This window comes from Echiichthys vipera (assembly GCF_963691815.1).
Source record: "Echiichthys vipera genome assembly, chromosome: 14".
In the NCBI taxonomy this organism is placed as follows: Eukaryota; Metazoa; Chordata; class Actinopteri; order Perciformes; family Trachinidae; genus Echiichthys; species Echiichthys vipera.
Genome location: NC_139839.1, coordinates 5,086,654 through 5,147,601, shown reverse-complemented (window position 1 = coordinate 5,147,601; position 60,948 = coordinate 5,086,654). Strand labels below are relative to the sequence as shown.

At 44.9% G+C, this 60,948-nt stretch overlaps 7 protein-coding genes across 7 annotated transcripts; all 7 read right to left on the bottom strand.

Moving 5' to 3' along the window:
• Window positions 1-3,092: 3,092 nt before the first annotated feature.
• Window positions 3,093-4,043, bottom strand: LOC310956832 (olfactory receptor 8G17-like; the record flags this gene model as incomplete). The annotated part of the gene is made up of 1 exon (XM_083927204.1): window positions 3,093-4,043. The coding sequence occupies exon 1, from the start codon at window positions 4,035-4,037 to the stop codon at window positions 3,093-3,095; it is 945 nt and encodes a 314-aa protein (XP_083783330.1). The 5' UTR covers window positions 4,038-4,043.
• Window positions 4,044-7,016: 2,973 nt separating this feature from the next.
• LOC310956830 (olfactory receptor 8G17-like) lies at window positions 7,017-7,967 on the bottom strand (the record flags this gene model as incomplete). The annotated part of the gene is made up of 1 exon (XM_083927202.1): window positions 7,017-7,967. Exon 1 carries the CDS (start codon window positions 7,959-7,961, stop codon window positions 7,017-7,019), a length of 945 nt encoding a protein of 314 aa, XP_083783328.1. The 5' UTR covers window positions 7,962-7,967.
• A 4,981-nt stretch (window positions 7,968-12,948) lies between these two features.
• LOC310956829 (olfactory receptor 8G17-like) lies at window positions 12,949-13,899 on the bottom strand (the record flags this gene model as incomplete). Its single annotated transcript, XM_083927201.1, has 1 exon — window positions 12,949-13,899. Exon 1 carries the CDS (start codon window positions 13,891-13,893, stop codon window positions 12,949-12,951), a length of 945 nt encoding a protein of 314 aa, XP_083783327.1. The 5' UTR covers window positions 13,894-13,899.
• A 4,118-nt stretch (window positions 13,900-18,017) lies between these two features.
• Window positions 18,018-18,968, bottom strand: LOC310956828 (olfactory receptor 8G17-like; the record flags this gene model as incomplete). Its single annotated transcript, XM_083927200.1, has 1 exon — window positions 18,018-18,968. The coding sequence occupies exon 1, from the start codon at window positions 18,960-18,962 to the stop codon at window positions 18,018-18,020; it is 945 nt and encodes a 314-aa protein (XP_083783326.1). The 5' UTR covers window positions 18,963-18,968.
• A 2,538-nt stretch (window positions 18,969-21,506) lies between these two features.
• On the bottom strand, window positions 21,507-23,157 carry LOC310956827 (olfactory receptor 2K2-like; the record flags this gene model as incomplete). Its single annotated transcript, XM_083927199.1, has 3 exons — window positions 21,507-21,865; window positions 22,038-22,264; window positions 22,781-23,157. The coding sequence occupies 3 exons, from the start codon at window positions 23,155-23,157 to the stop codon at window positions 21,507-21,509; spliced, it is 963 nt and encodes a 320-aa protein (XP_083783325.1).
• Window positions 23,158-34,935: 11,778 nt separating this feature from the next.
• LOC310956289 (neuronal acetylcholine receptor subunit alpha-10-like) lies at window positions 34,936-46,383 on the bottom strand (the record flags this gene model as incomplete). The annotated part of the gene is made up of 6 exons (XM_083926472.1): window positions 34,936-35,684; window positions 40,976-41,261; window positions 41,349-41,595; window positions 41,720-41,874; window positions 41,971-42,116; window positions 46,338-46,383. The coding sequence occupies 6 exons, from the start codon at window positions 46,381-46,383 to the stop codon at window positions 34,936-34,938; spliced, it is 1,629 nt and encodes a 542-aa protein (XP_083782598.1).
• Window positions 38,099-40,128, bottom strand: LOC310956804 (E3 ubiquitin-protein ligase TRIM21-like; the record flags this gene model as incomplete). Its single annotated transcript, XM_083927177.1, has 2 exons — window positions 40,028-40,128; window positions 38,099-39,801 (listed from the first exon to the last, which is right to left on the bottom strand). Exon 2 carries the CDS (start codon window positions 39,785-39,787, stop codon window positions 38,099-38,101), a length of 1,689 nt encoding a protein of 562 aa, XP_083783303.1. The 5' UTR covers window positions 39,788-39,801; window positions 40,028-40,128.
• Window positions 46,384-60,948: the final 14,565 nt, after the last annotated feature.

The window sequence follows — 60,948 nt, the reverse complement described above, 5'->3', positions numbered from 1 at the left end:
GAATTGAAGCAGCGGGGGCGGTGCTGCAGTCGCTCTACCGCACCGTTGTGATGAACAGAGAGCTGAGGAAGGCAAAGCCCTGGTTCCTACCCTCACCTGTGGTCATGAAAGCTGTGTCAGGACCCAAAGAACCAGGTCGCGGGTACAAGCGGCTGAAATGTGTTTCCTCAGGAGGGGGGCTGGAGTCTCCCTTAGAGAGAGGGGGAGAAGTTCAGCATCCGTGAGGAACTCGGAGTAGAGCTGCTGCTCCTTTGCGTTGAAAGGAGCCAGTTGAGGTGGTTCAGGATCATCTGGTAAGGGTGAACCCTGGGCGCCTCCCTAGGGAGGTGTTCCAGGCACGTCCAGCTGGGAAGAGGCCTCGGGGAAGACCCAGGACCAGGTGGAGGGATTTGATCTCCACACTGGCCTGGGAACGCCTCAGGATCCCCCAGTTAGAGCTGGTTAATGTGGCCCAGGAAAGGGAAGTTTGGGGTCCCTGCTGGAGCTGCTGCCCCTGAGACCCGACCCTGGATAGGCAGATGAAGATGAGATGAGAGATGCTTCATACTGTAGTTATACAAACTTATTTAAATTTATATTTAACTTTTCTCTCGAATTATAACCACCTTCCCTTTTTTACATGTTACCTGTTGGTAAATTATTTCCTGCTTTAATACGTTAATTTGTGCTCTGTTAAATTCTACTAATTCCATAAACTTCAAGTCATTTGACTAACCTTGTCTCTGATAGCAGTCATAGGCCTCAGTTTCTTTTTAACCCTCACACTTCTCCTTCAAATCCCTTTGTCGGACAGTATTATGTGCACATTATGTGTGATAGTTTTCTTAATTTTTTTTTAATCAAAAAATATACTACTCTTCGGGCCACACCCACTCTCTGTGCCCTAGACCCTTAGGTTTCTCCTCTGTGCCCAGTGGCCTTTGATCATTTTAAGCCCATATCACTCTCCTTGTTGGAGATTCAGGGCGCACTCCCACTGTCCATCCGTACCGTGCCCAAACAGGTTTCACGGGTAAAGTTTGACCAGTGTGAGTGCTTGCCGTCCACGGCCCGTTTGGGAGAGGTGGGCTTTAGTAAAGCACGTTTGCACATGTACGAGCACGAGTACGAGCGCACGTGTACGAGCACGAGGCCTACCGCGGTTCTGAGGTCATTTCCTGTGCGCCTGTTGGGACGTAGAAAAAAGAAGGAGGGACCATGCGCGGACATTTCAAACAATGGCGGTGAAAGGTTCACGTTGGTGTGATGCGGAAGTGGAGCGTTTACTGCAGATTTGGTCGATGAAAAGATTCAAAAACAGTCGACAAGACGCACAAAAACTCTGAGGTCTACGGAAAGATCTGGAAACAAAGCCCCGCATCGCCATGACGTCATCAATGCGTGTGACGTGTTACGGCGTGATGACATATAGGCAGCAAGAAGCATTCTCCGAGGCCCAGGTAGTGTGAGTACAAACGGTCCTGGAGGGGGGGACAAGGACCCTAAAGCACGGGGCACGGGACGGACGCACAGTGGGAGGGCGCTCTTAACAGACTGCAACCCAGATAGCGTTCCCTCTAGACGTACTAAAATAACTTTTTAGTATTGTCGGGTCAAGTATTCTTGTAATGCTAAATTCTTCGCTCACCTCAGTGTTTGTTCCGGCTGCTTTTTAAACATGCTGTCTCGTAACCTCTTATAAAAAAGAAAGATCTAGACCCTTCTGTTCTTGCTAACTTCAGGCCATTTCTAAGCTACCTTTCCTGACCAAAGTTTTGGAAAATGTAAGTTTTTATTCAGTTGAAAGCTTTTTTAGATGACCATGTTATTTATGAAGTTTCAGTCTGGCTTCAAACCCCCCCACAGTTCTGAAATGTTGTTAAATGTTGACCCAGGGGACACTGCTATCCTGGTGCATTTATACCTGACACTATGGACCATAGGATCCTTTTTATCACACCTTGAATTGTGTGTGTGTGTGTGTTTGTGTTTGTGTGTGTGTGTGTGTGTGTGTGTGGATTAAAGATGCTGCTCTTTCTAAGTCATAACTGACGGATAGGAGTTTCTAAGTTCACTTTGGGGAATTTTCTTTGGCTGTGGCCCCATTTACTTCTGGGGTTCCCCCCGGCTCAATTTTGGGCTAACTCCTCTTTTCATTGTGTATTCTGCCCTTGGGATCCACTTTTAAGAAACCAAAAATACATTTTCATGGTTTTGCTGAGGATGTACAGATTCATTCACCTTCACTCTTACTAAAACAAAGAGTAAGGAGTCATCGCAGCCTCTGCTGAACTGTTTAAATTACATCAAAACATGGTTGGATTTAAACTTTCTTAATGAAAGTAAGACTGAGATTGTTATCTTTGGACATCCTGACCTGTTTGATGACATTATGATTATATTCTTGACCCTTTAGCTTCTTACAATCAACCTTTTTGTTAAAAACAGTGGTGTGATTGTCGACAGCTTCTTCAAATTTGACAAACGAATAAGTTTTGTTGTCAAATGGAGCTTTTTCCATTCAATATTTCCAGCCAAGGTCTTTCGTTACCTGAACGATTTGAGAGAGTTGTTCATGCTCTTATTACCTAAACAACAGTAATTCTGTGTATGTGGGAGTCAAACAGTCATCTCTTCGTCAGCTGCAGTTATGATATTGATATTACTTATTGAGTCAGGAGTGCTCCCATTTATTAGGGATGGGATTTCTCACATGTAGCACACGTCTTTCAAATAAGTTCTTTATTATCAACCAGCGAACTGGAAGTTATAAACTGTACAGAAGTCTGGCTTGACAGTAATGGCACAATTGCAGAACTAGTATTTGTCTCTGCCTAGTGGTAAACTGTGTCAATACATTTCAACACATTTAATATTATATGTGGCATGGTTTAAGCAAAAAGGACATATTTTTGTGTTGATGACAAATATAGAAAATAAATGACGTTGCAATGTGCCTCTGTTTTCACACTTTGGTGCTGAACTTTAATGTGAAAAGTGATCATACACTTGGTTTTCATGCTTAAAGACTTACAAGGGACACACAAAGGAGAGCTGTAGAGCACCCTGAGTTCATTTTATATAACATACATTGTACACAAAAAACAGCTTATTTAAAAAGCTGGCAAAACTTTTTGGGGCTTAAACAACTTTGACAAAAAAATCCGTATCTCTTTGGACTGAAGGCCGTAAATAATGGGGTTCAGGCTGCCAGGCACAATATGAAACAAGATGCTACTGAATTTTCTGTAGTATGTGTATTGAGGGAAGCGATGCAGAGCAATGTTAGCCATTCCAGTCACCATCAGAATCAGATACACAACCAGATGAGTGCTGCAGGTCTTTAAGGCTTTACTGTTCAAAGACTTGTTCTTACTGGACAGACAGACGACTGTGATCTTAGCATAGGTGAGAACTGTGCTGCCAATTGAAGCTGTGAACAGGACGACAGTGAACGTGAGGCCATAGACATTATTAATGAACACGCTCTCACAGGAGAGTTTAAACAGTGAGGCGTTATCACAGTAAGGATTTGTGATCAGAGTCCTGCATCGGTTCAGTCGTACGGTCAGACCGAGCAGAATCCCGACCATAACAAAGGCAACCCCCCAGGCAGAGACTGTCAGCTTCAGCACCATCTTGTTGGTCATTATGGTTGAATAACGCAGAGGATTACAGATGGCCACATATCTGTCAAAGGCCATAATCATGAGCACCGTGAGACTAGTTGTCCCAAACAAGTGTGAGACAAAAGCTTGGACCACGCATTCATTATAACTGATGATGCGTTCAGAGGGAGGCTGCGACATGTCCATAAGCAAACGGGGCACTAAGATCGAGTTTCCAAGGATGTCGTTAAAGGTCAGGTTGCAAAAAAGCAGATACATGGGCTGGTGCAGGTTCTTGTCAATGAAAACCAGAACACCAATGCCTACATTTGCGAACATTATAAAGAGGTAGGAGAAAAAGAAGAAGAGAAAGACCGGGTAAAAAGACTCTTCTGACACATGAAACCCCTCCAGCTGGAGTGTGAAGCTGTTGTAGGTGAAGTTTTCCATCAACCTGAAAGAACAAAACAATCACCTTATTGTCACATGCAATGTTGAGAAGAGTCTGGGTGGTACAATTAAACACAACATAAACTCTCGACTTCTCCTAACATGACCAGATATACTGGTCTATGGTGTTTTATTGTGAAATACATTGTTTTTTAGAACAGTAAGTAAGTCTGTCCCTCTTCTTTGTCATTGTTCTTCTGCTGCTAACAAGTGTGTCAGTAATACCTTCCTCTAGTGTCTCTGGCTTCAGTTGGTCTTCTCTTTCTTGTTCCTCATAACTCCCTGCTGTTAATACCTGCCAGCACTGAAAAAAGATGTTGTCTGTTGCTGTCATTTAGAGGTGGTTTTAAACGTTAGGGAATTGAATCATTTAACCCCTTCCACTTCCAACCTGAGGACAGGATGTTCAGGGAGGACAGTAGATGTAGATGTGTCATAGAAGTGTTGTCCGTCACCTTAAAGCTGGAACCTGGAGATTAATTTGAGGTGCAGCTAAAAGGTTTTATAGGAATTAATCAGAAATAAAAGGTAAATACGTAAAAGTGTATAATTGTTAAGTACATTGAGATTTAAGTTTATGAAGGCCATCTTTATGCTCACTAAGGGCGCACTCCCACTGTTCCTCCGTCCCGTGCCCGAGCACGTTTCACGGCTAAAGTCCGGTTCCTTTGACCAGTGTGTGTGCAACCGTACCGCGGCTAGGAGCGGCACGCTTGCCGTCCATGGCCCGTTTGGGAGAGGTGGGCTTTTGTAAAGCACGTTTGCACATGTACGAGCACGAGCGTGCGCACGTGTACGAGCACGAGCGTGCGCACGTGTACGAGCATGAGGCCTACGGCGGTTCTGAGGTCATTTTCTGTGCGCCTGTTGGGACGGACGGAGGCACAGTGGGAGGGCGCCCTAAATGCAATGAGAAGCCTGAGCACTGATGAACCCTGTTGTGCAGGGCCAAGCCCATATGTCTGGCCAGAGTCTTTGGGTAGAGGACTAAAGGGACACTGTAGCATTTTAAGTAATTTATTACCTCAAATCAACGTCTTCATTCATAAATAAATTATTATTGGTGTACAGTTACCTCTGCCAACAAACTAACTTATCCTCCTGAGCAAATACTTTTTATCTGTATTTACATAGGACGGGTAAGCTTTATGGAGGCTTCCACTTCCTACCGGTCTATAAAAAATATGAAAGGGGCGCCGGTGGATCAGTGGTTGGAACAGGCGCCCCATATGCAGAGGCTAAAAGTCCTCGATGCAGCGGGGGTTCGACTCCAACCTGCGGCCCTTTGCTTCATGTCAACCCCTCTCTCTCTCTCTCTCTCTCTCTCCCCTCTTTCCTATTTCTCCTGTACTATAGTAAAGGCAAAAACTCATAAAAATAATCTTTAAAAAACTACAAACAGCCCAGAGGGACATAAAGCACTACGTGGTACCGGTACGGCTAAGACTGGAGAAGGAGCACAGCAAATTTGAAAGCCTGCACTGCACTTTTGTTCATAACTCAAGAATAGAATTAAAAAGGCAACATGAGCAAACCTGAAGGCCACTGTAGCTTCTGCTACACGCTTGGAACGGGAAGGGTGAGGGGAGGGGGTATTCAGTTCAGGTTGAAATCTCTAACTCACCCCTAGATGAGGCTAAATCCCACACACTGCTCCTTTAAGGGAACTGTTTGTGTTTATTGCACAGATTATTCGAGGTGCTTGCATCTGTTTTTTATACACAACACAGCCGTCAGAGATCAGAACTTTAATGTAAAAAGTGAACATACACTGTGTGCTTCACATTCTTATACACTTAAGGGGCAAGCATAAGAGCAGAGTAGAGCGTCCTTACTTCACAGTTTCACTTGGTTATAGAAAGTCATAATACCCTTTTGAAGAAGTCACTCTTTTTGTTTTACAGCCTGAAATAATAAGACAGAAGAAATATATTTTGTCAGAGGCCTAGATCAGGCCGCCCCTCAAAACAAAATGACCGAGCCAGGAAAAGATTGATCAGGGAAGCTACCAAGAGGCCCATGGTGACATTGAAGGAGTTACAAGTCTTAATGGCAGATGTTGGTCGATCTGTGTATGTTACAACAATTTCACAAGTTCTAAATGTTTGGCAGGGGGGGCAAGAAAGAAGGGTCTTCTGGAAAACATGTCACACTGAGTGTCAATTACAGTATGCTAAAAAACATATTGGAGATTCTGATGCCATGTGGAAAAGGTGATATGGTCAGATGAGACCAAAATTTAACTTTTTGGGCTTAACTCCAACTGCTATGTTTGGCAGAAACCAAACAAAGCACACCACCCGGAACACACCATCCCTACAGTGAAGCCTGGTGGTGGCTGCATTATGTTGGGGGCTCTTTTCTCTTCAGCAGGGACTGGGCAGTTGGTCAGGACTGAAGGGAAAATGGATGATGCCAAGTCCACCCAAATTCTTGAGGAATACCTGCGGCCCTCTGCTAGACACTTTAAAATGGGCAGGTGGTTCACCTTCCAGCAAGACAACCCAAAACATAAAAACAAAACAGTGGCTAAAGGACAGGAAGGTGGATGTCCTAGAGTGGCCCAGTCAGAGCCCTGACCTGAATCCTACAGAACGTCTGTGGATGGACTTGAAGAGTGCAGTCCATCGCCGCTCACCACAGAATCTGACTGAACTCGAACAGTTCTGCAGGAAGAATGGGGAAATGTTTCCCCGTCTAGGTGCACAAAGCTGGTAGAGACAGATCCAAACAGACTGATGGCTGTAATCAAAGCAAAAGGGGCCTTCAGAAAGTGTTAAATCTGGGAACTCATCACTTTTCCAACCGTGCTATTCTAGTTTTTCATTTCTTATTAATTCACTTAAATGTTGGAATTATTTTTTATGCATTATCATTTCAGGCTGTAAAGACAAATGTGACTATTTCAAAAGGGTGTCATGACTTTCTATAGGCACTGCATGTTGTGTTGATTCATTTACACACACAAAAACAGCTTCTTTACAAAGCTGGCAAAACTTTCTTGGACACAAAAAACTTGGACAAAAATGTTCGTATCTCTTTGGACTGAACCCCATAAATGATGGGATTGACGCTGCCGGGGACGATGTGAAACAGAATAGCAGTAAGTTTTCTGTAGTCTGAGTACTGAGGGAAGCGATGCAGAGTAATGTTAGACATACCACTAAAAATCATGATCAGATATATAAGCAGATGAGTGCTGCAGGTCTTTAAGGCTTTACTGTTCAAAGACTTGTTCTTACTGGACAGACAGACGACTGTGATCTTAGTGTATGTCGTAACCATGGTGCCAATTGAAGCTGTGAGCAGGACGACAGTGAACGTGAGGCCATAGACATTATTAATGAACACACTCTCACAGGAGAGTTTAAACAGTGAGGCGTTGTCACAGAAAGGGTTCGTGATCAGAGTCCTGCATCGGTTCAGTCGTACGGTCAAACCGAGCAGAATCCCAACCAAAACAAAGGCCACCCCCCAGGCAGAGACTGTCAGCTTCAGCACCATCTTGTTGGTCATTATGGTTGAATAACGCAGAGGATTACAGATGGCCACATATCTGTCAAAGGCCATAATTATGAGTACAGTGTGAGAGGTGGTGCCAAACAGGTGCGTGATGAAAGCTTGGACCACACATTCATAATAACTGATGATGCGTTCAGAGGGAGATCGCATCATGTCCATAAGCAAACGGGGCACAATGATCGAGTTTCCAAGGATGTCGTTAAAGGTCAGGTTGCAAAAAAGCAGATACATGGGCTGGTGCAGGTTTTTGTCAATGAAAACAAGAGAAGCAATGCCTACATTGGCGACCATTATAAAGAGGTAGGAGAAAAAGAAGAAGAGAAACAAAGGGTACAAAAACTCTCTTGACACATTTAACCCCTCCAGCTGGAGCGTGAAGCTGTTGTAGGTGAAGTTTTCCATCAACCTGAAAGAACAAAATCATGTAAAAATCACAGATAATGTCCTTGTTATGTCAATATCAGAGATACAATCTTGTTTTATTAGTAACAATACAGAAGTGTTAATCTAAAATATCTAAATATTCTTACATGGGATTTGACCTTTGATCAGAAATGATAGAACGAGTTGTGTAAATTGTGAAGAAGCAGTCACATGCAGATTAGTGATACCACCTTCAAGTGTCTCTCAGTCTTTCCCTCAACGCTCACTGCTGATGCTTCCCACCAGCACCTCTGAAGATCCCTGAAGCAGGATTTTATAAACACAATTTCCTCAGCGATGATGCAACAATAGGAAATAACTATGCAAACGTAAACAAACTGCATACATGTATGTTTGTGAGCACAGAGACAAGAGGAAGTTTTGTTTGATGCTCACTGATATTTTATTGCAAACATGAAGAACAAAAAAGGCAACAACATGGAATTAAAAAACAAATAAAAGATTACCTGTTTGTTAAAGGAGAAGGAGAAAGTATTAAATAATTAGTTCCTTCTCCGCTTAATTCAAAATCACAATCACAAATTTACATTCTCATCAACATATATTTATGTACACATACACAAACCTATAGAGAAGTTATATTTCTATTATTACTGCTGCTGTTGTTACTACTATTCATATAATTCTAGTATATTCAGTTAAAGTTTTATTTACAATGTCGAATCGTAACATAAGGAGTAGGTCTTGACCACACTCCGTGACTCATTCATGATTTACAGGGACTCGAGGTTTGTAATATACGCTCAAGATCAAAATAGGAGAACAAAGTATTAACACTTGATTTATTCTGAAATATTGTTATTTTTGATAGAATATCGACTTTGGCTATACTCAAGGCACTTCACCATCATCTGATCTGAGGCCGTATGTTTTGGACTCTCGGGTGAAGAGAGGGGCAGAGCTGTCAGCTGATCACTATCTGGGGACGAGTGGGTCAGAGGATGGGGAAGGTTCTGGACAGACCGGGTAAACCCAAACCAGTAGTGCGGGTGACCTGGGAACGTCTGGAGGAGGCCCCTGTCCCAGAGATCTTCAACTCACACCTCAGCAGCGGTGAGCTGTGGCCTCAAGGTCTTAGGTGCCTCAAGGGGCGGGGACCCTGGAACACTGTGGTGGACCCCGGGGGTCAGGGAAGCTGTCCCCCTGAAGAAGGAGGCCTTCAGGATCTGGTCTCCCAGAAGACTCCGGAGGTGGTTCTAAGGTCCCCACTGGTCTGAAGGGCTGCAGCCTCTGCTGTGTCAAAGGCAAAGCAGCGGGTGTGGGAGGAGTTCAGAGAAGTCCTGGAGAAGCTAACGGGGAACCGTCCAAGCTGTTTACAGTAAGGACGGGATGCTAGTGACCTCAAATGATGAGGTAATCGGGTGACGGAAGGAGCACTTTGAGGAACTCCTGAATTTGACTAACACGCCCAGAGCTGTAGGCTGATTGGGAATTGTCGTCAACATCTCCGGCGGAAGTCACTGAGGTAGTCAAACAACTCCACAGAGGCAAAGCCCCAGGGATCCATGAGATTCGTCCTGAAATGCTGAAAGCTTTGGGTTGGGAGGGGCTGTCCTGGTCCAAACGTCTCTTCACAATTGCGTGGAATTCTGGGACAGTGCCAAGCGAGTGGCAGACCGGGGTGGTGGTTCCCCTATTTAAAAAGGGGGACCAGAGGGTGTGTGCCAATTACAGGGGTATCACACTACTCAGCCTCCCTGGTGAAGTCAACTCCAAGGTGCTTGAAAGGAGGTTCGTCCCAAAGTCGAACCTCAGATTGAAGAGGAACAATGTAGATTCAGTCCTGGACGTGGACCAGGACCAGCTCTTCACTCTTGCAAGGATCCTGGAGGGGGTCTGGGAGTGTTCCCATCCAGTTTACATGTGGTTTGTGGATCTGGAGAAGGCATATGACCCGGTCCCTCGGGACATACTGTAGGAGGTGCTGGGGGAGTCTGGGGTGAGGGGGTCACTTCTGTGGGCCATCTGATCTCTACACCCAAAGAGAGAGCTGAGTCTGGATCCTCTGCAGTAAGTCGGATTTGTTCCCGGTGGGGGTCGGCCTCTGCCAGGGGTAAGCATTGTCACCAATCCTGTTTGTGATTTTCATGGACAGGATATCGAGGCTAAGTAGTGTTGGGGAGGGGTGGCAGATCGGTGGGCTGAGGATCTCGTCTCTGCTTTTTGCAGATGACGTGGTCCTGATGGCATCGTGGGTCAGTGACCTTCAGCACTCACTGGATCGGTTCACAGCAGAGTGTGAAACGGCCGGGATGAGGATCAGTACCTCTAAATCTGAGTCCCTGGCTTACAGAAGGAAACCGGTGGGTTGCTTACTCCAGGTAGGGAATGAGTCCTTACCCCAAGGGAAGGAGTTCAAGTACCTCAGGATCTTGTTCACAAGTGAGGGGACGATGGAGCGTGAGTTTGGCAGGAGAACCGGAGCAACGGGGGTGGTGTTGCAGTCGCTCTACCGCACCGTTGTGATGAAAAGAGAGCTGAGGAAGGCAAAGCTCTGGATCTATCGGTCAATCTTCGTTCCTACCCTCACCTGTGGTCATGAGAGCTGGGTCATGACCCAAAGAACCAGGTCCAGGTCTAAGCGTCTGAAATGTTTTTCCTCAGGAGGGGGGCTGGAGTCTCCCTTAGCGAGGGGGGACACGCATCGCCATGACATCATTAATGCGTGTGACGTGTTACGGCGTGATGACGTATAGGCAGCAAGAAGCATTCGCCGAGGCCCAGCTGGTGTGAGTTCAAACGGGCCTGGAGGGGAGGACAAGGACCCTACAGCACGGGGCACGGGATGGAGGAACAGTGGGAGGGCGCCCCAAATGCAATGAGAGGCCTGAGAACTGATGAACCCTGTTGTGCAGGGCCGAACCTTTATGACTGGCCAGAGTCTTTGGGTAGAGGACTAAAGGGACACTGTAGCATTTTAAGTAATGTATTACCTCAAATCAACGTCTTCATTCATAAATAAATTATTACTGGTGTACAGTTACCTCTGCCAACAAACTAACTTATCCTCCTGAGCAAATACTTTTTATCTGTATTTACATAGGACAGATTAGCTTTATGGAGGCTTCCACTTCCTACCGGTCTATAAAAAATATGAAAGGGGCGCTGGTGGATCAGTGGTTAGAGCAGGCGCCCCATATGCAGAGGCTAAAAGTCCTCGATGCAGCGGGGGTTCGTCTCCAACCTGCGGCCCTTTGCTTCGTGTCAACCCCTCTCTCTCTCTCTCTCTCTCTCTCTCTCTCTCTCTCCCCTCTTTCCTATTTCTCCTGTACTATAGTAAAGGCAAAAGTTGCCATAAAAATAATCTTTAAAAAACTACAAACAGCCCAGAGGGACATAAAGCACTACGTGGTACCGTTAAGGCTAAGACTGGAGAAGGAGCACAGCAAATTTGAAAGCCTGCACTGCACTTTTGTTCATAACGCAAGATCTTTCTTATGCCACGGCAGGAGAATGAATCGTCACCAAAAAAGAGAATTAAAAAGGCAACATGAGCACACCTGAAGGCCACTGTGGCTTCTACTACACGCTTGGAAAGGGAAGGGTGAGGGGAGGGGGTATTCAGTCGATTGTAATCTTTAACTCACCCCTTGATGAGGCTAAATCCCACACACTGCTCCTTTAAGGGAACCGTTTGTGTTTATTGCACAGATTATTCGAGGTGCTTGCATCTGTTTTTTATACACAACACAGCCGTCAGAGATCAGAACTTTAATGTAAAAAGTGAACATACACTGTGTGCTTCACATTCTTATACACTTAAGGGGCAAACATAAGAGCAGAGTAGAGCGTCCTTACTTCACAGTTCTACTTGGTTATAGAAAGTCATGATACCCTTTTGAAGAAGTCACTCTTTTTGTTTTACTGCCTGAAATAATAAGACAGAAGAAATATATTTTGTCAGAGGCCTAGATCAGGCCGCCCCTCAAAACAAAATGACAGAGCCAGGAAAAGATTGATCAGGGAAGCTACCAAGAGGCCCATGGTGACATTGAAGGAGTTACAAGTCTTAATGGCAGATGTTGGTCGATCTGTGTATGTTACAACAATTTCACAAGTTCTAAATGTTTGGCAGGGGGGGCAAGAAAGAAGGGTCTTCTGGAAAACATGTCACACTGAGTGTCAATAACAGTATGCTAAAAAACATATTGGAGATTCTGATGCCATGTGGAAAAGGTGATGTGGTCAGATGAGACCAAAATTTAAGTTTTTGGGCTGAACTCTAAGCTCTATGTTTGGCAGAAACCAAACACAGCACACCACCCAGAACACACCATCCCTACAGTGAAGCCTGGTGGTGGCTGCATTATGTTGGGGGCTCTTTTCTCTTCAGCAGGGACTGGGCAGTTGGTCAGGACTGAAGGGAAAATGGATGATGCCAAGGCCACCCAAATTCTTGAGGAATACCTGCGGCCCTCTGCTAGACACTTTAAAATGGGCAGGTGGTTCACCTTCCAGCAAGACAACCCAAAACATAAAAACAAAACAGTGGCTAAAGGACAGGAAGGTGGATGTCCTAGAGTGGCCCAGTCAGAGCCCTGACCTGAATCCTACAGAACGTCTGTGGATGGACTTGAAGAGTGCAGTCCATCGCCGCTCACCACAGAATCTGACTGAACTCGAACAGTTCTGCAGGAAGAATGGGGAAATGTTTCCCAGTCTAGGTGCACAAAGCTGGTTGAGACAGATCCAAACAGACTGATGGCTGTAATCAAAGTAGCAAAAGGGGCCTTCAGAAAGTGTTAAATCTGGGAACTCATCACTTTTCCAACCGTGCTATTCTAGTTTTTCATTTCTTATTAATTCACTTAAATGTTAGAATTATTATTTATGCATTATCATTTCAGGCTGTAAAGACAAATGTGACTATTTCTAAAAGGTGTCATGACTTTCTATAGGCACTGCATGTTGTGTTGATTAAGTTACACACACAAAAACAGCTTCTTTACAAAGCTGGCAAAACTTTCTTGGACACAAAAAACTTGGACAAAAATGTTCGTATCTCTTTGGACTGAACCCCATAAATAATGGGGTTGACGCTGCCGGGGACGATGTGAAACAGAATAGCAGCAAGTTTTCTGTAGTCTGAGTACTGAGGGAAGCGATGCAGAGTAATGTTAGACATACCACTAAAAATCATGATCAGATATATAAGCAGATGAGTGCTGCAGGTCTTCAAGGCTTTACTGTTCAAAGACTTGTTCTTACTGGACAGACAGACGACTGTGATCTTAGCATAGGTGAGAACCATGCTGCCAATTGAACTTGTGAACAGGACGACAGTGAACGTGAGGCCATAGACATTATTAATGAACACACTCTCACAGGAGAGTTTAAACAGTGAGGCGTTGTCACAGTAAGGGCTTTTTATCAGAGTCCTGCATCGGTTCAGTCGTACGGTCAGACCGAGCAGAATCCCGACCAAAACAAAGGCCACCCCCCAGGCAGAGACTGTCAGCTTCAGCACCATCTTGTTGGTCATTATCGTTGCATAACGCAGAGGATAACAGATGGCCACATATCTGTCAAAGGCCATAATTATGAGTACAGTGTGAGAGGTGGTGCCAAACATGTGTGTGGTGAAAGCTTGGACCACACATTCATAATAACTGATGATGCGTTCAGAGGGAGATCTTAACATGTCCATAAGCAAACGTGGCACCATGATCGAGTTTCCAAGGATGTCGTTAAAGGTCAGGTTGCAAAAAAGCAGATACATGGGCTGATGCAGGTTCTTGTCAATGAAAACAAGAGAAGCAATGCCTACATTGGCGACCATTATAAAGAGGTAGGAGAAAAAGAAGAAGAGAAACAAAGGGTACAAAAACTCTCTTGACGCATTTAACCCCTCCAGCTGGAGCGTGAAGCTGTTGTAGGTGAAGTTTTCCATCAACCTGAAAGAACAAAATCATGTAAAAATCACAGATAATGAGTTTGTCTTATTAGTAACAATCTAAAATATCTAAATATTCTTACATGGGATTCGACCTTTGATCAGAAATGATGAGAATAAGTTGTGTAAATTGTGAAGAAGCAGTCAAACGCAGATTAGTGATACCACCTTCAAGTGTCTTTTGTTTCTCAATCTTTCCCTCAACGCTCACTGCTGATGCTTCCCACCAGCACCTCTGAAGATCCTTGAAGCAAGATTTTATAAACACAATTTCCTCAGCGATGATGCAACAATAGGAAATAACTATGCAAACGTAAACAAACTGCATACATGTATGTTTGTGAGCACAGAGACAAGAGGAAGTTTTGTTTGATGCTCACTGATATTTTATTGCAAACATGAAGAACAAAAAAGGCAACAACATGGAATTAAAAAACAAATAAAAGATTACCTGTTTGTTATAGAAGGAGAAGGTATTAAATAATTAGTTCCTTTTCCGCTTAATTCAAAATCCCAATCACAAATTTACATTCTCATCAACATATATTTAAAGACACATACACAAACCTATATCTCATCATCTCATCTTCATCCGCTTAGGGGTCGGGTCGCGGGGGCAGCAGCTTTAGCAGGGGACCCCAAACTTCCCTTTCCCGGGCCACTTTAACCAGCTCTAACTGGGGGATCCTGAGGCGTTCCCAGGCCAGTGTGGAGATCTAATCCCTCCACCTGGTCCTGGGTCTTCCCCTAGGCCTCCTCCCAGCTGGACGTGCCTGGAACACCTCCCTAGGGAGGCGCCCAGGGTTCATCCTCACCAGATGATCCTGAACCACCTCAACTGGCTCCTTTCAACGCAAAGGAGCAGCGGCTCTACTCTGAGCAAAGCAGCAGGTGTGGGAGGAGTTCGGAGAAGTCATGGAGAAGGACTTTGGGGTGGCACCAAGGGGCTTCTGGAAAACTATTCGACACCTCAGGAGGGGGAAACGGGGAACCGTCCAAGCTGTTTACAGTAAGGACGGGACGCTGGTGACCTCAACTGATGAGGTAATCGAGCGGTGGAAGGTGCCCTTTGAGGAACTCCTTAATCCCACTAACACGCCCAGAGCTCAGTCACGAAAATCACTGAGGTAGTCAAACAACTCCACAAAGGCAAAGCCCCAGAGATCCATGAGATTCGTCCTGAAATGCTGAAAGCTTTGGGTTTGGAGGTGCTGTCTTGGTTGACAAGTCTCTTCAACATTGCGTGGAAGTCTTGGACAGTGCCAAGGGAGTGGCAGACCGGGGTGGTGGTTCCCCTATTTATAAAGGGGGACCAGAGGGTGTGAGCCAGTTACACGGGTATCACACTACTCAGCCTCCCTGGTGAAGTCGACTCCAAGGTGCTGAAAAGGAGGTTCGTCCTAAAGTCAAACCTCAGACTGAAGAGGAACACTGTGGATTCCATCCCAGATGTGGACCAGGACCAGCTCTGCACTCTCAAGGATCCTGGAGGGGGCCTGAGAGTGTGCCCATCCAGTCTACATGTGCTTTGTGGATCTGGAGAAGACACATGACAGGGTCCCTCGGGACATACTGTGGGAAGTGCTGCGGGAGTGGGGGGTGATGGGGTCACTTCTGTGGGCCGTCCAGTCTCTGTGCCCCCAAAGAGAGAGCTGAGTCTGGATCCTCTGCTGTAAGTCAGAGTCGTTCCCGGTGGGGGTCGGCCTCTGCCAGGGGTAAGCATTGTCATCAATGCTGTTTGTGATTTTCATGGACAGGGTATCGAGGTGTAGTCGTGGTGGGGAAGGGCTGCAGTTCGATGGGCTGGGAGCCAAAGGAGCCAGTTGAGGTGGTTCAGGATCATCTGTTAAGGATGAACCCTGGGCGCCTCCCTAGGGAGGTGTTCCAGGCACGTCTAGCTGGGAGGAGGCCTCGGGGAAGACCCAGGACCAGGTGGAGAGATTAGATCTCCACACTGGCCTGGGAACGCCTCAGGATCCCCCAGTTAGAGCTGGTTAATGTGGCACGTGAAAGGGAAGTTTGGGGTCCCCTGCTAAAACTGTGTCCCCTGTGACACAATCCCAGATAGGCGGTTGAAGATGAGTGAGTGACTTCAACAAAAACCTTTATCTTGTTTTTTTATGAGCAAAATTAGAGAACAGGAACTATTGTGTCAGAAGAGAAGATTCAGACAATGTTTTCTTAGGGTTATATGGTTCAAGGTGTGATCTCTGCCAGCTGTGGTGTATAGAAAATACAGATGCAAGCACTGTGTACAATCTGTACAATAAACATCAATACAAGGAAAGTGAACTCAGTAAAGTGTGTGTCTCTCTTTCCCCTATAAAAGAAAGAAGAGGTGAATCTCAGGGCGCACTCACACTGTCCTTCCGCACCGGGCAAAACAGGTTTTTGGGCTAAAGCCTAATGTGTTTGCCCAGTGTGAGTGCAACCACTCCACGCATAACTGCGGCCAGCTGGCCGTCCACGGCCCGTTTGGGAGAGGTGGGGTTTAGTAAAGCACGTTTGCACGTGTACGAGCACAAGTGTGCGCACGTGTTCGAGCACGAGGCCTACGGCGGTTCTGAGGTAATTTCCTGTGCGCCTGTTGGGACATAGAAAAAAGGAGGAGGGACCATGCGCGGACATTTCAAACAATGGCGGCGAAAGGTTCACGTTGGTGTGATGCGGGCGTGGAGTGTTTACTGCAGATTTGGTTGATGAAAAGAATCAAAAACAGTCGACAAGACGCACAAAAACTCTGAGGTCTACGGAAAGATCTGGAAACAAAGCCACGCATCGCCATGACGTCATCAATGCGTGTGACGTGTTACGGCGTGATGACTTATAGGCAGCAAGAAGCATTCTCCGAGGCCCAGGTAGTGTGAGTACACACGGGCCTGGAGGGGGGGACAAGGACCCTAAAGCCCGGGGCACGGTGCGGACGGACAGTGTGAGTGCGCCCTAAGACACTGTACATTATTCAGTAGAATCATATTTCAATATAGCGATACAACCATACATATATAACTTCCTTTTCCCCAAAAATACTCATAATATCTGTCATTCAATAACATCAAAGCCTTTACTACTTATATGAGTCCGGTCAGGTTTGGATGTAAACTGCAACTTGCCTTTGTGGCGAAGGCAAACAACCTAAATCAAGGCATACAAATTATATCAAAAGGGATTTTCTTTACACTGATCAACGGACAAAGACCCTTTAATTTCAAAATGAAAAACAGATCTTTACAATCTCTGTAAATTCTTAATTCTTAACAATCTTAATAAATTACAATCTGGAAGATTCAACTTTTGTTTAGTCACTATCATGAAAAACAAAGGAACATTCAAAGCAACACAAAAAGGTGATTGAAACGTCTTTTTTGCAGTGATCCCGGTACGAAACACAAATATCACTATATGCAATGAGAGGCCTGAGAACTGATGGACCCCGTTGTGCAGGGCTGAACCTGTATGTCTGGTCAGAATCTTTGAGTACAGGATTAAGAAAACAGTCCTGTGTGAGGCTTTACAAGGAGGGGAAAATTAGATATAACTTCTTTTTTTTGGGAGGGGAAACAGAGACACACACTCTACAGCGTTCACTTTTCTACTGTTGGTGTTTATTGCACAGATTGTACAAAGTGAACAATAGAAGTGTATTTGGGCGTGATGACGTCTGGACAGAAAGTAGACGTCACTGATTGTAAAGTGTGTATTGGAAAGACCTGATGGGGCGTGTAAACGTCGTCAGCACACAAACATCGGTATAAGACGGGAAGTTCTGTTAAGAGACTCTTGGAAATTAGGAATTTGGTGTTGTCGATCTTGTAACTCTGTGATGAGTGCATCAAACCTTGATTCAATAAATTCTCCTTGATTGTGTGAGACTTCTCTGCTGACTCCTTCTTGTAGACCTTTCTATTTTTATAATACATTGTTCTACTTGCATCTGTATTTTCTACACACCACAGCTGTCAGATAATGCCTTGTTGCTACACTTTAATATAAAAAGTGGTCGTAAACTCTGTGCTTTACATGCTTATACACTTGCAAGGGACACACAGAGGAGTGCAATAAGCACCCTGAGTTCACATTATATGTTGTTTTGATTTATTTACACACAAAAAACAGCTTCTTTACAAAGCTGGCAAAACTTTCTTGGACTCAAACATCTTGGCCAAAAACTTTCGTATCTCTTTGGACTGAACACCATAAATGATGGGGTTGAGGCTGCCGGGGACGATGTGAAACAAAATGACACTGAGTTTTCTGTAGTCTATGTACTGAGGGAAGCGATGCAGAACAATGTTGGCCATTCCAGTCACCATCAGAATCAGATACACAACCAGATGAGTGCTGCAGGTCTTCAAGGCTTTACTGTTCAAAGACTTGTTCTTACTGGACAGACAGACGACTGTGATCTTAGCATAGGTGAGAACTGTGCTGCCAATTGAACCCGTGAACAGGACGACAGTGAACGTGAGGCCATAGACATTATTAATGAACACACTCTCACAGGAGAGTTTAAACAGTGAGGCGTTGTCACAGTAAGTATTCGTGATCAGAGTCCTGCATCGGTTCAGTCGAATAGTCAGACCGAGCAGAATCCCGACCAAAACAAAGGCCACCCCCCAGGCAGAGACTGTCAGCTTCAGCACCATCTTGTTGGTCATTATGGTTGAATAACGCAGAGGATTACAGATGGCCACATATCTGTCAAAGGCCATAATCATGAGCACCGTGAGACTAGTTGTACCAAACATGTGCGTGGTGAAAGCTTGGACCACGCATTCATAATAACTGATGATCCGCTCAGAGGGAGGCTGCGACATGTCCATAAGCAAACGGGGCACTAAGATAGAGTTTCCAAGGATGTCGTTAAAGGTCAAGTTGCTAAAAAGCAGATACATGGGCTGGTGCAGGTTCTTATCAATGAAAACCAGAACACCAATGCCTACATTTGCGAACATTATAAAGAGGTAGGAGAAAAAGAAAAAGAGAAAGACCGGGTAAAAAGACTCTTCTGACACATTTAACCCCTCCAGCTGGAGTGTGAAGCTGTTGTAGGTGAAGTTTTCCATCAACCTGAAAGAACAAAACAATCACCTTATTGTCACATGCAATGTTGAGAAGAGTCTGGGTGGTGCAACTAAACACAACATTAACTCTCAACCCTCCTAAAATGACCAGATATACTGATTCTACTGCATAACATTACATTGTCATTTCAGTGTCATCTCATGATATGACGTAGGAACAGGATGGTTAAAGTTGTTAACCAGTAAATTATTTTGTCTGAAACTATGAGAAAAGGTTCTGATAATTGTGAATAAACAGTTTCTTGTACATCAGCAATACTTTCCTTTAGTGTCTCTGGCTTCAGTTGGTCCCTGCTGTTCACACCTGCCAGCACTGAAAGTTGATGCTGGTGCTTTGTTTTGTACATATGGTTTCAACGTTAGGGAATTGAATCAGTATTACCTTTGATAATGTGTAAAGCAACATTAACCCCTTCCATTCCAACAGTAACCGTCACATAGAAGTAGATTACATCATATAAGAGCCAGGACCTTAAGATTAACTTGCAGCCGGAATGTTTACTAAACATAAATCTGAAATAAAATAAAGTAAAGTAACTACATAATAAAATAAATACAATTTACAAGTGTATAAGTGCTAAGGCCATCCTCGTGCTCACTTAAGTCTCATTGTTGCAGTTTTTGGGTTGATAGCTTTTGTTCCAAAGATTTGGTGCAAAATTTAACCATTTTCTTACCACTGGAGTGTGGACGGATTATGAGACAATGAGGGCGCCCTCCCACTGTGCCTCCGTCCCGTGCCCCGTGCTTTAGGGTCCTTGTCCCCCCCTCCAGGCCCGTTTGTACTCACACTACCTGTGCCTCGGAGAATGCTTCTTGCTGCCTATACGTCATCACGCCGTAACACGTCACACGCATTGATGACGTCATGGCGATGCGTGGCTTTGTTTCCAGATCTTTCCGTAGACCTCGGAGTTTTTGTGCGTCTTGTCGACTGTTTTTGAATCTTTTCATCGACCAAATCTGCAGTAAACACTCCACGCCCGCATCACACCCACGTGAACCTTTCACCGCCATTGTTTGAAATGTCCGCGCATGGTCCCTCCTCCTTTTTTCTACGTCCCAACAGGCGCACAGGAAATTACCTCAGAACCGCCGTAGGCCTCGTGCTCGTGCTCGTACACGTGCGCACGCTCGTGCTCGTACACGTGCAAACGTGCTTTACAAAAGCCCACCTCTCCCAAAAGGCCCTGGACGGCATGCGTGCCGCTCCTAGGCGTGGTACGGTTGCACTCACACTGGTCAAAGGAACCAGACTTTACCCGTGAAACCTATTTGGGCACCGTACGGATGGACAGTGTGAGTGCGAGAGAGAGAGAGAGAGAGAGATATCCATTTTCATGGGAAGTCCGAAAGCCCAATACGGGTGAATTACTGGTCCGCAATGTTAAAGCCCTTTTCCCTCCTAGACGTCTTTATCTGTAGTAAACTCATATCTGGGCCAACTGTATGTTATAGCCCATACAGGTGAACAGGAGTGTTTACACTTTGAGCCCATTTGGATTTTCTTAAGGAAACGTACAGTTCAGCTTCCCCACAGAATATGTACACAACTCAGATTGTATAAAAAAATGGACGTAGCATACATTTTTATACAATCGTCCTTGCCTACAGGAGTCTCCATCTTGTCAGACTTTGACTCCGCCTCCTTTCCTCTGACCAAAAAAGGGCTTGTATGTGACGTTGGGGGGAGGGGCGTACGTCCATCTGGCTGACGTTTACCTCCGAGGAGAAGTGAGGGCCAGAGTCTAGCTGTCACTCAAGAGGCCACGCCCCTAATATTCATAAACTTTAACCTCCAGTAAAATAAAAACTAGCCCCTCCCCCTCAGTGTTGTCATGGAGATATGATCTAAACACACAGACTAGAATGTTCTTTTGTCCTTAAACAGGTTTAATGATGCTGTGTAAACGGCCTGTTTAACATGGGGCTCAATGAGAAACTGCTCTGTTATGAAACCTGCCCCTAGTGGACACTCAGAGAACTGACGCTGACGGAGCTTCCTGATTGGACCAAACAGGAAGTTGCTTGGTTTCCACTTAAATAACAACAATAACAATATGTTTATCAGTGTTGCACCAGGATAATCTATACAGACCTTGACATGTAAAGGGTTTTATACTTTTATACTGTAAATGTTTAGATAGTGAAATGTGTTATTGTTTGTTTTTTCAATGCTTTGTGCAACAAAAGCCAAATTCCAGCTTCATTCATTCTTCTGTGAAACATTTGCAATATCTAATCATCAAAACAAAAGCTGTGGAGGGCCAGTGGTTAGTCTGAAAAATAACAGCAAAGAAAAGTAAAGTTTATTTATATTTTTAATCGTTGAAAGTTTATACAGGCAGGAGAAATGGGGAAAGCGCTCGACCACTAGGCCACGCGTTCGCCTAAAACCTACATAATCATGGATACGGAGATGTGCAAGGTTATTAAAAACTTTACCAGCAGCTAAAACAGGTTTCAAAACAATTCTACAGTGTTGGAAAAGTCCAGAGTTACAATGAGCTGACAAAGGACCCCCTCTCATTTTTTGGGATGGACTCGTAAACTGGTAAAGTGCTTGATGATGCTCAGGCGTAACTCTTTACTGACCAGGCCATAGATAATGGGGTTGATGGCCGGTGGAATGACGAAAACCAGGATGCTGAAGAACTTCTTGATATTTTGCGAGAGCGAGGGGATCCTGTGACTCATAATGATGACCACTGATGCTATCATGTAGAGCACATACACAACAAGGTGCGGTGCACAAGTCTGAAAGGCCTTACTGCGGACGGTGCTGTCAACTCGGCCTTGTTTTATGGAAACATGGAGGATTCTGATGTAAGAAAAGGCAATGATGAGGAAGATGCTTGTGTTCAACGACCAGGTCATGGACAGACCTAAAAAACACATCAAGAAAATCACAATTATTCTGTTAGTTAACCATCATGTTAACGTTTAACTTTGCCCTCAAGTAACAACTTAATCTGTTGAACCCCTGCTGATAAAGGGCTGTGGATGAGGGACGTGATACTGTACGTCTGTTGCTTTAGTCTAAAATAATGCACTGACCATAAATGTTGTTAATGAGGGTGGGACCACAGGCCAGGCTCAGGATACCACGGTTGCTACAGTAGACATGCTGGATGGTATTACCACACAGCGGGGCATTTGTGTGAAAGGCGAAGAGTACAGCAATACACAGCACAGCAACACACCAGGCCAGGGCGCAGCAGGTGTGCAGCCGGGCCGAGGTCATGATGGTGTGGTACCTGAGTGGTTCACACACGGCAATGTACCTGCAGGGAGAGCACAGTTACAGACCTCAATGTAACTATTACTATGATTATTAACATTATTTACTCATTGTAAATAAATCGCTCACACACAGACGTACTGTTTACACAATTAAGCTTTGTAGCTGCAAAATTAAGTCTGCAAAGAAGGTGGCCGAGCTCCTGGAGGGAAGCAGGGAAAGTGACTTGCACAGCTCGTGTATCACGTTCAGGGAAGTGACAAGGATTAAAACTCTTGCACTCATAGATAAGCAGTCTTCTATTGTCACCACAAGAAGAATACTTATACATTTTGTTCAAAGGTTAATAAACAGTAAGGCATTATGTAAGATTTAAAAAGCAACTTATATATTCAGTAATTAAAAATCCCCTGAAGATCACTTCTTAGAAACTAAGACCTTTCTTATCCCGACACAGACTGGAGACGTCTTTTGGAGATGCATCTGTAATAAGTCGTCTGAGTCAGCCTGTGCATTTTAAAATACTTAAATCTGTATCTCTCTTGATACATTTCTATACCTGTCATAGGCCATCACACCCAGAATAGTCTGCACTGCGGCGCCGTACGTGTGCACAGAGAAGGCCTGGGCAATGGCCGGGATGTAGCCAATCTTCTTCTGTCCCGTCAAGAAGTGCATCATGAGGCGAGGCACCACCGCTGTGGCCCCCAGCACATCACAGACCGCCAGGTTACATACCATGACAAACATGGGTCTGTGTAGGTTCTTGTCGATGACAATGATGCACAGCACCACGCAGTTCGCCAACAGCATTACGATGTAGTGACACAGAGCCAGGAAGAACAAGAGGGCGCCGTAGCCTGGTGGTATAAAGAAGCCCTCCAACTCGAACATGATGGGCTGTTTGAGAGGAGTGACCATTGTTACGTTCTCCATCCAAAACAATGTAGTTCTGTAAAAGACAAGTTTATCAAAATAGTGGAATAATGGTAATAATTTTAAACCACATGTTACAATAGACTAGAGTAGAAGGTGGTAAAATGAACAAAGGAGTTATTCAGACATCTAAACTAAATTAAATTAAATACTGTAGAGCACAAAGTAAAACCTGCAGTTACACAGACCACTTACAATTCAAGCAATTCAATATCTCAACTAGCACAGAAAAGTACAAGATCTAAAGTTAATGTCTAATGGTAACAACAGTGTACAGGTTCTTGTGTAAGGCGTCCTCTTCTGACCTCCCGTCTTGATGCACTGATGATGCTCTGACTTCTCCAGGAGCGTGCGTTCGCTTTTTGTCCATCAGTAAAATCAGACCTGCCCTAAACAGCTGCACACGCAACCAATAAGGCAGGTCTGTAGCCTGACTGTTTGATTTCAAACACAGTGCTAAAAATATAGAGATGTTTTGTTTCTGTTTTTCTGAATCTTATCACCTGAGTGATTATATTGGAGCATCTAACCATCTTTATAGAATTTATATTAAAAAAAAATCTGTTTTGTTGATATAAAGCGTTTAAAGCTTTTATTTAAGAGCTGAAAGTTGAGCAATACCAGACTTTACAGTTAATAATCCCACATTTTGACGTATCTGAGGTGTAATCTTGTTTTGTTGTCAGCTTTTAGCTAGCCACTGGAAAGTCTACGTTCTGCTTCACAAAGGAAACGTTGCAGCTGAAGTATAGAATTTAAATGATTTTGACTTTTCTGTGGTGAGAAAAATAAAGTTAGTTTCTCAATAATTTACTCTCACTCGTGCGAAAGGGCAGATGGCTTGGTCTACTATTGCTGCTTGCAGCTTTCTCATGAAACGCTCAACCCGACAACTTCATACCATGACATAGTTGCAACGCTAGAGTAAATGCATGATTCACAAACAGCTAGTAATTTGGGACCAGACTATTTCTGAGAACACTGACTTTGCTGGTGCTTGAAATCTTTGAATTTTCAACAATATATGATCTCTGTAGTCTAAAGTCCTTCTCCATTTGTTCTTCAACTACAGTGAGTGAAAGAGAGCAAACTGTACCTAGCTTAAGGGGCTAAATCAACGTTAGCATTGTAACAACCGTTAGCTCGTAAACTGCGTCTTCACAAACCTGGTGTGATGCTTATAAACCTCCATTATCACGTTTTTTTCCCAGATCGTAAAACAACTTTAATTTAATGTTGAATAGTTCGGGAAACTCGGACACACAATAATTTTTTCCTCCATCTTTCTAACCGGCTTGATGTCGCCCTCTGGTTGCCTGGGAAATGTAAACGCCACACTCAAAGCTTCATGACCGAAAGAACCCGGTCCAGGTCCAAGCGTGTAAAATGTGTTTCCTCAGGAGGGGGGCTGGAGTCTCCCTTAGAGAGAGTGGGAGAAGTTCAGCATCCGTGAGGAACTCGGAGTAGAGCCGCTGCTCCTTAGCGAAAGGAGCCAGTTGAGGTGGTTCAGGATCATCTGGTAAGGATGAACCCTGGGTGCCTCCCTAGGGAGGTGTTCCAGGCACGTCCAGCTGGGAGGAGGCCTCGGGGAAGACCCAGGACCAGGTGGAGAGATTAGATCTCCACACTGGCCTGGGAACGCCTCAGGATCCCCCAGTTAGAGCTGGTTAATGTGGCCCGGGAAAGGGAAGTTTGGGGTCCCCTGCTGGAGCTGCTGCCCCCGCGACCCGACCCTGAATAAGAGGCTGAAGATGAGATGAGATGCGACACTCAAAGCTTCTGCGGCAACGGCGTCAAAGTTCAACCGATTTGAACTTTGAGCGCAGCAGCAGAGAGGAAGCGCTACATTGGGGGCTACCGCCTCCTCCATAGGAAACGAATTGAACGGCCGTAACAAAGAGTTTTTACCGTGTATCATGTGTACGGGCTTTTACCATTTGGTGGTGTAAGAATTGATAAGGGTTCTCTCTCGATACACGATCGATCAGATGAAGGATTATCAAGAAAGTCGAAGGGCAGACGTACAGAGACTTTTTCCATTTCAGTTAGGTGCCATTAAATGATACATAACTGTTGTACAATTAAGTCAGCAGCAAGTTAAATGACTTGATAAGTGTCTAAGAACTTTTCACTCAATGGAATACTGCACTGTTGTTTGTTTCTTGTTGTTGCAGCAACTTAAACAGTCATTAGTTCATTAGTAGTAACAACCAAGAGGATTAACCCTGCAGGGACTCTCCTCCGCCTCTGCAGAGATCACTCACTGTCAACTAATCACACAGAGAAAGTTAACTTTGCTGAAGATGATGCCACAGTTTGAACCCGACTGCTCGATAAATCTGTAGATGAACATATTATTATATATACAGATGTTTTCTTACTCCTTTAAAGTATCCCTTCAAAATAGGTCCATCCAACAGTTTTACCAGAGGAGCTTCTCTCAGAAGCTTCTGGCTGGAAAACGACACAAGTTGCTGTGATATTGTGATATTCGGGTTCCCCAGAGGATCAATAATTATGTTTTGAGACTTTCTTAATAACACTGCCATCAAGTCAAAAGTTCTACTTGTACACAAGAAACACATCAGAGTTTTCCTCAAAGCAAGTTCAGTCAAAAGCAACTGGACTTGGTTCTTTGTCAGGAAGACGTCCTGGTCCAGTCCCAGCCTGGTCCTGGTCCTGGTCCTGGTCCTGGTCCTGGTCCTGGTCCTGGTCCTGGTCCTAGTTCTGGTCAGATGCGTACATGAACTGATGAAGCCTCTTGGATCAGAGGTGAAACGTCTTCCTGACAAAGAACCAAGTCCAGTTGCTTTTGACTGAAATTGCTTTGAGGAGAACGACGACCTGGACACATGAGAACATTCACGGGCAAACATCATAGTTTAACTTTAAGATTGCCGTACAATTAGAGATGATACTGATAGTTGATGGACAGGAACCTCCCAGCGATCTCCGCTTAAGGAGTCAGGTTGTGGTGGTGGATGTGTCCTGTTGTGTCCTGGCTCAGCATACAACATGTGGGTAAAGGATATTAACTGTTTGTTTAATGTGAATTTACGGATCAAAGGCCCAATTTCAGGAGCCCGGTCCATATTCAACAGAAGGATCCAGAGAACAAAGAGTTAGTGAGCGGCTTGCTCTATAGGGTCTGTTTGTTCCTGCCTGTTAAAGGGAAGGTTTGCTGGATTAATACTGTATATAATAACTATAATACTAATAATAATTATTTTTAAAGATAGTGTGACTTGTTGCTGCTCATGGGGGAATTGTTGGGTCTCTGTAAATCATAAATAAGTCACAGAGTACTACATCTGTAAAGTGTCTTAAGAAAATTGAATTGGATTTTATTATTTCCTGGCTGTAATAACGAGCGTCCTGGAGGCCTTGAAGTTCCCAGGTGTCTCAGTGACCAACAGGTTAATTAATTAACAGCTGTGTCGAGGCGTTCAGGGGGCAGGGAGCCTCTCTCTCTCTCTGGAGACACTCCAGCCTGCAGACCGGTGCTCTCTGGTAATTAATTAATACCAGACCAGGTAAAATGAATACCTTGACACTTCTCTCTGCTTCCTACGTCCATCGTTTTATCCCCTCATCCTCTGAAGCTGTAGAAGTGTGTGTTGGGAAAAGCTTTCCAAAAGATCTTCACTGGCAGGGTCACAGTTGGTATTTGGGATGGGGTTGAGTTCTGGGTTCTTCTTTCATACCAAACTTGGAAAAACAACAAAGTTAGAATCTCATTGTTGTTAAAAATAAAATTAAACCAGGAATCAGCCTCAGACCAAGAGTACTTGTACAGACGGGCAGTAGGTTTTATAGTAATTAAAGCAGAAATGTGTGTGTTCAGTTAAAGGTAGAATCTTTATTAAAAGCTTTATTTAAAAAAAGATAAACACCCACAGGGCCTTTTGAGGGGCACATAAAAAAATAAATTTAAGATTTTGACGAGTTTGACGATGACTTTCTGTCCCGTTCTGTTTCCGTTAACAGCCGATAGCGTTGGGCGTTGCAGGTTGCCAGGGTTGTTTGTTGATGCTACAGAAACAAGGAATCATTTCCAGTTAAGAGCGAGTTAATGGATTCCACCGCACTCAAAGAAAGACGTTAAAAGCTGTGATTGATTAATTGATAAGTCCAAATAAGTCATGACCCCGAATGATTCTTCGCTGACACTCAGTGCCCTCCCACTGTTCCTCCGTCCCGTGCCCCGTGCTTTAGAGTCCTTGTCCCCCCCTCCAGGCCCGTTTGTACTCACACTACCTGGGCCTCGGAGAATGCTTCTTGCTGCCTATACGTCATCACGCCGTAACACGTCACACGCATTGATGACGTCATGGCGATGCGTGGCTTTGTTTCCAGATCTTTCCGTAGACCTCGGAGTTTTTGTGCGTCTTGTCGACTGTTTTTGAATCTTTTCATCGACCAAATCTGCAGTAAACACTCCACCTCCGCATCACACCAACGTTAACCTTTCGCCGCCATTGTTTGAAATGTCCGCGCATGGTCCCTCCTTCTTTTTTCTACGTCCCAACAGGCGCACAGGAAATGACCTCAGAACCGCCGTAGGCCTCGTGCTCGTACACGTGCGCATGCTCTAGCTCGTACATGTGCAAACGTGCTTTACTAAAGCCCACCTCTCCCAAACGGGCCGTGGACGGCAAGCGTGCCGCAGTTAGGCGCGGAGCGGGTGCACTCACACTGGTCAAAGGAACTAGACTTTACCCATAAAACCTGTTTTGGCCCGGTGCGGAAGGACAGTGTGAGTGCGCCCTCAGAGACAAACCTGGTAACCCGACTCCTGGAATTATTTTTGGTTGTTGTGGCTTTGACCTTTAGACACTAGATAGCGAAGTTCTTCTCATTCTCCATATTCAACCTTTAAGTTTCATGGGAATCTGTCTTTACAATATATGTTTTTATGTCCAAATGCTCAATAACGGCACGACTGGAATGGTTTGTGTAGAACCATGAACGTCCAAACGTCTTGACCAGTGGCTGTTGAGTTTTCTTGCTCGGTACCAAAACATGGTGTGTTGTAAACTCAGCAGCCAAAGTTTCATCATGCATTGACAGTGACAGTGAAGTCCCTGTAGATCCCAGGAGCGTTCATTAGCGCCTTTCATCAGTGTTTTCCTCTGAGCTCTGATAAACATCTATCACTGGGCCTCTGTCTTTGCTCCCAGAGGGCTAATTACCATCAGACACTGTTAATAAGTGTTTGTCAGGAGGCGGCTCACAGTGGACCTCATTATTGATCACATTTGTTTCAGACACATTAACACTCATTACAGCTGCTGTGGCAACTGGGACACTGATGAAACTGGGGGTCCATTAGGGGGCAGCGGAGTCCCCTGAGCTCCCAGCATGCAACAGTTTACAGTTTTGACTTACAAAGTTTTTCAATGCCAAACTCTGGTGTTCAAGAGTTCACAGGGAGTCCAGGAACCTTATTACTACTACATGTCCCACATTATACTGTTTACAGTGTCCTGGCAGTCTTGCTGTTGGACATGAGAACTAGGGTCATGTGTATTAGTCTCAAGTATACTGACACACACACACACACACACACACACACACACACACACACACAGAAAGACAATGTTTTAGTATCTGGTAGATGTTGGGGCGGCAGTAGCTCAGTCCTTAGGTGACTCTGCTGGGAACCGGAGGGTCGCTGGTTCGAGTCCCTGTGTGGACCATGAATGGAGCGCGGACTGGTGCCTGGAGAGGTGCCATTTCATCTCCTGGGCACTGCCGAGGTGCTGTTGAGCAAGGCACCAAACCCCCAACTGCTCAGGGCGCTGAACCATTGGCAGCCCCCTCAGGGGCTTAGGGCCCCTGCAGGTTTTGGGGGCTGAGGGCAGTTGTCCTTCTTGCTCGGTTGGTGATAGGGAGGTGGTCGGGGTGGAAGGAAGGCCCAGAAGTCGGCTCGTCATATCCCGTGTGAAACCAAGGTGGCGTCCACACGACCATGGGTCATTTTGAAACCATGTGTTTCTCTGCACAATTGGGTCTTTCATCCACACCAACCACATTGTGGGCTCCTGAAACCGGAGTCCAGGGTGAACTTTTTGGAAAAGTCCGGTTTCCGCCGTCATGTGTTGAAAGGAAAACCCAGGAAAACTGCAATTTCTTGTCGTCATTGTTTGACGTGACACTGTGTGAGGGTGAACAGTCAGTTGTATGGAGACTTGTGGAGAGCTCTAGATGGGACCAGCTGACGGAGGCGGATTTTGCGGCTTCATGTGGACGGAGATGTTTTTTAACCATAAAAGTTTGGTTTCAAAAACACCCAGGGTCGTGTGGACTAGGCCCAAAAGTCAACATTGACTTGCCACCGTAGGCCTCGTGCTTGTACACGTGTGCATGCTCGTGCTCGTACACGTGCAAACGTGCTTTACTAAAGCCCTCATCTCCCAAACGGCCGTGGACGGCAAGCGGGCTGCTCCTAGACGCGGTACGGTTGCACTCACACTGGTCAAAGGAACCAGTGCTAAGCCAACTCCTTCAACCGCTTCAACCACTGGAGCCGATCCCAGCTGACATCGGGCGTGAGGTTGGGGTCCACCCTGGACAGGACGCCAGTCTATCACAGGACACATAGAGACGAACAGAGACAGACAACCATTCACACCTACGGGTGATTTAGAGTCATCAATGAACCCAACACCTGCACGTCTTTGGACTGTGAGAGGAAACCGGAGAACCCGGAGAAAACCCACGCAGACACGGGGAGAACACGCAAACTCCACACAGTAGGGCCCCAGCATGGATTTGAACCACCTCGCCCACCGTAACCAAATGTGCCACGGTCACAATCATAACAACCAAGGGACGGCCGCAGCAGCAACCAGCCATGACAGTGTTAGCAACGAGGTTTATAGGGAACAATCCAGCTGCAGTGAAACTTACTGCTGAGCAGCCACAGCTGAGGGGGCGTCCACTCACACCATGGTCACAACCAGTGGTGGTCTACTACATAATACTGTATCATTATACAGTTAGGCCTTTTATGGATCAGAGGGAATGCAAAATGTATAATTAAGTAACAGAAAAGTAGTTCATAACAAACTCCCCCATGTTCTTTGAGGGTTTCTGTATAAGACTCAACGTTTGGTGACGTTTTAATTTACATTTCACGTCAACAGGAATGTTTTTAATGTTTGTGTCAGACTGAATAAATACAACATAACAAAAACATGTTAGGGATTAAATGACGCTTGTATGGGAGTATGTTTGTTCTGGATGTGATGGTAAAGGTCCAGTGCAGAGACGCTTGTGTCAGGATGAGTTTTAAGGATCTTTAGCTCCATCTGCTGCTCGTTTCTGTCTCGTGCAGTTTAGAGGTCTGCTGAGGCAACCTGGGCCTGAGACACACAGCAGGAGGAGCGACTAACACATACAGGCAACATTTATATGTCCTGTCTGTGCTTATGAGTCTTTATTATGCACAAATACTCTGGACTGGGTCATCCCTAAGTTGCCCGGTCACATAAGCCTCTGCTGATTTAATTCAGCATTTTGTCAGGGTTAGTTCAGGGGTCTGCAACTCGTGGCTCTCGGGCCTCACGGGGCTCTTCGGTCCCTTTTCAGTGGCTCCTGCAGCTTTACTAAAAAATAACATGGAAATAAATTAGGTGTTTTCTGCACAGTGGACGATCTTTCAAAGGGAAAACCTGTTCTCCTCGAGTTCAAGGTGATTTTTAAAAAAATATCTCATCTCATCTTCAGCCTCTTATCCGGGGTCGGGTCGCCAGTGTGGAGATCTAATCTCTCCACCTAGTGAAACTTAAATATGCGTCACATGCTACGGCTAACGCTCAGCACCTTTCCTGCTAACCTGGAGTTTATGACCTGTGCTGTCAGGATGCTAACCGTGCTAACCGTGGATAAACCCCCAAAAACACTTATCAGAGGAGAATAGAGAGTTGCGTGGAGAGATCAATTTGCTTTCAGTGCCAACATGATGGCTTACCTGTTTGATATGTGGTGAGAAATTAACGAACAAAGATGTATTTTTATAACGGGTAAAAATAATCATAACAGTAACAGGAATGAAATGTCAGTTTTCTTTATGTCCTGACCCAGCTTTCGTGAACACAGGTGAGGGTAGGAACCAGGACTGAGCGGTAGATCCAGAGCTTTGTCTTCATCAGCTCTCTTTTGGTCACAACGGTGCGGTAGAGCGACTGCAGCTCCGCCCCCGCTGCTCAGATTCTCCGGCCAAACTCACGCTCCATCGTCCCCTCACTCGTGAACAAGATCCCGAGGTCCTTGAACCCCTTCACTTGGGGTCAGGACTCATTACCTACCTGTAGAAAGCAATCCACAGGTTTCCTGCTGAGAGCCACGGCCTCAGATTTAGCATGGAAAATACCAAATATATGAATATTTGTGTTGTAAACTCTGAAATATAGCATGGCATTAACGCTGCGTCATCATGTCTTCAACACCACACACACAGAATATATGACGCAGAGCAGTTACAGTGGAAAAATGGCATTTCGTGTCTTTACATCGTGATGGTTACAAACATTATTGCAAAACGTGAAAAGTTGAGTACAGTGTTTTTATTTTGGATTCAAACGTAAAAAGAATTCAGTCACACGTTGTTTTTACGGCCTCAGTTTATTGAATCATTGTCAAACTGGTACGAACTGTTTAGAGCAGGGACGTCAAAGTCAAACACATCAGAGCGACAAAAAACAAGTCTGCTACGAGCCGAGGGCCGGACTGGTTCAGTGTTAAACAACATATTAAAATGATGCATATAACCTGTTGAACCACCAGCTTGAAACATCCTGTTCTCATCAACCACCTTCCCTTTAGCCGTTATTCGCGGGCCGGATCTGACCCACGGGCCTTGACTTTGACTCCCATGGTTTAAAGCATTGTTTTTCAGATCTTTGTCTTGTTAGATTCCAGCACTTGGTACCTTGGACCCAGAAGTAGTTCTGGTTTCCATTTGTTGTCCGAACCGTATCGACCAATCATGCTTGAGCAATTTCGCTTTTAACTAGCTGTTTAAAAATGTATTTATCTGCATTCATATGCAAAAAAATGGTGATTGATCACATGACCCACTAATGAAAGCCCTTGATTTTGCTGCTCAGTGTCTGCCGCGACTTTCCAGCACTATAATCGAATACGTCGCACAGTTAGCGACGCTTTTTAAGCCGTTCCCCTTCCGTCTTTGGAACCTCCTATCAGTGCGGAGCATGTGAAGGCATCACGCCGTGTCGCTGCAGGTGAGAGCTGACGATCTACTGACGTCACACAGTCTCCGCGGTTCGGTGTCCAAAGGAACTCTGGGAGATGAAGTCCCAGAGACGCTGCTGCAGATACATGTTGCCGCCAAAGAGGCCACGGGAAACAACGCCCTTAATTCTTACGGATTACAACTTTACGTAGTTTGACAAATTAAATCCCAAACTTCAGGTCATTCAAGCTTCTCTAGTGGGAAGAGTTTAGATTAGAATATTTTTGCATTTTAGTCACTTTATTGAAGATGAATTGGAAAATAAATGTGTTATTTTCAGTCCTGGATAATTTGAACACAACCACGCATGCACTTTGAAGTTCTCAAAAAACACTCAACAATAATATTCATTAGTGTGTGTGTGTGTGTGTGTGTGTGTGTGTGTGTGTGTGTGTGTGTGTGTGTGTGTGTGTGTGTGTGTGTGTGTAAAACGTCTTTGATCATCACAGATTGATTCATCAAACATGAATTTCTCTTCCTCAGTTCTTCGGCTCCTTCTTTTTTCTCCAAATCTGAGAAAATTCACTATAAAACACAACAAGCAAGAACAACAATAGTTTGATTTATAATCATTAACTTGTGTTAAAAATGGCATTTACATGGCAACTTAGGGCGCCCTCCCACTGTGCCTCCGTACCGTGCCCCAGCACGTTTCACGGCTAAAGTCTGGTTCCTTTGATCAGTGTGAGTGCAACCGTACCACGTCTAGGAGCGGCACGCTTGCCGTCCACGGCCCGTTTGGGAGAGGTGGGCTTTAGTAAAGCACGTTTGCACATGTACGAGCACGAGCGTGCGCACGTGTACGAGCACGAGGCCTACGGCGGTTCTGAGGTCATTTCCTGTGCGCCTGTTGGGACGTAGAAAAAAGAAGGAGGGACCATGCGCGGACATTTCAAACAATGGCGGTGAAAGGTTCACGTTGGTGTGATGCGGAGGTGGAGTGTTTACTGCAGATTTGGTCGATGAAAAGATTCAAAAACAGTCGACAAGACGCACAAAAACTCAGAGGTCTACGGAAAGATCTGGAAACAAAGCCACGCATCGCCATGACGTCATCAATGCGTGTGACGTGTTACGGCGTGATGAAGTATAGGCAGCAAGAAGCATTCTCCGAGGCCCAGGTAGTGTGAGTACAAACGGGCCTGGAGGGGGGGACAAGGACCCTAAAGCACGGGGCACGGGACGCACGCACAGTGGAAGGGCGCCCTTAACAGACATTTCGACTTGAATATGGCAAATCTGTGTTTGGTGTGAGGAATCTGTTGCAGATGTTTTCCCTCAATAAAAACCCTAATTTATTTAAAATTGAACAAATGTATTTTCAGACTTCACATTCTTCACAATTTAGATTCACATCTAAAAAGAAATAATGGAAAAAATAATGTTTGACTAATATATTTCTGACTCCACGTTCATCTCTGCTCCTCCACAACAACACAAGTGAACGGTTGTTTCTTACACAGACGCTGGTAAAAAGGGCTTCATAGTTTGATATTCAAACGTATCAGCTAATCATGCATAACGTAGTCCCACGCACTGGGAGAAAAGGAAGACGGTGAGAAGAACTACATGCCTGACTCCTCCAAATGGACTGATCCTCATGGTCTCAGCAGATCCATCTGAACTCTGGTTTAAAGATCTTTTATGAAGGGGTAAAAAATCCTGGTTAGGGAGGACTTTTATTGTGAAAAATTAACAGGAAATGAAATGTTTATCCACCATTTTGCAGCAGTCGTAGCAACGTAAGAACAGGAACGTTCTAGACGTAGTGTTTCCGTACATGTTTGTGAATTCATCTTTTTATGAAACTAAGATTATTTAATGTGAAGGGGTGAAAATCCTGGTTTCTGATTGGATGAACCATCTGTCTGTCACCAACACACGGGCCAAACCAACCAATCAGATGAGTGAAGCGTGTGACGTGCTAACAGTGTGGAGGCAAAGCTCAGAAAGGAAACAACATGTGGGTAAAGGAGATTTTCCCTTTGTGTTTAACGTGACTTTACGGATCAAAGGCCCAATTTCAGGAGCCCGGTCCATATTCAACAGAAGGATCCAGAGAACAAAGAGTTAGTGAGCGGCTAACAGAATTAGCGCTACCACTGTCTGGAAATGTGGCTAGATCAGGTTGGATTTACGTGCGTTGGTGTCGAACTTGAACCTGCCTCAAATCCAGCGCTGATCGATTTGGTCTCTGGAGCTCAGAGATCAGGATGTGCTCACGAGGCTGCTTAAGTTATGATCTGCACCCCTGAACCCACACATCTACATTTTAAACTCTGGTTGCGATCATTGTTTGCTAACACGGAGAGTAAAGATTTACGGCTGTACACACAAATCATGGATTGAACCTTTAGACTCACCTGAACTTTTTAACGATTTGAACAAAAACCCTCATTTTTCCTTTGTTTCGTGAAATTAAGACTGTATTTAGATTTAATGGGAACCTTAAATTATTTCTTTTTGAGCATATTTTATTATTATTCCTTCTCTTGTGAACCTTTGAAGATGGATCTCCATCAGATGGCTTTCCCCAGGATGAGGATGCTCATGAAGAACACCATGATGAAGAAGAGCCACATGAAGAAGCGATCCATGACCTTGGCGACCTTCCTCCACTCCCCGATGCGCAGCTGTGCGGCTCGCTGGTCCTGGTAGGAGTTGGCAATATACTCAACGTTCCTGCGCAGTCCCTGGTGCTGGCACACGCACTGGGTTTTCACCAAGATCTCCCTCCTGTTCACCCTGGCTCCGCCTGCCCCTTCACCTCCTACACCTTTCTTTTCCTCGCCACGCTCTCCTCCTCCTCCTCCGCAGGCGCTGTCAGACTCCTCCCACTCCCCTACACGTCCTCCAGCAGCCCCGTCCTCCTCAGAGTGGTCGATGGTCACAAACAGATCCTCTTTCCATTCTGTCTGATTGGTCAAATCCCGCCCCAGCTTCAGAGACACCCCGGCCTCCTCCTCCTCGACCCTCCCCCCCCACACCTGCCCGTTCACATCCCAGTTTGTTCCCTTGGTATTGTTGACGTTGGCTGCCGGCGCTTCAGACTCCTGTGACGGAGGTTGTTTCCCCGACGAAGACCCGCCGAGGCAGTTCTCGCCGACCTCGTAGACAAAACAGATGCGGGCGAGGTAGTTCAGGATGAAGCGCTCGGCCCACTGTGGGACGGGACGGGCCTCTGGGCCGCAGTGGTGAATGTTCATGATGAAGATGGTGAGCGCCGTCGATGCGGTGACCATCGTCATGGTAGCGATATAGTACTTTCCTGTAGAAAGAGGAAATTGTAGATCAGTTAGAGTTCAAAATGAAAGTGTTCAGAAGAAGTCACTTTGACCCAGGCTGATGTTGCTGGTCTTGTTGTTGTTGTTTACTCTCTCCGATGGGCACAAGAGGTGGAAGATGAATGGATGGATGGAGTTGGCTTAGCATTGCACTGAAGCTATTTCTGTACTGTAGTGTATAAGTGAAACATCTCTCATATCGGATGGATGCGACTTAACAATGCTTTCTCAGCTCATGTCATTAGAGGCAGTAAAGAACAGCCACAGTGTCCGGCTGTTAAGACGCTACGTAACACACTTTCAAAATATGATTTCAGGTTCGAGCCTCGTATTTCTCCTCTGTTTGAACAGATCTGAGTTTAAAAAAAACAACATAATTGTCATTTGACCTCCTTCTTATCGATGAGAAAGACGTCTAAGGGCGCACTCCCACTGTTCCTCCGTGCCGTGCCCCAGCACGTGTCACAGCTAAAGTCTGGTTCCTTTGACCAGTGTGAGTGCAACCGTACTGCGTCTAGGAGCGGCACGCTTGCCGTCCACGGCCCGTTTGGGAGAGGTGGGCTTTAGTAAAGCACGTTTGCACGTGTACGAGCACGAGCGTGCGCACGTGTACGAGCACGAGGCCTACGACGGTTCTGAGGTCATTTCCTGTGCGCCTGTTGGGACGTAGAAAAAAGAAGGAGGGACCATGCGCGGACATTTCAAACAATGGCGGTGAAAGGTTCACGTTGGTGTGATGCGGAGGTGGAGTGTTTACTGCAGATTTGGTCGATGAAAAGATTCAAAAACAGTCGACAAGACGCACAAAAACTCAGAGGTCTACGGAAAGATCTGGAAACAAAGCCACGCATCGCCATGACGTCATCAATGCGTGTGACGTGTTACGGCGTGATGACGTATAGGCAGCAAGAAGCATTCTCCGAGGCCCAGGTAGTGTGAGTACAAACGGGCCTGGAGGGGGGGACAAGGACCCTAAAGCACGGGGCACGGGACGCACGCACAGTGGGAGGGCGCCCTAAAAAAACTTCCACCCAAAGCGTAAAAAAGACTGACACCGTTTAGTTTTGAACAAGTGCAGAACTAAATATTTGTTGTAATCAAAGAAACAGAACATACTGTATCTTTGTATCTATTGATCTATTAAGGAAGTACTCAGCCTCAGACATTATTGTGTCTTTCTGTGTTGGAAGTGGAAATGTGTCACTTTCTAAAGCTTTAAATCTGACCAGGTTTATGAAACACTGTGTGAATCTGTATTTTATTGAATAATCAAATATTATATCATGGGAGAGAATATTCAAAAGTATATGAGGCTTTGAAGATTACTCTTTATGTTCTTTGGCAGCCATTTTGGAGTTCTGCAGCTCACAGCACATCAGAGAAAAAATGGGTTTAATGACATGACAGATTGTTTTTCATTGTATTTTTCTTTTAGAGCTTTTCGTAAATAATTGACGCATGGACTAAACACCAATCTAAGCATTTTACTTTGGTTTATTCATTTTAAAATGTTACAAAGAAGAGAGAAACTCACATTGCAGTTCATATGTACAGAAAACAGACATACGTAAAACACTTTAACACAATTAATTACATCAATTTGTGATGTTTTGACACTCCTGAAGACAAATATTGTTGGCACTTCACTAGAATAGATTACATAACATTTCGTCTGGATGTGCAGAGCATGGCTGGATGTCCGGCCCTCGACGAGAGCACCGCCTGCTTAGCTCCGCCCAAGACAATTGTGATTGGTTTAAAGCATGAGTGTCAAACTGATCCAGTAAAGGGCCGTGTGGCTGCAGGTTTTCATTCCACCAATCAAAAACACACCTAGTCCAACAAATCAACTGTGTGAAGGCAGATCAGGTGATGGTAAGTCGAGTCAGGTGTGTTTTTGATTGGTTGGAATGAAAGCCTGCAGCCACACGGCCCTTAACTGGATCAGTTTGACACCCCTGGTTTAAAGAAATACAAACAGGCCAGAGCATTTTTTCCCCCTATCACAGAACGATAAGTCAGAGAAGTCATGCGAGCTATGCAGGACTACCCAACGTAAGATAAGATCAGCCTGCATGCTCCGACTGGTGTGTTGCTGCAGGAACAATATCAAGAAAAACACAAGGAAGCAACAGTTATGTACAGTGTAAAGTGTAGATTAACACTTTGTATGTGACATTAAATAACACCGAATCGTGTTGTATACATTTGTGCATTAAAACCTGAGAGCAAATAGTGTAAAAAAGATACAGAATATTACAAAAGTAGTTTTTACGTTTGGCTGAGATCGAAAAACAGAGCAATCAGGCATTGAATGCATATGAGCGTTCATAGTCTCCACTCCAAGTCACTCCCACATCTTTACCATCACCATAGCAACTGACTGCGATTTTGTCATCTATGGTATTTTTCGTCTTCTTGAGTAAATTTCCATTAAATTAAAGTCGATGTTGTGTAGAGGGCAGATGATGAGAGGGGCAGAGTTTTTACCACCATCGTTATTACAGGGATTGAAGAACGGGTAGAGTTTCTCATGGAAGGAGCAGCCGGTAAAGGAGTAGATGATAGCTGCGGTAACAACGTCATAGAAGGAGACCAGACCCTCCTCGTAATCCACAAACACCCCCACCTTCTCAGGATGTGACCTCAGAGAGAGATGGACACGGGAGTCAGCGAGAGCTTTGTACTCATTTGCTTTCCTTAAAGAGATCGTCCAGTAACCGCTCTGAGGGCTCAGAGTGATTTGGTCCTTCCTGTTGACTGAGTCTCTGACCACTCCCAAATCCCACTTACTCTTCCCTTTAACCTGAACCTCATAGTAGAATCTCCCCGAGGAGAAGCTGTGCTTTCCTAAGACGCTGGCGTAATGAGTAAATCTCTCTGGATTGTCCGGGAGATCCTTGAGTACCTCTCCACAGCTCACTATCTTCCCATCATCAGACAGGACGAGCCAGGGATTCGCTGTAGCAGCATCTAGTGTCACGTCCACGGCATACTGCTGGACCCTCTTCAGCTCAGCCTCAAAGACCTTCTTCATCTCTTTACTGAGCGTCTCCTCCAGCTGATCCACAGCTCTCACCATGGTCCCTTCATACGTTGGAGGACAGATTTTGACCTCTGTCCAGTCCTTGGTGGGTGGAGCAGCATTTAAGGACGGGAAGGTTTTGATGAGGTGGAGGTGGTCTTCAGAGCGTGAGAGCTGCTCCAGCTCAGCACTTCTCTTCATCAGCTCAAAGATTTCCTGTTCCAGCTCTTTGATGAAGCTGTTGGCCTGTTGCTCTATCGGCCTCTGCTTCTCTTCGATTGTGTCAATGAGCTCAGCTAGGCTTTTCTCAACAAACTCCTTCAGAGCGGTGAGGACCCGAACACCCTCTGCTTTCTCTTTGCCAGCAGCTTTATTACTAAGCTCCACTGAGTGTTTGATCTGCTGCACCTTCAGTCGTCTCTTCTGGATCATCTGTTCAATTGCAGCCTCTGTTTTCCCCAGTTCTGCCTTTTTCTCCTCATATTCATTTTTCAGAGGAACAACATCATGTGTCTTGTGGTCCAGAACCATGCAGAGCATGCAGACAAATATCTGATCAGTCTTGCAGAACAGCTCAAGAGGTTTGCTGTGAATCCTACACATTCTGTCTTCCAGGTCCTGCACAGGATTGATCAGCTGATGATTTTTCAGACGTGAAGCTGTCAGGTGAGGCTCCAGGTGAGCCTCACAGTAAGAGGCCAAACACACCAGGCAGGACTTCACGGCCTTCAGTTTGGTCCCAATGCAGATGTCACAAGAAACGTATTCTGATCGGGAACATTGCTGCTCAGAGTCGCTGTTGCTTGCTGCCGGTTGAGCCAGCTGTCTGAACTGAGTAGCCATCTGAGAGATCAAGGTATTGACCCGCAGCTCAGGTCTTATGTAGAAAACCTCTTTACACATAGGACACTGAGAAGGGACTTTGATGTCCCAGTGTTTAGTGATGCAGCTCTTACAGAAGGTGTGTCCGCATGGTGTCACGACTGGATCGGTGAACACATCCAGACAGATGGAGCATATAAACTGATCTTCAGTCATCAGAGCGCCCACAGCAGCAGCCATTTTCTACACACAACCTAACAAAGTGTGAAAAAACAGAACAGGTATTATTTGCTTAGCTAGTTGCTAGTCCTGTAACACTAAGGAAATATATGTCATGTCATTGTACACTTAAATGTTAAATTAAAAAAGTTAAATCTGACCAGTGTCAACAAAGTTAAATGAGTACAACATCTTGCTTGAGTAGTAGTACGAGTTGATGCTACTTCCTGAACTACAGTAAGTGTCGTCAGCTGTACTCACCGGTGTTTTGCCGAGACTCTGCTGTGTTGTTGAGAAAGTCCTGATGAATTCAGTTCAGTTTTATCCTTCAGAGGAAACTGGCACTCATCTCGACTGCAACTCTGCTGCCGCTCTGGCAAACTTTCATCTGTGAAATGTTGAAACTCCGGTCTTTCCAGTGTTGCGTGGCTAAATGTAGCTCTCAGAATGACGTTTCGCTGCATTTCTGGTCTTGGCATAGTGACAAACCTTTGGCACTAAGTGAATTCAAACTGGAGGAAGGTTTGTAGGTGCACCTTTGGGTTGGTGGAGATTTTGCGACCCTTAATTTATACCAGCCCGTAGAATTTCAAGGTCAAACTAAAATATATAAAAACGAAGTTTATGTTTGGGTCAAAAGGCCACAACACTCCCTTAACTCTCATTCAATCAGTCTAAGGTATGTATGTGTGTAAGTGTGTTTAGACTGTAATTGTCAAAAGGTTAAAACGTGGAGGAAATAGAGGGCAGTTTTGAATTTGTTTGCAAAACATACATTTCTAAACCATCGGATGCATCGGCTCCAGAGTCAGAACGTGCTGAACAGAAGCAGTTGGACGAGTTTGACAGGGCTCAGATAAACGGCTCGTCACAAACACAGTGTTCCTGTGATGTTATCACATCCGCTGCCAACTATCTTTGAAGTCAGTGCCTTTAAACACACACACACAGCTTCTGTCCCAGTATTGTCTTTTGTCATTTGCAATCCAGCCATTGATGACAGGAAATGATCTGCTGTGTCAGAGCTGGATTATTCTCAGGAATCTGACCATTTGGAAATAGTACCTGGTCTACTGAACAGTGCCTTTTGTGCCTTTTGTATGTTTTACAAGCACCATGACCACCACCTGCTTGACACTCAATATTTCTCAATAAATTAACAACTCTAAGAAAACGTAACGTAATCCAGGGCTTCCTGAGTCTTCTCACCTATCAGCGGGACGCTCTCGGAGGGCGGCATGCTCTCAGCCACCAGCAGCTGAAACACGGTGAGGGCCAGCAGCACTGTGACGCCCAGAGAGACTTTTTCACCAGAATCAGCCGGCAGGTAGAAGCCCAGTGGAGCCAAGAAGGAGATCATCATGCAGGGGATGAGGAGGTTGAAGATGTAGAAGGAGGCGCGTCTCTTCAGGTGGAGGCTGAAGGTGATGTCCGGGTATGGATCCGAACAGCAACCGTAGAGGATGACGTTCTTCTTGGCCGGCATACCCAGAACCTGAATAGATGAATAATTTTATTTTGTAAAAGATTACATTTAAGAATGATGTCTTGTTCTGAGCACATGAACACGGTTCTCACCCACCTCCCATTCCACATTGGGGACAAAGTCGGCCAGGTCGGCACTGTCCAAGGCATTGAACAAGTCCATCTGGTTACCGTTGTGAGTCCAGGAGCCAAAGGTTAGGTGACACTGCTGCAAATCAAAGGGGAAGAAGGCCACATCCACAGAGCAGGAGCTTTTGGTGATGGCTGGCTGGTCCCACATCACCTTGCCGTCATTACTAATAACCACGTTGGTCTCCATGGAGCTGGAGAACTCGTCATCTGCACTGTGGTGGAGGAAGGCAGAGAGAAGCAACAGGGGAGACGGGATTAAGTAAGACTGGGATGCCTGAAGAGTGACACTCATACATCAGTAATGGGGCAGTTCAGCCAGCAGGAGGCCGCACCGACCTGTTATACAGCACAATGTCAGGTCTCCATACGTAGCTGCTGGGTATGCGGATAGTGTCAAGGCCGTCGTAGTCCTCCTTCTTCCAGGTGAGGTAGGCGTCCATCCACACCTGGCGGATCCACAGATAGGTAGTCAGGATCTGGTTCCTCTCATCCTGGTGAAAGGACACACACACACACACACACACACACACATCAGCACGGGCCTGAACACACAACATGGACATCTGGATCTGTCAGGGTACGGTTACCATGTCGATGATCTGGGAGAGGGTGATCTGCAGGGTGACGTTTATGATGTGGTCGGTGTCCTCCACCGGCCGCAAAGCGTTTGTGTAGTTGGAGAACAAGTCATTCATCAGCTTCTGAGCGTAGCGACCGTGAGCAGCCAAACAAACTAGAACAGAAAGAGAGAGAGAGATGAACTACAGGTCGGGTATCCATTAAATATCCTGATCCAAGCTCTGCTCTCTTAACTTAAAGGATGAACCCTTTAAAGAATGTTAACTATGCAGGAATCATCGCTCACTGTTTGGAAATATTGACTTTTGACCCCAGGAGCAGATGGGATCCATTGTTTAATGTTTTAATCTTATCCTGAAATCTTATTTTCAACAATTTGATAAACCTCTACGCAAGTATTTCCCTATTTGGACTTTCCAGACTTTGATGTAAATCTTTACATTTATGTCAACGTGACTCTCGTGCACATTATTTTGAATGTTAGGAGGTTGTAAGTATGTAAGTCGTTCTTCTCTGCAGCGAGACGCTTTAATCCTGAAACGTCTCATATCTCAAGCTGCACATGTTGCATCTCAGTCCATCCAACAGAAACACACACACTCTGAACACACACACACACACACACACACACACACACGCATACCGTAACACATACACATGGAAATCACATTTCCCAGTTCAATTAACCCGACAGTCTCCAAAGGTTTAACACATTAATCAGAAACGCCTGCAGAACAGCAGCAGACTGATAATTCCTTTAAAGCCTGAAAACAAAGTGAGTGAAGGGCAGAAACTCAAAGGTTGAATGTGTAGAATCTTTATTAAAAGCTAAATTAAAAAGAAATAAATGGTACAGAATGAAAGTATTGTTTTTCATAATAATTATGTATTTTTTTGATACTTAAAAATGTTTTTGATCGGTTTGACAATGACTTTCTGGAGTTCAACGCCATTCAAACGCACGCCCACATGGCTACGCTGCTCCTTGATGCTAACATCACTTTCATCTGCACTTAGCTGCAACGGCTAATGCTAACGGCTAACGCTAACTGTGAGTCAAACTCCTCTAATCCTTGTTTTGATGCTGTGATTTTCTGGAGGGGACGGGTTCAAACAGGCTCAAACAGACTCCGGTCTCCTGGAGCTACTGAGCCGGGTCTGACCAACCTGGCAACCCCACTGCTGGACTTCTTTTTTGTTGTTGAGACGACGATCTTGAGAGACTAGATGGAGCTGTTCTGATCGTTCTACAGATGTAACCTTTAACATGGAGACCAGTGCATTGTTTTCTATGCATAAGCAGCTCAGTTGCCAAACAGATATGATATGAATTGTATTTTGGATCAAACATTAAGTCAACATATTTCCTACAACATTAAAATCTGAACTTCCATGGTTATACTCAAACAAAAGACAAGACCACCCAGAGAGGGGAGAAAACGTGTGATGAAGGTCTGCAGCAAGAATCGAAACCAGGGGCGTTGTGATTATCAGTGTATTATCTGATTATTAGCGCCACTAAGGGCCTCCCACTGTGCCTCCGTCCCCTGCCCCGTGCTTTAGGGTCCTTGTCCCCCCCTCCAGGCCCGTTTGTACTCACACTACCTGGGCCTCGGAGAATGCTTCTTGCTGCCTATACGTCATCACGCCGTAACACGTCACACGCATTGATGACGTCATGGCGATGCGTGGCTTTGTTTCCAGATCTTTCCGTAGACCTCAGAGTTTTTGTGTGTCTTGTCGACTGTTTTTGCATCTTTTCATCGACCAAATCTGCAGTAAACACTCCACCTCCGCATCACACCAACGTGAACCTTTCACCGCCATTGTTTGAAATGTCCGCGCATGGTCCCTCCTTCTTTTTTCTACGTCCCAACAGGCGCACAGGAAATGACCTCAGAACCGCCGTAGGCCTCGTGCTCGTACATGTGCGCACGCTCGAGCTCGTACACGTGCAAACGTGCTTTACAAAAGCCCACCTCTCCCAAACGGGCCGTGGACGGCAAGCGTGCCGCTCCTAGACGTGGTACGGTTGCACTCACACTGGTCAAAGGAACCAGACTTTAGCCGTGAAACGTGCTGGGGCACGGGAGGGACAGACAGTTTGAGGGCACCCTAAGCTTCAAATGAAGTGCATCTGAAACCCTTTTCCCCCCACACCAGCAGCTACAACAGTACTGAGGCTGCGTCTGACAATTGTTGCCACTTTCTAGACAATCCAACAAACCCGTCCTACGTCGTTGCAATACCATGAATGCCTTTTTTTTCATGTCTCATCCCTTTTTGTGACGCCGCTCAGAACAGGAATCAACACTTTTGTCTGTAGAAGTGTTCGGGATGAACTAAGAGCCAGTGTTCATTAAATTCACTGTAGGTATTGTTCATGGTACCCAGAGGAAGAACCTCATAACTTCAGATGGGGCTGAAGTTAGTCGGTCCCTAAACTACTTGAGACGTGTTTAAAGTGGAAGTAAAGCTTCATGAACCTTGTGACACAGAACAGCACCAGTCAAACCCCCTTCACCATCCTAATTAAAGCCTGACAGTCCGACACAAACACACATTAAGAGTCTGTGAGTGTTTGGATTTGGCAAACAGACAAAACGATAAACGGATAAAAGCTGCTGGTGAAGTTCAGCGTCCAGTCAGTGTGGTCGAATCAGAGGAACGCTGGAAACCAACGGACATGATTCTACAATTATGAGATGAAGCTGAATTATATTTATGTACTCAAATGTTCATATCACATAAACGTGCTGTTAGTCTGAGCAGATAACGAATCTGCACCATCAGGCTGACAGCACCGGACCAAGCTGCATCTTCAGTCCTGTAACCATATAAGTAAATAGTGAAAGGCCGTCAGCAGCCGACACTTCAGTTGTGTAAATTGTTTTTAAAAAATCTGGACAGAGACGTCACTATCTGTCTTTACTGTCAGTCGTCTTTAGACATCTGTGGAATGAAGTTAGACGCCAAAGAGACTTCCTGGAAGGTCGCAGGGGAATATTTTGTTCCTGGCCTTCACATGATGAGCTCTCTGCGCTGTGCTCTCTGCGAGGTTCAGTCGCCGCCAGCACAGTAGAGAAAAACAGAGGAAAAGGCATTTAGGGCGCCCTCCCACTGTGCGTCTGTCCCGTGCCCCGTGCTTTAGGGTCCTCCAGGCCCGTTTGTACTCACACTACCTGGGCCTCGGAGAATGCTTCTTGCTGCCTATACGTCATCACGCCGTAACACGTCACACGCATTGATGACGTCATGGCGATGCGTGGCTTTGTTTCCAGATCTTTCCGTAGACCTCGGAGTTTTTGTGCGTCTTGTTGACTGTTTTTGAATCTTTTCATCGACCAAATCTGCAGTAAACACTCCACCTCCGCATCACACCAACGTGAACCTTTCACCGCCATTGTTTGAAATGTCCGCGCATGGTCCCTCCTTCTTTTTTCTACGTCCCAACAGGCGCACAGGAAATGACCTCAGAGCCGCCGTAGGCCTCGCGCTCGTACACGTGCGCACGCTCGTGCTCGTACACGTGCAAACGTGCTTTACAAAAGCGTGCCGCTCCTAGACGTGCCGCGTCGAGTAAAACAATGAGAGTAAAACACAACAGAGCTCAGAGATCAGGATGGACTCACGAGGATAACGAGCTGAAGGGCAAAACAGAGATGTTTTTCTAGGTTATTCAGACGTTATATCAACATTTTAGACTTGGTAATGTGTCTCATATTGTCCCATACAAACAAACTCTTTGTCCCACATTTGGTTCCTCTGCATCTGCGTCTGCATCTGTGTCTGCGTCTGTGTCTGCGGCTGCATCTGTGTCTGCGTCTGTGTCTGCGGCTGCATCTGTGTCTGCTCCTGCATGTGCATCTGAGTCCGCGTCTGAGTCTCCGTCTGCATCTGCGTCTGCACTGATGCTCCTCTGCTGCAGACAAACTCCCCCGTGTGAATAACATTGTAACAAAAGTACAAGTAAAATGACTCTAACTGTTCACTTCATTGTTTTCATTTGAACAGCTCGAGAGGTCAGTCGGTGTTTTAAGACCTGAGAGGGATTTTTATTCTTTCTTAATCCTTTAATTATCGTATGACCCCAACATGACCCCGCAGATTTATCTTGGGCCCCAAACCTGCAGTTTTAAAATTAATAGAATTATAAAAAAAAGAAAAATTCACTTCCCTACGTTTGATTGAGAGAGAAACTCAACAGTGATTCAAACGTCTGCTTCCTGCTGTGAACGCTCAACAACAACGAGGACAGAGATTCATAACTGCAGGAGGAGACATTAAAGAGTCCTGATCACACGCACACACACACACACACACACACACACACACACACACACACACACACACACACACACACACACACACACACACACACACACACACACACACACACACACACACACACACACACACATTTAACAACATGCCTTGGACTAAAAAGGAAGCACACAAGACCACTGTCAGTTCAACGACCTTCAGATAACAGGAAAATAATAAATGACTGAACTCCACCGTGGCTGGAAAGAGGGAGAGTGTTCGCATCCTTTGTACAAAAATGGAAATGTGGAAGTGAAGCTACGACACACGTGAAGAACAGGATCTCTCATCATGAGCTTCTCCCCGGCTCTGTTTGTCTGTTCCAGGCTGATTATACACAAACATGTGTGATGGGTTTGTTCATGTCTTTAGAGGATCATTCTGATATTAGTCCATATTTCTTTTATCAATGACCAGAGGGCTGAACTATGAAGCACGCTGAACATCCGCAGGGTTTCTCTGGATAACCGGGATCGACTAATACAGACTCTCAAGCAGAGTTAAACGCCACCTGGAAGCTGACATTAGAGTTCATTAGTGAAGCCGGGGTTTCCACGTTCTCGTAAAAGGGCGTGTATCGTGTCATTAGACTCACCCTTTGGATCAAGGGCCGCATGTTTCCCTCCAGAGGATCAGATCATTACAACCATTGTAAAGACGTGCTGGCTACAAAAAAATAGCAGATTGTCCATAAGCCTGTGAATGTTCTCATTTGTCCAGGTCATCGTTATCCTCAACGCAATTTAAGTCGTACATGAGCTGTGAAACATCTTCCTGACAAATAACTAAGTCCAGTTGCTTTTGACTGGAATAACTTTGAGGATACAGCAGATTGTGTACATCTGTAAGTGCAAAGATTCTGCATATTATATAAAAATAACTTTTGTTTCCCATTAATCCCAACTGAGTGATGACGGTTTAAAAATGCAAAAACGTCCAACCTGCTTTATTTTATATCTCAGGGAATTCAAAGGTGTAAAACACCACACGGGCCGTAATTCCATAACCTTTAGTGATTATGTTTTCCATGTGACATAAGAATTGGATTTAATAAACTACACATTGATGCACATTGCATGGGAGATGAATCTTTAACTATATGGTCAAATCCGTGCTGTTATACAGATCTGAAACCTGGAGGAGCACGACCGACACCACCGATAACCTGCAGACTTTGATCAGCAGCTGCCTGAGACGTGTCGTCAGAAGCTTCTGACCAAACCGTAGAAATAACATCGACCTGAGGGAACGCGCCCAACAGGAACCAATGGAGGCACAGCTACTGAGGAGGAAATGGAGCTGGATCGGTCGCACATTAAGAAAAGATCAAAAGTCCATAAGCAAACAGGCGCTCACATGGACCCCACGAGGCAAAGGAAGCAGAGGAAGACCCAAAAACACCTGGAGAAGAAGCTAAAGAACGAGGGGTGACGTTGAAACAGCTGGAAAGAACGGCCTGAGACAGACGAGGGTGGAAAAGATTCATCAACAGCCTTTTCCCAAAGTAAGTAAGTATTGGATTTACTGAAAAAAATGACTAAAAAAACACCACAAAAAGATGCATAAAAGACTACAAATAGATGCAAAACAATTACAAAGACAAACAAAAATACTAAAATGTGACTAAGAATGAGCATAAAAAGACTAAAGTGTCTTGTTTCTATGTAGACAGAGTGGGGGGGGGCAGTTGATCTGTGCCCAGGGGCCCATTGTCTCATGATCCGTCCATGACAATGACACACACACACACACACACACACACACACACACACACACACACACACACACACACACACACACACAGTACATGTTAGTAGATGCATTCACTGTGGTTTGAGTGTGAACGTTAGAGTCCATAAAGAAGAATGTAAAATATTCTTGTACTAATAAAAATGTTCCTGCAGCTCAAACAGAAACGTCTTATTTTTCAGTTCCATGTTGAAAGGAACATTACGTAGATTTATAACGTGTTAATGACACAACACAACATTCTTCCTGTCTCTGTGTCCAACACCTTCATCCCAGGCAAGAGCTCCTAACAACCACGGCCAGACTCCATTTAATCTGACGTTGTTTATCCCGACCGGTGACAAATGAACGTGAAACCCAACACTAAGTGTCTCAGTGAGGTGTTGGGAATGGCTTCAATGGTCCTGGTCACAGATTGGGCCCCTGAGATGTGGATCTCTATGAACACCATTCTTACAAAGATGTTCCCTTATTTGGTGTTTGGTGATCGGGGCAGCGAGCACGGCTGCTCCAGAATCTTCCACAGGTGTTTAACATCTACTAAAGAACCCCTTGAATCTCTTGAAGGCGCGCTACGACCATATAAAGGTCCCCCGTAAGCTCCTCAATGAGCACTTGAACCTCCAAAACACCCACTAGACCACTAGAACCTCTTAAAGTACCTTATCAGTGACCCTTAGAACCTCGTAAAGGGCCTTCCTGGTGCTGTCTACATCTCCCATAAGTGTTCAACATGCTAAAGAAGAGAAGAGAAGCTACACTTCCATCGACCTCCAGCAGGCAGCAGAACCCCAAGAATATCTTTAAGACCCACTAAAACCATCTACTGGACCCCTACAACTGTCCCAATACCTACAAGAACCCCCTAAAGGACCAGTCATCTGTAGGACTTTTATAACCTTTCTAGTGACCCCCTAGGACCCCCACAGTGATGACTTGAACCTCCCAAACATCTGCAAGAACCACAAAAGAGACCTCTAGAACTTTCTCAATGACAACTTTCTCCCAAACTAGAACCACCTAAAGGACCACTAGAACCTCCTCAACGACTACATAACCACCTTAAGAACCCCCCAGAACTGAACCCCTCAATGATGACTCCCACTAGAACTAGAAAAGAGACCTTTGGAATTGTCTTAAGGACTTTTAGAACCCCCCCCCCAATGGCTACAAGAACCAACTAAAGGACCCCCAGAACATAACCTCCATACTGACAACTTGAATCTCCCAAGCACCTACTAGAACCACATAAGAGACCTCTAGAACTTCCTCGATGACAACTAGAACCAGCTAAAGGACCTCTAGAACCTCCTCAACTGCTACAAGAACCACCTTAAGAACCCCCCAGAACACAACGTCCTCAATGATGACTTGAACCTCCCAAACACCTACTAGAACGTCCTAAAGGACCTTTAGAACATTGTCAATGACTTTTAGAACCTCCTCAAGAACCCCCTAAATGACCTGTCATCTGTAGGACTTATATAAACTTTCTAGTGATCCCTTGAACCCCCACAATGATGACTTGAACCTCCCAAACACCTACTAGAACCACATAAGAGACCTTTAGAACCTCCTCAATGGCTCCAAGAACCAACTATAGGACCCCAGATGGACAGCACCACTGCCACGCTAAAGGGACCAAACACAGAGTAAAGAATCGCTTGCTTTAGCCGACACAGATCCGCTCAGTGACGCCCGATCAGCCCCTCTGTTAAAGACGATGCCTTTGTGTTGTTTCCTGTCAGACGGGATCCTCAGGACCCTGAAGTCTTTGTGTAAATCAACCTGCGGCTCCGCCTCCTATTGTCTCCGCTCAGTGTCCAAATGTCTTAATGGTCCGACGAGCACACGAGTCAGCACTTTGTGTGGCCGCATCCCCCCCGCACCCCCCCCCCCTCCCCGAGGAGCTAAAGTGTGAGCGCTAACAACGTGAGAGCACGCCAGCTGGCACGCACACACACACACACACGCACATAATGCAGCACATATTCATTATCATCATCAAGAGCATCGTCATCTTCATCTGTTTCACCAACGCCGCCGTCGCCATGGTAACGAGCGGGTCACATATGCACAGATGGCCAGAATCGTGTGCGTTACGGCTAAGTGCAAAAGAGCAGATGATGGCATGTTAAGTCAATAGGACCTGAGTGTGTGTGTGTGTGTGTGTGTGTGTGTGTGTGTGTGTGTGTGTGTGTGTGTGTGTGTGTTCAGTAGATCAGTAACGCTGCTGTCTTCGTGCGTCCGTTACAGTCAAGTCTGTTTTGAAATTGTTGGCAGGACGTTGGACCGGGACGCTGGTTTGATTCCGGTTGCCGTCCACGCTGTGTGTTGGCTGCGGTGGTGTTTTTTTAAAAATAGAAGGAGGAAACACTGCTCTGATGACTTATCGTAGTTTCACTCTGCGCCAAGGGAAAGAAACGTAAAGACAACTTTCCTCAACAACTTCAAACAACTATTAACAGAGATATCCAGGAGAGATGCTAACAGCCGGACGTGGCTAACAGTGGTTAGCTCGGGGAAGCACGGTGAAGGCATTCAAAGGTCTTTTTTAACCACTAATGCTGCTGAAAATAACAGCAAACCTCTGCAGCAGCAGGAGAAGAGTCTCTACGCAAAAAAAGTCATAAATTAAGATAAAAAAACGAATAATTAAATAACTCTGAATCAGAAATCTCGTCACCGTCTCCATTCTGACCGATCCGCCATTTTTGTTTACTTTCACGATTCTTTGTAAAACCTTTAAAATGTTCTTTATTGACTGCTCAGTGTTCATGAAATGTTAAATATGAAAATAATATAATTTTACAAATAATTTTGTTGTATCAAATCAGCCGATCAGTCCGACTTTATTTGTATTTTCACACATTTGAAACTTAAAAAACGACAGAAATGGAAAAACAAAATGTTGAGACGCGCTTCAGTAACCTCACATTTAATCTATTTAAGGGTTAAAATGGTTAATTTTGCCTTTTCGACATCATTTGAAGTCGTTCTTCAGCCTCTGCGTACAGAAATCTCACGCTTCAGCTCTTTTTTTGTCGTGTTCTTAGGCTCCAACACTCGCATGAAAGACAAACACTCAAGTAGAAATGAGAATATAAGACATAAAACAGAGCAGAGCAAACAATAAAGGAGTGAAATCAGATATAATATGAAACTGACGTGTGTGTGAGCAGCAGCAGGATCTTCACAGTGAAGGCGTGTGTGTGTGTGTGTGTGTGTGTGTGTGTGTTTGGATTATCTGCGGTTTGACCTCTGAAGGTCACGCGCCCTCTTATCTGGGTGGACGTGTGATTGACAGCTGTAATCCTCACAACCATCACTGCTCATCACTGCCTCCTTCACTCTCATCATCCTTACATCAGCGAGCGTCAACACACCGTCCTAAACGTGTGTTAAAGTGTCCTCTAGGAGCATAAACGTGTGCTAAAGTGTCCTCTAGGAGCATAAACGTGTGCTAAAGTGTCCTCTAGGATCATAAACGTGTGTTAAAGTGTCCTCTAGGAGCATAAACGTGTGTTAAAGTGTCCTCTAGGAGCCTAAACGTGTGCTAAAGTGTCCTCTAGGAGCATAAACGTGTGCTAAAGTGTCCTCTAGGAGCATAAACGTGTGCTAAAGTGTCCTCTAGGAGCATAAACGTGTGCTAAAGTGCCCTCTAGGAGCCTAAACGTGTGCTAAAGTGTCCTCTAGGAGCATAAACGTGTGCTAAAGTGTCCTCTAGGAGCATAAACGTGTGTTAAAGTGTCCTCTAGGAGCATAAACGTGTGTTAAAGTGTCCTCTAGGAGCATAAATGTGTGTTAAAGTGTCCTCTAGGAGCATAAACGTGTGTTAAAGTGTCCTCTAGGAGCATAAACGTTTGCTAAAGTGTCCTCTAGGAGCATAAATGTGTGTTAAAGTGCCCTCTAGGAGCCTAAACGTGTGCTAAAGTGTCCTCTAGGAGCATAAACGTGTGCTAAAGTGTCCTCTAGGAGCATAAACGTGTGTTAAAGTGTCCTCTAGGAGCATAAACGTGTGTTAAAGTGTCCTCTAGGAGCATAAACATGTTTTAAAGTGTCCTCTAGGAGCATAAATGTGTGCTAAAGTGTCCTCTAGGAGAATAAACGTGTGCTAAAGTGTCCTATAGGAGCATAAACGTGTGTTAAAGTGCCCTCTAGGAGAATAAACGTGTGCTAAAGTGTCCTCTAGGAGCATAAACGTGTGTTAAAGTGTCCTCTAGGAGTATAAACGTGTGTTAAAGTGTCCTCTAGGAGCATAAACGTGTGCTAAAGTGTCCTCTAGGAGCATAAACGTGTGTTAAAGTGCCCTATAGGAGCATAAACGTGTGCTAAAGTGTCCTCTAGGAGCATAAACGTGTGTTAAAGTGTCCTCTAGGAGCATAAATGTGTGTTAAAGTGTCCTCTAGGAGCATAAACGTTTGCTAAAGTGTCCTCTAGGAGCATAAATGTGTGTTAAAGTGCCCTCTAGGAGCCTAAACGTGTGCTAAAGTGTCCTCTAGGAGCATAAACGTGTGTTAAAGTGTCCTCTAGGAGCATAAACGTGTGCTAAAGTGTCCTCTAGGAGCATAAATGTGTGTTAAAGTGTCCTCTAGGAGTCTAAACGTGTGCTAAAGTGTCCTCTAGGAGCATAAACGTGTGCTAAAGTGTCCTCTAGGAGCATAAATGTGTGTTAAAGTGTCCTCTAGGAGTCTAAACGTGTGTTAAAGTGTAGGAGCCTAAACGTGTGTTAAAGTGTCCTCTAGGAGCATAAACATGTTTTAAAGTGTCCTCTAGGAGCATAAATGTGTGCTAAAGTGTCCTCTAGGAGAATAAACGTGTGCTAAAGTGTCCTATAGGAGCATAAACGTGTGTTAAAGTGCCCTCTAGGAGAATAAACGTGTGCTAAAGTGTCCTCTAGGAGCATAAACGTGTGTTTAAGTGTCCTCTAGGAGTATAAACGTGTGTTAAAGTGTCCTCTAGGAGCATAAACGTGTGCTAAAGTGTCCTCTAGGAGCATAAACGTGTGTTAAAGTGCCCTATAGGAGCATAAACGTGTGCTAAAGTGTCCTCTAGGAGCATAAACGTGTGTTAAAGTGTCCTCTAGGAGCATGAATGTGTGTTAAAGTGTCCTCTAGGAGCATAAACGTGTGTTAAAGTGTCCTCTAGGAGCATAAACGTTTGCTAAAGTGTCCTCTAGGAGCATAAATGTGTGTTAAAGTGCCCTCTAGGAGCCTAAACGTGTGCTAAAGTGTCCTCTAGGAGCATAAACGTGTGCTAAAGTGTCCTCTAGGAGCATAAACGTGTGTTAAAGTGTCCTCTAGGAGCATAAACGTGTGTTAAAGTGTCCTCTAGGAGCATAAACGTGTGCTAAAGTGTCCTCTAGGAGCATAAATGTGTGTTAAAGTGTCCTCTAGGAGTCTAAACGTGTGCTAAAGTGTCCTCTAGGAGCATAAACGTGTGTTAAAGTGTCCTCTAGGAGCATAAACGTGTGTTAAAGTGTCCTCTAGGAGTCTAAACGTGTGCTAAAGTGTCCTCTAGGAGCATAAACGTGTGTTAAAGTGTCACTCATTCATCCCGTCACAGTAAAAGCTGTTGGTCACTCATTCATCCCGTCACAATAAAAGCGGTCCGTCACTCATTCGTCCCGTCACAATAAAAGCTGTTGGTCACTCATTCGTCCCGCCACAATAAAAGCTGTTGGTCACTCGTTCATCTCGTCACAATAAAAGCAGTCCGTCACTCATTCGTCCCGTCACAATAAAAGCTGTTGGTCACTCATTCATCCCGTCACAATAAAAGCGGTCCGTCACTCATTCGTCCCGTCACAATAAAAGCTGTTGGTCACTCATTCGTCCCGCCACAATAAAAGCTGTTGGTCACTCATTCATCCCGTCACAATAAAAGCGGTCCATCACTCATTCATCTTGTCACAATAAAAGCGTTCCGTCACTCATTCGTCCCGTCACAATAAAAGCACCACAGTTTGTAAACCTGCTGCTCTTTTTTCACTCAGACACAAAGAAACTCACTCGCTCACGTCACAGATGAAAAAAAACTCCCTCGGACGCCGTGAACGGGCGCCGTTGAAGGACAATAACGGACAAAAAACTGTTTAAAATGTTTTGTTTTATTGTTTTTTTATTTAATTTGATTTTGAATTCATCATTTGAGTCGTTTTACTTTGAAAAATTAATAAATTTGAGACGTTTTACACATTTTTCATCATTTATGAACAAAATTTAAACAAGACAAAGAGAAATAAAGACACTAATGGACTTAAGTGACTGTAAAACACACGATGGAGAACACTAATTATTGGTTGAGTACATATAAATATTAATATTATTATTATTATTAAGTTGCAGATATCGGCTGTCAGTCATTCTCCTCAGTCTCTCGTCTCTAAAAAAAAACCTTGTTTCTAAAGTAAAATCCTCTCGTGAAGATTAAAAGTGCAAATGTTCATGAATAGACCTTATAACCTCTTCACTCTCATATTATAAATATATAAATATTATTATATATAATAAAAATAAGTATTTTTTACCTTTAAAACAGAAGTGAAGCAGAAAATGTTCTCACCTGGAGAAAAGAGGAGCAGGAGGAACAGGAAGGATCCGCTGCAGCGACGCTTCATCACCACAACACTTTATTATATTATTATTATTATTATTATTATATTATTATAATATTATTATGTTATTATATTATAAATAATGATCAATGCTGCGATCACAGAGGAGCCGACATGTGACCAACGAGCTGAGAGGATGAGACACACTGAGAGAGAGAGAGAGAGCTCAGTGTGTGTGTGTGTGTGTGTGTGTGTGTGTGTGTGTGTGTGTGTGTGTGCTGTGGTGCAGTGGTCGCTGGTGTATGAGGGGTCGTTAGTGCCACACACCGGCTCAAGTTTGCTCCAGTTTCATTCAAATTAAAGCTGCAGTGATTAAAACGATCGTTCTGCGTCTGTTCTACGGTGAAGGCATTCAAAGGTCTTTTTTAACCACTAAAGCTGCTGAAAATAACAGCAAACCTCTGCAGCAGCATGAGAAGAGTCCCTACACACACACACACACACACACACATGAGAAGAGTCCCTACACACACAACAAAGCGTCATCAGCGTAGTTAGTGAAGCCAGAGTTTATTAAAGAGTGTTTTAAAGACTTACCTACTGGCCCCTGTACCAGCTCCTCTCATAGTAAAGTCCATTACAGTGGAAGGAGCCCATTGGTGCTTTGTTTGTTTACTCAGGTCGTTAAATATTAAAGGTGCGACCTCTTGTCTGATTATTTTGTAACAGGAACCAGAAGCTGCGTGGACCTCGAACACATCAGGTGACGACTTCAACTCCCCCACACGTCAACACACAGTCCAGCAACAATGGGGACTCAATGCTAGCTCCTGTCCTGATGCTAAATGAAGCTAACACTAGCTTCTGTCCTGATGCTAAATTAAACTAACGCTGGCTCATGTCCTGATGCTAAGTTTAGCTAACACTAGCTCATGTCCTGATGCTAAATGAAGCTAACGCTAGCATACATCCTGATGCTAAATGAAGCTAACACTAGCTCATGTCCTGATGCTCAATGAAGCTAACACTAGCTCATGCCCTGATGCTAAATGAAGCTAACACTAGCTCATGTCCTGATGCTAAATGAAGCTAACGCTAGCATACATCCTGATGCTGAATGAAGCTAACACTAGCTCATGTCCTGATGCTCAATGAAGCTAACACTAGCTCATGTCCTGATGCTAAATGAAGCTAACACTAGCTCATGTCCTGATGCTAAATGAAGCTAATGCTAGCATACATCCTGATGCTAAATGAAGCTAACACTAGCTCATGTCCTGATGCTAAATGAAGCTAACGCTAGCATACATCCTGATGCTAAATGAAGCTAACACTAGCTTCTGTCCTGATGCTAAATGAAGCTAACACTAGCTTCTGTCCTGATGCTAAATGAAGCCAAAACTAGCTTGTGTCCTGATGCTAAATGAAGCCAACACTAGCTTCTGTCCTGATGCTAAATGAAGCCAAAACTAGCTTGTGTCCTGATGCTAAATGGAGCTAACACTAGCTCATGTCCTGATGCTTAATGAAGCCAACACTAGCTCATGTCCTGATGCTAAATGAAGCTAACACTAGCTCATGTCCTGATGCTAAATGAAGCTAACACTAGCTCATGTCCTGATGCTAAATGAAGCTAACACTAGCGCCTGTCCTGATGCTAAATGAAGCTAACACTAGCGCCTGTCCTGATGCTAAATGAAGCCAACACTAGCTCATGTCCTGATGCTAAATGAAGCTAACACTAGCTCATGTCCTGATGCTAAATGAAGCTAACACTAGCTCATGTCCTGATGCTAAATGAAGCTAACACTAGCTCATGTCAGGTGTTCAGTCGTTAGTAGTGTCAGATGCTGAAATGACGTCTGTGTGAACGTGACAGGAACACAACAATAGTCTGGTTTTTCTCTGTTTTGGTCTTTTACCTTCATTAAACTACAAAAGTCAACCGGGTGTTTAAAATCTACTCATCACAAGAACATCTGTCACACTGTTCCTTTACGGTTCCATCATCACCACAGTTCACCGCGGACTACGTCCTGATGCAGAGAACCGCGCAATATTTACTCCAGTCATGTTGTTATTATAATAATCTGTGCTCCGTCCTCTGATGTTGATGTCTGATGATTGTTGTCTCTGTAAATCATAAATAAAGTCATAGAGTTTGGTCTTTACCTAGTTTTACCTAGTGTCCTGAGATAACTTGAATTGAAATTGAATTGAATTGATGCCGTTACTGTGATGGAAACAGCTGCCACTCAAAGATCCGTGGATAAACAATAAACAGAGTGTGAAAAGTGAATTTCAGACGCTGAGAGCAGATTAACGGATTAGCAGGAAGTAAATTGGCCGTCAGACGCAGAGGAGACGAAGTCAAAGAGTCAGAACTCCTCCTCTTTTCTTTATAATGGAATTCATTTCCACGACGTGTGTGTGTGTGTGTGTGTGTGTGTGTGAGATCTCAGAGATAACAAGAAGACAAAGAAGAGAGTCACACGTTATTTCAGAAACCACAGAAGTTTAGTTTGTTCTTGTTTCACAGTTGTGTCACAAACATGTGAGAAGATTTCCTGTTTAAGAAAAGAGATTTGAGCTGAAGTTCGTCTTTAAAAGTAGAATAAAGCAACGTATCGCAACTCAACGTAACGCAACTCAACGTAACGCAACTCAACGTAAGGCAACTCAACGTAACGCGACTCAACGTAACGCGACTCAACGTAACGCGACTCAACGTAACGCGACTCAACGTAACGCGACTCAACGTAACGCAACTCAACGTAACGCAACTCAACGTAACGCAACTCATCGCAAAGTAGCGCAACATTTTTCAACATAATGTATCGCTTCGCAATGTATCACAACTCAACGTAGCGCAACTCAACGTAGCGCAACTCAACGTAGCGCAACTCAACGTAGCGCACCATATTGCATCGCAACATAACGTACCGCTTCGCAACATATCGCAATGTATCGCAACATATTGCATCGCAAGATTTTGCAACATTTCGCAACGTATCGTTTCGCAACGAGACGCAGCGCAGCGTAAAGTGTCCCAGCGTAACGTGACCCAGCGTAAAGTGAGGCAGTGTAAAGTGACCCAGCGTCACGTAACGACACATCGGCAGGCGTAAAGTCTTGAGCTGTGTGGAGAATAAAAACTGAATGTTTCATTTATTAATTTAATGGAATTGAACCCGCACCACGCTGTCACTGACTCGTCTTCCCAACAGAAACCGTTTTATTTTAAAATCACAGAAACGTCTGAGCTCCACTCAGTAAACCCTCCCAGCGTCGCTCTCCCCGAGCACCTTTCTCTCTCTCTCTCTTTCTGCTCAAACAGCTTCTTCTTCTTAAAGGCGTCTGAAGGTTAATTGAGCCGGGACGCTGCTGTCAGACCATTCTTTAAATAACAGTAAGAGCCTCTCCGGCGGGCCGGGGGCCAGAGCCCGACTACAGCGGCCAACAGGACCAGATACGGAGCCAGACTCTGACCACACACTGTTTCATAACGCGGAGACAGGAGGACGGCTCTGAACACCAGAGTCAAGCAGGGAAACACGTCATCAGGGCAGGACGGCGTGGTTCCACGTTCTACACAGGTGTGGATACGACCTGGTACTCTTAATACCAATACTAAGGGCGCCCTCCCACTGTGCCTCCGTCCCGTGCCCCAGCACGTCTCACGGCTAAAGTCTGGTTCCTTTGACCAGTGTGAGTGCAACCGTACCGCGTCTAGGAGCGGCACGCTTGCCGTCCACGGCCCGTTTGGGAGAGGTGGGCTTTAGTAAAGCACGTTTGCACGTGTACGAGCACGAGCGTGCGCACGTGTACGAGCACGAGGCCTACGGCGGTTCTGAGCTCATTTCCTGTGCGCCTGTTGGGACGTAGAAAAAAGAAGGAGGGACCATGCGCGGACATTTCAAACAATGGCGGTGAAAGGTTCACGTTGGTGTGATGCGGAGGTGGAGTGTTTACTGCAGATTTGGTCGATGAAAAGATTCAAAAACAGTCGACAAGACGCACAAAAACTCCGAGGTCTACGGAAAGATCTGGAAACAAAGCCACGCATCGCCATGACGTCATCAATGCGTGTGACGTGTTACGGCGTGATGACGTATAGGCAGCAAGAAGCATTCTCCGAGGCCCAGGTAGTGTGAGTACAAACGGGCCTGGAGGGGGGGACAAGGACCCTAAAGCACGGGGCACGGGACGGAGGCACAGTGGGAGTGTGGCCCCCAGATGGTCAGGAAGCAGAACTGCCCCTGCGGTTGTTGTTGCTGGGGTAATCAGGATAATGCAACTCAGTTTATTGTTGACGCGGCGCCCGTGCAGCTGGCCGACATTGAAACGACCTTTAATGAACGCAGCCAAATGAATCCACGGCTCCTTCATCACTGAGTCACCAGAGAGCAGGAAACAACATCTGCATCTTCTCTGGTTTCTATATTTTCTAATAACTCTTTAAAGAGGATGTTTGTTTCCTTTGAGCAGCTGAAGAGTCACAGAGGCAGCCGGGGAACGAGCCACACTGAGTTTAATACACAGCAACAACATTAATGACATAAACATGAACTGCAGCTCAGTGATCACTTCCTTTATTCTAAAATCATTTAAAGTTTGAATTCAGCCTGAAGATCGTGGTTTTTACACACTCTGATTATTATTATTATTATTATTATGATGTTAAACTGGAGCAGGGGGAGAAGTTCAGCATCCGTGAGGAACTCGGAGTAGAGCCGCTGCTACTTTGTGTTGAAAGGAGCCAGTTGAGGTGGTTCAGGATCATCTAGTAAGGATGAACCCTGGGCGCCTCCCTAGGGAGGTGTTCCAGGCACGTCCAGCTGGGAGGAGGCCTCGGGGAAGACCCAGGACCAGGTGGAGAGATTAGATCTCCACACTGGCCTGGGAACGCCTCAGGATCCCCCAGTTAGAGCTGGTTAATGTGGCCCGCGAAAGGGAAGTTTGGGGTCCCCTGCTGGAGCTGCTGCCCCTGAGACCTGATCCAGGATCAGAGGCTGGAGCTGCTGCCCCGGAGACCTGATCCAGGACCAGAGGCTGGAGCTGCTGCCCCTGAGACCTGATCCAGGACCAGAGGCTGGAGCTGCTGCCCCTGAGACCTGAACCAGGACCAGAGGCTGGAGCTGCTGCCCCCGAGACCTGATCCAGGATCAGAGGCTGGAGCTGCTGCCCCCGAGACCTGATCCAGGATCAGAGGCTGGAGCTGCTGCCCCTGAGACCTGATCCAGGATCAGAGGCTGGAGCTGCTGCCCCTGAGACCTGATCCAGGACCAGAGGCTGGAGCTGCTGCCCCTGAGACCTGATCCAGGATCAGAGGCTGGAGCTGCTGCCCCTGAGACCTGATCCAGGACCAGAGGCTGGAGCTGAGATGAACTGGAGCAAAACTAAAAACTTGTGTCATTCTGAGGGAATAAAGGAATAAGGAGAGTTGAGGCGTTCGTCCACTGAGAGGCGCCACAGACACGTGATAACTGTATTTTCTTCATGGACGTAAATATTTCAGTCCCTGTGAATTATTTCCTCATTTTTTCTTTAAAATGAGTCAAATAAAAAAATATATGAAACATGAAAAACATGAAAAAAAACAAGAGAATATTTAAATAGAAACAAGAACATATTTTAATAATTAAAAATGTAATTAAATAATTCAAACATGAAACTTCTTCTGCAGAGAAATGAAGATGAACAGAGACGGGAACAGAACGATTCAGTAAAAGGAGAAAAAAATGGATTTAATTTCTATTTTATTTCATTTTCGGTGCCAAATCAAAACCACAGTTTTCTCAGGACACTTATACACATACATATATATATTTATACATATACATACTTATAATATGATATAATATTATATACATACTTATATATTCTACACATGGAGCAGGAAAAGAGCAAACTCTGACTTTATGATTTATGACAGAACATGATCTTTAATACAAATGCTGTGTTCTTGACTAACAAATATATATGAATAACACTTAATATAAATAATATATATATATGTGTGTGTGTGTGTGTGTGTGTGTATGAATCACACTATGATATTTAATGTTTAATTCAATTAATTAATTTATTTATTAATTTCACTTTTTATTGATTCATTAAAGCTTTTTAATTTCACTGTCACTTTGTTGATAAATCAATTAAAGTAAATAAAATATTTAAAAAAATATAAAAATCAAGACTTTTAAACACGAATAAACTATAAATAAATAAAAATAGAGAAAGATGTTTATTAATTTATTAAAGATTTTAATTTCACTGTCACTTTGTTGCCAAATCAATTAAACTAAATAAAATATTTTTTATAAATATTTGACATAAAATAAAGATTTTTAAACAC